Source organism: Vipera ursinii (genome assembly GCF_947247035.1).
Source record: "Vipera ursinii genome assembly, chromosome: 4".
NCBI classification, from domain to species: Eukaryota; Metazoa; Chordata; class Lepidosauria; order Squamata; family Viperidae; genus Vipera; species Vipera ursinii.
The window spans coordinates 70,646,293-70,718,381 of NC_139514.1; the positions used below are offsets into that span (position 1 = coordinate 70,646,293).

At 41.0% G+C, this 72,089-nt stretch overlaps 1 protein-coding gene across 1 annotated transcript; it reads right to left on the minus strand.

Moving 5' to 3' along the window:
- Positions 1–22,498: 22,498 nt before the first annotated feature.
- Positions 22,499–30,439, minus strand: AMELX (amelogenin X-linked; the record flags this gene model as incomplete). The annotated part of the gene is made up of 4 exons (XM_083362791.1): positions 30,374–30,439; positions 26,675–26,713; positions 24,180–24,224; positions 22,499–22,957 (listed from the first exon to the last, which is right to left on the minus strand). Exons 1-4 carry the CDS (start codon positions 30,434–30,436, stop codon positions 22,499–22,501), a joined length of 606 nt encoding a protein of 201 aa, XP_083218917.1. The 5' UTR covers positions 30,437–30,439.
- Between the last annotated feature and the right edge of the window lie 41,650 nt (positions 30,440–72,089).

The window sequence follows — 72,089 nt, forward strand, 5'->3', positions numbered from 1 at the left end:
AATCGAATGCTTTAGCATAGTCAATGAAGCAGATGTAGATGTTTTTCTGGAACTCCCTAGCTTTCTCCATGATCCAGCGTATGTTGGCAATTTGATCTCTAGTTCCTCTGCCTCTTTGAAATCCTGCCTGTACTTCTGGTAGTTCTTGATCCACATACTGCTGGAGTCTAGCATGTAGGATTTTAAGCATAACTTTACTAGCATGTGAAATGAGTGCAATGGTGCAATAGTTTGAACATTCTTTGGCACTGCCTTTCTTTGGAATTGGAATGTAAACTGATCTTTTCCAATCCTGTGGCCACTGTTGAGTTTTCCAAATTAGCTGGCAAATTGAGTGTAGCACTTTTATTGCATTGTCTTTTAAGATTTTGAATAGCTCAGCTGGAATACTGTCATATCCACTAGCTTTGTTGTTGCTCAGCTTTCCTAAGGCCCACTTCACTTCACATTCTTGGATGTCTGGCTCTAGGTCAGTGACCACCTCATCATGGTTATCAGGGACTTTAAGCTCATTCTTTTTCCACCTCTTCTTAATCTCTTCTGCCTCTGTTAGGTCCCTGCCATTTTGGTCCTTTATCATGCCCATTTTTGCATGAAATGTTCCCTTCATCTCTCCAGTTTTCTTGAAGAGATCTCTGGTCCTCCCTATTCTATTGTTTTCTTCTATTTCTTTGCACTGTTCATTTAAAAAGGCATTCTTGTCTCTTCTAGCTATTCTCTGGAATTCTGCATTCAATTGGGTGTATCTTTCTTTTTCTCCCTTGCCTTTTGCTTCCCTCCTTCCTTGCTGAATTAAAGTACCTTGATGAATTAAAGTACCTCAAATGGGCTAATTTAAAGAATGTGTCCAACTCCATTATTCATGTGAGATTGAAGTTTCAAAGCTCAGGATATTGTTGCTCAGACCAGTTGCATTGGCAAAGTTATGGCCACTGCAGCAACACTGAGCTGCCCTGCAGTGCCACTACAGTCACATGATCCATGATTTTTATACACTTTGCCAACTTTTCACAAAAACAACCAAGAGGTCAGCAAGAAGTTAGATACAAATTCTCTTGCTGCTTTTTTTGCTCACCCATGCTCATTTTGTTTATCTGTTTAGGTAAAGAAATATGTCTGAAACAATAACCCAATGACTCATGGATTGTCTGGTTATTGATTAAATTTGTGTGCATTGACTATTTGTGTGATATAATAGTCAGATGAAGAGTGCCTTTACCATAAACAGTATCTTGAGAGATAATTTTCAAAAAACTGTACTAGATGGGTTGTTGCCTGGGTCAGCCAGGAATCATGCTAGATGTTGGCGTTCCAGGACATTTGATGACAAATGGGCTATAGGACTCAGAACTGTTGCTGAGCAACCATGGCCAGCACTTGCAGGATTACTGGAAGAAAAGTTGCTTACTGGACAGATGTGCCAACCTTACCACAGGCAGGGGAAAAATAGTGAAAACTGAAGAAATCAAGATGCCATATAGAAATAAAATCAAGACTTTTGATGAAGAAGATGTCTACAAATATTAAAGTATCTTTCAAACTGACACGAAGCACATTGAAGTAAAGAAGAAGGTTAAAAGTGAATACATCATGAGAGTGAAGAAGATCTTAGTCAAAACTCAGTGGAGGAAATAGTGTCAAGGCAGTTAACACCTAGACAATTCTTGTCATGAGATTTACAGCTGGAATAGTGGACTTAAGCAGAACTTAAAGCCCTGGATAGGAAGGCCAGAAAAATAAAGACAATGAATCATGCTCTTTGTCCACACAACAGATGTGGAATGTTGCAAACATACTAACCAGTTGAAGGAAAGGAGACATTGGAAGAAAATCTGAAAGACAATGAAGAAGATGCACTGAAGCTAATATACCATGAAAGTTTGCTGAATACTGGGGAGACCAAACTGGCCTACCAGAAAGACCAAATCAAGAATTTTAAATATATATGGTATGTGTAAGGACTTGCCTCAATCAGTCGTCCCAAGAAAGCAGAACTCTTGAAATGGACATCTTTCAAAAGGAACTTTTATTGGAAGGTGTTGACAACAGTAATAGAAGGCAGGATCTGAGAGTTTTCTGCGTGAATCAATGTCAAGAGTCAATGAAAACCCCACCCCAACTGTCCATCCAGATGGCTTGCATGGGCCAATCAGCAGTTGTGAAAATGTGGGAATGGAGCGATAAGGCTATTAGGTCTTCGCACCTCTTTTTCCGTGCCCAGAGATAAGGCAGATGTCTGGAGGCACATTCCATTCTCACCTCAAGGAATATCAAAGAAGGTAGAGCAAGGAACAAAGCAAGGAAATGCACTGCAGCAACCTCAAGCTCCCCCCTCCCCCTAGAAGAATGGCAGAACCTGAAAAAGAACAATGCCCACAGAAAGAGAGAATTCTGACAGTATGGCAAAGTATTACATGGCTAATACATAAAAAATAGCAACCAGATAACATTGACCTGGCCATGGCTAAGAGCAGGAAAGTTTAAAAAAGTGAAAGTGGCTAATTCTGGCTGCACAAGACCAAGTTTTAAGAACAAATGCATACTGTTTAAGGCCAGAAGTGGGAAGATAACAACAGACAGCAAATACCATATCTGCTGAAGATACAGTGGACCACCAGTTTTCTGCTACAAGAAATCACACAAATTGACTACAAACAATGGCATGACAAAGTAACAACAATGATGCATTGGAACAGCTGCAAGAAATACCATTTGCCTGCATGCAAGAACTGCTGCGAGCACAAAATAAATAAAGTTATAAAAAATGAAGAAGTTAAAGTACTTTGGGAGTGTAGAATTCAAAGAGACAAGTATCTGCTGCATAACCCCCCAGACTTAACAATTGTCAATAAGGAAGACAAAAAAGTCTGGATATTAGGTGTGGCAGTACCTGGGACAGCAGAACAGAAGAGAAAAAATCAGAGAAAATCACAAAATGCAAAGTTCTGCAAATAGTAATAGTAAAATGTGGCAAAAGAAAGCAAAGATAGCTTCAATAGTAATAGGCACTTTGGGTGGAATACCAAAACATGTGGAACACGACTTCAAGATAATCTGCATTGACAAAAAAATCCCTATCAATCAATCTTAAAAGTCAGCTTTACTTGAAGTAAGTAGTGTACAACCTTTAACACCACCAAACAACACCTGCCTATCCTTGGTCTTTGTGAAGGATTTCATAGGTGGATAAAAATGCCAAATCCAGTATAAACATCTGGCTAACTGCAATAATAAATACGACATCTTTCTATATGTAAAGTTGCTCATGTATGAAACAAATTGGAAGTGAAATTATGGCATTTTATTTTCTCGAATATTCTCTTTCAAAGACATTTAATAGCCCTTATAATTAAAATGGAATTGATGTTACCTAACGTCATGTTTTAGCCACAACAGAATCAGGCATTATATAAACATTAGCTACTTGTGCAGAATTTTGTATTGAATAAAACTTCCATAGGCATAGTTATAGTACTTACTTATTCAGTTTTGTTTCCTGCAGATAGAAATACAAAAATCCTCTGATGGAGCATTTGACAAAATATACGTTTGGAGGCCCCAAAGAGTGTGTGTATATCTACAGTACATATAAAGTATTGTGTAGTTTCTGTGACTATATTTGCAAAGTTCATCATTACTGTAGTTAGGTCTCAACTTTCATGGCATATTATAAAACATCCTGTGGTCACTCATCATCATATCTAGAGTAACTTGATAGGGAAATGGGCAACATAAAATTAATGAAAATAAAACCTCCAGTATAACCTATTTTTTAAAAAAAATACTGAAAAAATGTTCTTGAATATAAACAGATTAATAGAAAAAATAGGCAGATATAGAAAGATTGACTAGCAGCCCACATATTTTGAGCAACTTTCTTTACCAAGTTTACTGCTGGAGTAAACAGGCCTTCTCCATTGTCTGATTAATAAATGCATTTTAATTCTTATTTGCTTCATATTTGAAATGCCATTTTAATATTCTAAGTTTGACCATCACTTGTAACGTTAATAGATTGAAAATATATGGAGAGATGTACTTCTTGCTGACTCAGAAATTTCCCATGTTTCCTATTTGTCAAGAGGCAACTCGATTTTCTTTGTTTTTCCTTGAAGATGTTTCACTTCTCATTCAAGAAGCTGCTGAAGAAGCTTCTTGGATGAGAAGTGAAATGTCTTCAACAAAAACAAGGAAAGTCCAGTTGCCTCTTGAAAAAGCACTTTTGGGACAACCATTACCTGGATGACAGAAATTCCATAGTGTTTTTTCCTATTTGCAAACCACTTTCAGCTGAATGGTGCCTTCTATGGCAACATACCAGTGTTGAAATGGAAAGAATAGGGCATTATCTTGGAGGAGCCTTCTGTATAAGTGGTACAATTTGCAGATCAATCTTCTAACTGTTGCAATTGCAGATGAGGGCTGTGAAATATATCAAAGCAATACATGTGGCATTTTTATTTCTCTTGTAGAAATGAGGGTGCCAAGTTGGCTTAAGAAGTAACTGTGAAGATTTACTTTTTCAAATCATCTTCAAGGATTCATCAAACTTTAAACTGAAACATCCATTATTTCAAATCATGCATTTTTTATATTCAGTGATATTTACTTTAACTGGTCTACTAAAACCCTTTTAATACCGTTTCATTTTTAAAAGATGAGACATGAAGTGATGCAAAGTTAAACGGAAACAACTAAATCCAGAGAAATATCTATTGACAAAACCATAACAAAGGAGCAGTTTGTATTTGCAACACCCCCAGCCTCCCACACCTGCAGATAATATTTAAGACATTTCCTGAAGAAAGAGGAAAATAGGTTCCCAGTGCACAAAAGAACTTTGTATATCCTGCTGCTTTCATTAAAATGTTGGAGAGTTTCACCTCTGTGGCCTAAAGCTCTTCAAAGATCAGCATTTGATAGTAATCCTAAAATCTTGGAGTGTACTTACAAGTACTCTGGACAGTCTCTTTTGCTTCTTTGAATGCATAGCAGAAGTAGAATAATATAAATTACAGACTGTGCTTTAATTCTAGCAGAGCAGTTTTTCCATCAAGGGCTGAAACTGTCCCCAGTGGAAACAAATGGTCTTAGTATTTCCATCAGAGGAAATTACCACTAGAGTTTCTTGTCTTGTAGGGAAAGATTCTCTCTTTCATTATATTTTTTCAACAGCATCTAACAGTCATGAGGAATTGGCCATGGATTATGTTTTATCATCCTTTATCTTTCTCCTTATCTTATAATCACTGTTTTCTTTTCTGTTGTGCTTTGATTACATTTCCTCACTATTGGCTGCTACTTCTCAAGTCTCTGTGAGGACCTATAAGTTCAAAGAGTGTCTTTTCAAATCTGTTTTAGTTTTTGAAAAATGATACCAGCCAAATTGACTTTAGGTCAGTCACCTGTCTTTAAACTGCATCCGCCTCACAGGCTTGTGTGTAAATATTTGTTAATTTTTCACTTGGGAAAACTTAGATCAATATTCACTTTAGCTGAGTATCAACATGGATGAAGTCTTCAAAATTTTACATTGTGGCCCCAAGGTTTTGCTGGTCTGTGGATATGGCATACCACAGCAAAATCCAAAGCAGACAAATAGTTAATGTCCCCCTAGAAGCAAGTAAACTAGGTTTCCCCCCCCCCATAATCTCCTTTCATATTGTTGAAAGAAAAATCTTCATTAGGGTCCAGTCCAAGCTGGAAATAATCAAAATGGAGACTGCTTTAGAAAGAAAAGGAGAGCCACAGAAAGATGGCTCTGGGAAAACTGACCACATGTAGCAGGGAGTGGTGGGTTTTTATACCTTCTGGACCTTTTGAGGTTGTTTCCTGTTCCTGTTTGAAGCTTTGTATTTCCTGTGTCATGTACTTTGAGTCTGAGTGTGTTCTTTTGGTATTGATGAGTTAATCCTCTTATGTTTCCTGTCCTTAGAATTTGGGGGGGAGGTATGTAGATTTTAAGGGCTTTGTCTTCCTAGTTTCTTCAGTTTCTATGTGGAAGGTTCCAGCCTTTCTGAAAGGATTATTGAATTTGCATTTCTAAAAGCTGGCCTGTGCCTAGGGCACAGGTCTGCAACCTGCGGCTCCGGAGCCGCATGTGGCTCTTTCAGCCGTCTCCTGCGGCTCCCAGTCCTCTGCCATGTGCAGTCCAAAAAACAAAGTGGGACTAAAAAAGTTCAACCAATCAATTCAAATATGCAGGGTAGGTGCATATCTCGCCTTGGCTTCACTCTTCAGTCAAACCCTGTTCTGTGCATGCGCGCATGTATGCGCATGTGCACACATTTTTTGCAGCTCCCAGTTTTTCCTTTTGTGAGGGAACCGGTTCCGAGTGGCTCTTTCACTGTTTCAGGTTGCTGACCCCTGGCCTAGGGGATGGGGCTGATTTGTGGGGGCTGGTTTCTGTCTTTTTTTTAAAAAGATCTTCTCCATTATTCCTTTGGGGAAATATATTCTGCCTTTTTAATATTTCCCCAAATATTTCTTTCTCTGAATTCTTCCCACAATATCTTAAACCAGAGGTCTCCAACTTTTCCGGGCTCGAAGACCAGAGGGAAGGAGAGTACGGGACTACACACACTATTGCAGCACTAGCAGCACCGTTCACGCATGTGGCATGCACTGGTACCATGCATATGTGTGAATGGCCACACACTCCCCACAGTGGCTAGCGGCCCATTCACGCATGCGCAAATGGGCCACACAAGCCACCCAGGCTGCCCCACGCTAGCATTCCCGTTTGTGCCCGCGCGCCTGCACAAACTGCTGTGGGCACTAGCGCGAGGGGGGGAAATGCGTGCGTGCACCAGGCAGCCATTTTCGCAGCCCGCTGGCCAAGAGCCCACGGCCCGATCCTGGGCCGCAGACCATAGGTTGGGGTCTTAAACAATATATTAGGTAAAATACTAAACCATGTTGTTTGAGGTCTTTCCTTTCTCACTTGATACTTTCTAGGAACAGATTCCAGATAAGATTAAAAAAAAAAGTTGACATGCTGACAGAAATACCCGACATTCTTAGCTTCTGAGATCATGTGTTTTTGGGGTAGGATGGCTGAAGTTTCATCTTAAACATTCTTTAAGTATTTCTTCATTTGAATTATGAAAAATATCTGTGATTTTAATCAGACTGATATGGCTATTTTTCATTAGCATTTCTTCCCATTAATGTTTGGTAGTGTTGATTAGGTTAACTTTTAGGAACGCTGTTTATTTTAAACTTCCTAGAAGGAGATCTGCTTTTTTCCATCACCAAAAGGAAGATTTCTGACTTGCAATCAATTGTTGCTTCATAATTAATCATGACTCCCTCTTTATCTATGGTTCTCAGATAAAATATGGCTCTTACCAAATGTTTTAAAAATCTGTTCATTTTTAAATTCATTAATTTAGGGTGTATTAATGAAACTAGTATTGCACGTGCAATAATTCTATTAGAATAATACTTAACGTGCGATTAACGGCTAACGTTTCTCATAATTGCAGGTTTTTAAAGTGGTTAGTAAAACTAATGCAATTTAACAGATAGGAAACTAAGATTGTGAAGGTGTGCTTTTTTTTAGAAAAGGAAAAAATAGATAAACTTTTAGCTGGAGGTTCTTGATTGCCTGCAATTAAGGAGAGAATAAGAATAAGGTACATCATTGCAAGCAACCTTTTAGGGGGAGAAAAATGAAATGTTGGCAAAATATATAAGAAGAGATGCAAAAAGGAAATGAGGATAGTTAGCAGCATGGCCCAAAGATTTATTTTGAATTTGGTACATAACAAGGATTTTTAAAAGTACAGCTAGTCCTTGACTTACAACAGTTTGCTCGTGATCATTCAAAGTTAGAATGGCACTGAAAAAAGTGACCTATGACTCTTACTCAGTTACAACTGAGAAACAATAATCAGGTGATCAATATTCAGATGCTTGCAACTGACTCGTATTTATGACCATGTATATAAATTTTTTTAATTTTTTTATAAATCATATAAACAGCACTATTTCCCCCTTTGACAAAAGAGACGATCTTGTGCTATGATGCTGTATTACTTTATTGGTTATACTTCAAAAATCATACCTCCACAATTACTCATTTGAACAGTTTTTGTTTTCTTGTTTTATCTGCTTCTAGCTATAATCTCTATCAATCTGGATTAATGGAAACTTTTATTATTGACTGCAGAAAAACTTTGTACTCTTGAGAACATGTAACAGTATCTAAATTATTGCTTTGCTTGCACTGTTCTGATGTCTTCACTTCTTTAATCCTGGTATCTTCACTTCTTTAATCCTGAAAAAAGTAAGACCAAGATGACAAAATTAAAACCTGATTCTTATTTATGAGAAACCTCACTGTGATAATTGGTATTGCTAGTTCTCTTTTTTTAAGTAAAAATCATAAGCCACTGTTCAAAGTGGCATGCGTTACAAGGTGTCTGTTCATATTGTTTATAAAGCAACAAAACCTTGGAAACAGATAACAGTTTTATACAACTTCAAAGATAGAATTGTGTCATGGAAGGGGAGTTATTTTCCTCTGAAGCATGAAGTGAAGCCTCTTTTTATTCATAAAAAGTATTTGAACTAAATGACAGTACTATTTTATAGCATTTCTTTTCATTGAATTTGGTATCATTCAAACAATAATAATAAACAATGTCTGAAAATCAATTGAGTTGATAAAAAGAAATGTTGAATGTTACATAAGTAATAGGTGTGGGTTTTTTTGCTGAACCAATAATAATAATAATAATAATAATAATAATAATAATAATAATAATAATAATAATAATAATAATAATAATAATAATAATTTTATTTATATACCGTCCTTCTCCCAAAGGACTCAGGGCGGTGAACAGGCAAGATATATAAAAAATACAAAAATACAAAAGTTAAAAGAAAATTAAACATATGCCCAACTAAAAACAGTAAATACATATATTAAAAATGACAATAAAAACCCAACCCATCCCCCATCAGGCCAGGCCGGCTTGTTCAAATAAGAGTGTCTTCAGATCGCGACGGAAGGAGCGAAGGTCGGGCGCCATCCGGAGCTCAACCGGCAACCGATTCCATAGCTCCGGGGCGCCCACAGAGAAGGACCTCCCCCTGGGGGCCACCAATCAACATTCTCTGATCGGTGGCACCCTGAGGAGGCCCTCTCTGTGGGAGCTCACAGGGCAGAAGGAAGCTCATGCCGGCAGCAGGTGCTCCCTAAGGTACTCCGGACCCATGCCATGTAGGGCCTTAAACACCATTACCAGTACCTTGAATCTCACCCAGAAGACAACTGGTAACCAATGCAGCTCACGGAGCAGAGGTGTAACATGGGAGTATCGGGAGACTCCCAACACAACTCTCGCGGCTGCATTCTGTACCAGTTGGAGCCTCTGAGTGGTCCTCAAGGGCAGCCCCATGTAGAGAGCGTTGCAGTAGTCCAGACGAGAGGTCACGAGCGCGTGAGTGACCGTACATAAGGCATCCCGGTCTAGATAGGGCCGCAACTGGCACACCAGGCGAACCTGGGCGAAGGCACCCCTAGTCACAGTTACTATATGGTCTTCCAGAGTGAGCCGTGAATCTAGGAGGACTCCCAAGTTGCGAGCCCTATCTACGGGGGGTAATAGTTCACCCCCCATGGAAAGAGATGGAATGTTCTGAATATCCCGGGATGCCGGTATGCACAGCCACTCAGTCTTTTCGGGGTTGTGTTGAAGTCTGTTCCTCCCCATCCAGACCCGAACTGCCTCCAGGCAACGGGACATCACGTTGAGGGCATCACTGGGGTGGTTTGGGGTCGAAATGAAAAGCTGGGTATCATCAGCATACTGATGATACCCAACTCCAAAACAATGAATGATCTCACCCAGCGGTTTCATGTAGATGTTGAACAGGAGAGGCGAGAGGACCGACCCCTGAGGGACTCCACAAGTGAGAGGCCTTGAGGTCGACCTCTGCCCCCCTGCCAACACCGACTGCGAGCGTCCCAGGAGATAGGAGGAGAACCACTGAAGGACCGTGCCTCCCACTCCCAATCCCCTGAGACGCCGCAGCAAGATACCATGGTTGATGGTATAGAAAGCCGCCGAGAGGTCTAATAGGACTAGGACAGAGGAATATCCCCTGTCCCGGGCCCTCCAGAGATCATTCACCAGAGCGACCAATGCCGTCTCCGTGCTGTACCCGGGTCTGAAACCCGATTGGTACGGGTCTAGATAATCCGCTTCATCCAGAACCCGAGGGAGCTGATGCGCCACCACTCTCTCAACAACCTGATGATACCACTCTAATGGCAGAAAGTGAAGAGGAACTAAAGAGCCTCTTGTTGTGAGTGAAGAAGGAGAGTGCAGATATGGAGTCCAGAAAAAGAGTGCTAACCACAGGTAGTCTTAACTTAATAGCTGGTCTCTGAGGGACCATTCAAAATTATAACAGATCTCCCAAGAGTGTCAAGGTTGAATTGCTAAGATGCCTGCTAACATCTATTGCTACTCAACTTGCCATAGAAACGGGGAAGGGGGTAAGAAGCATGGGAAGGAAGCAGGAGTCTAAGAAGCCATCCACAGAGCGTGAGAGCCTACAAGAATGCCAAGTCACTAACACAGGTGTCTGACAGAGAAGTGGACCATTCTTATGACAAGCCAAAGATATATGATTGAGCAATGTGAACACTTGGTAGGTGGGGGTTCTGAAAAGCTATTCTTAACTAGATGGATTTTCACGCAGGAAAATCAGAGCTGGGTTTATTTCTTCAGTTCTGAGATGTGTACTCAATAAAGTTTTATCTTTTATGGTATTCAAAAACCTTGAAGATTTCTTGATTTTGAGTTTGGTAGTCAGACAGCTGACAATAAACAAGCTCTCTCCATTGTGAATGCAGCCTACTCAGAGGCTTCCGAGAAGACTGTAGCATAGTGATGTCAGGCACTGAGAAGAAGATCAATGCCACCACAAAGTCTGGGTAAATCCCTTCCTGGGAGGCCCTGGCAGACTCTGGGTGCAGCCAGTGGTAACATGTGAGAATGGATAAAGTCAAGAAACCACTGGTGCGAAAAGAGGGAGCCGTGGCAGGATCCTTCTACACTGGCTCTAAAATCCAATGGATGGGCAGTGTGAGGAAAGCAGCCTCATCTCCTGGGGGTTGCGGTAACCCAAGAAAGCAAGTGGAAAGCTAAGAGAGCTGCAGATTGGGAAGACTCAGCAGAGTGGAGATTAAGGTCTCCAGGCCGGGGAACAATGCTTGGAACAGGTCAAGCTACGGTGGCTTCATCCCTGTCTCTGCCCCACCCAATGATGCAAGGTCAGGTGATGCAAGGAGGGCAAGAGACTGAGGCAACAGCTGAAACCCAGCTGGCGGTACCAGACAGACCCAACCAGCCCTACTGGTGACAGAAGCTCCAGCCTGTGCCACCCTGTAAGTGGGAGGATGCTATCTGGTTATTTGTTGGTCCATGATGTCCATGAACCACCATTGTTGAAAGCCATGTTTGATGGAGAGCTGGAGAAACTTGCCTATTTCCTGAACCAGATGTGGATTTACCTGGAACGGCACGGAGCAGTGTTGCTGGAAGAAGGGGCCTGTGTTAACTCAGTTGCTGCAAATCTGGAAGGAAAGCTGCTGAGTGGATGGTGATGCTCCATGATAAGGGGGCTCTGGAGTTGGGGAAGGTTAACATCTTCCTAGAAGGACTCCAGGGTCAGATTTGGGGATCCCACTCAATCTGATATCTGCTCCATAAGGCAGGGGAACTGTCTGTGGTTGAGTAAATTCAGGAATTTCACAGCCAGACCAGAAAGCTGAGAGGGTGACAGAATGCCTACTGGTCTACCAATTTTGAGATGGACCAAACACAGAGGTGTACCAGTACTACCTACCTCGGGGGACCACTGATCACCAAGCATGGTACCAACTGGCTACCACAGTGGAGCTGGATCTGATGGAGTATTGGCGACATGCTGCACTTGAGAGCCATCCTCGCCTAAGCCAAGAAAAGCACCCACTGACACGTAGAGGGGGAGGGGCCCCTTCCCTGGACACTAGAGAGGATCCGAAATGCCTTGCAGTAGCTTGCTTCTAATGTAGGAAGGAAGGCCACTGAGCAGTCCATTGCCTGGCCCCACAACCTGCATCAGGCCCAGGACCCTGAGCCAACCTAAGCCTAAGAAGACTCAAAAGAAGGTGAAGGAGAAAACACGAGCAGTGCAGCAAATCATAGACTTCCCCCATCGAGCGAGGGGGAGAGAACTCTGACCCCTGGCAAGCCTGGACTAGTCTTCTACAAAGTGATAGTGATGTGAAAGACGACCCGATGGTAAGTGGCACTATCACCCCTTTGACTGCTCAGGTGGAGGTGGTAGTGCCCCAGGCAGGAGCGAGGTTTTTTTTTCACTCGCTGCTTAATCAGGCTGAGAACAGTGGACTTATTGGGACTAAGACTTCAGAGACTGAAGCAACCCATGAAATTTGAGCAAGTAGATGGCTCACTTATGGGGTATGTGTGTGTGCCTGCTGCCTGCCTGCCTGAGCCAGTGAGCTTAAGGCAGGGGTCGGCAACCGGAAAAAGGAAAAGAGCCACTCAGAACCGGTTCCGTCACACACACAAAAAGGTGGGAGCCGCAAAATGTGCGTGCGCGTGCATGCACGCACACGGATGCGCAAAACAAGGCAAAACGTGCACCAGCCCTGCCCTCATCCACCTCCAGTATGGATGGCTATGCCAAAAGAAAAGCAGCCGAAGCAAGCCTCCCATTGAGAGAATGGGGCAGCGGAGGCTTGCAAAACGGCGGATCCAGCCTCTGCCGGCGGCTTGCAAAACGGCGGATCGAGCCTCTGCTGGCAGCGGAGGCTTGCAGAACGGCGGATTGAGCCTCTGCCGGCGGCGGAGTCTTGCAAAACGGCGTATCCAGCCTCTGCCGGCGGCTTGCAAAACGGCGGAGCGAGCCTCTGCCAGCAGCGGAGGCTTGCAAAACCGTGGATCGAGCCTCCGCCGGCGGCGGAGGCTTGCAAAACGACAGATCGAGCCTCTGCCGGCAGCAGAGGCTTGCAAAACGGCAGATCGAGCCTCTGCCGGCGGAGTTTGGAGTTGGGTAAGGAAGCGCAAAATTCAGGAAGGAAAGCAGGGCGGCGGGTGAACGGGAGAACTGCCGACGTTTGGGGAGGTGCGTGCCGGGGAAAAGGCTGGGAGAGGAGGGGGTCTGTGCTTGGGGGGAGGGATGGGATGGGGGAGAAGGAGGCTTCCCGAGCTGGGGGGGAAAGCAGAAGCGAGGGATCAGGACTCCTCCCGCTTGGCTGCTGCCGCCGCCGCTCCTACGGCCGCCGCCGCCTGCTCTCCAGCGGCGACACCCCCGGTCGGGCCCTGGTGGCGGAGGAGGCAGTGGCGGCGGCGGAGGCGGCCGCAGCACCGGCAGCCTTCCTAGCAGCGGCAGAGACAGGCGGCGGTGGAGGAGGAGGAGGCGGCGGCGGCTGCAGAGGCAGCTTCCTGGCGGTCTTCTTCTTCTCGGCTTCCTGCCTCTCCGCCCGCGGTGCGAGCTCGGATGTTACGGTGCTGGCCGGCCCGGACTGGGTCGGGCGAGTCGATCACCTCCTCCTCCTCCTTCTCCTGCTCCCTCTCCTCTCCAGGGTGACCCTCCTGAATGTCTTTCCCGACAGCCCGCTTCACCCCGCTTGGTTTTGCAACTTGAAAAAGGACGCCTTGCTTGGGGGAGGGAAGGAGGAAAAGGCTCCGGCCGGGCGGCGCAAAAACGCTTCCTGAGCCGTGCCGGAGACCGCCGAGAAGGCTTGAAAGCTTGCCGGAATCCCATCGCCCTCTCCCGGGGAATCACCCCGAATCCGAGGCGGGGAGAGGGAAAACGCAGGAGTGGGGAAGGCGAGGCGGAGGGGAGGAAGGCAGGAAGGAGGGCAGGCGGGGGGCAGGGCAGGGGAGAGAAGCAGAAAGCAACCAGCCGAGAGAGCAGGCGGCGGCGGCCGTAGGAGCGGCGGCGGCGGCAGCAGCCAAGCGGGAGGAGTCCTGATCCCTCGCTTCTGCTTTCCCCCACCCCATCCCTTCCCCCCCAGCCTGGACCCCCTCCTCTCCCGGCCTTTTCCCCGGCGCGCACCTCCCCAAACCTCACCAAACGTTGGCAGGTCTCCCGTTCGCCCGCCGCCCCGCTTTCCTTCCTGAATTTTGCACTTCCTTACCCAACTCCAAACTTTCTCTAGCGCCCCTGTGCTTTAGGAGGGGGGACCAAAGGCAGAGCCATTTCTCTCTCTCTCCCCCCCCCCGCTTTTGCCGCTCCCCCACCCAACCAGTATCCCGCTTCTCCTTCCTCGGCAGCTTTGCAGATGGGCCACACACACACACAAAAGCACAGAGAGTTCCCCTTCCCCCTTGTACAGGAATGAAAGGCCCCCCGAAGGAAGCCCAGCCTCTTCACCGCACTGATCCGCTGAGGAGGAAAAAAGCTTATCTCTATTGCCACGTGCAAACTAAATTAAAACAACTTGGGAAGCTCGCCCGTGGGCTGCATTTAGAAGGATTTGGGGGATTTTGTGATTTGCTTCGCCTACAAGTGCCTTAACCACGACTAGCCCATGGCTCCAATTCAACAAAAAACGCTCTCTCGGTGCCTTCCAGATGCACGAAGGTCACCCTGACTACAACCAGCCTGGGATTTGGAAAGGCTTCCCAGGTTATTGGGACAGACCGGCTCGAATACTTGGGGTAACATTTTTCAGGAGGAGGATCCTTATGTCCACCCCGATAGGGCATCTTCCCCTCACAAATCTTCCCTTCCCTTCCCTTCCAAGCGGGAGCCCCGCAGCAAATGACCAGCATTTGGACAGCGTGTGAATGGGCGAGCGTCGCCGTCCCCAAACAACGCAATTCCTTGCAGCAATGCGGACAAGAGGGAAAGGAAGCCCAGCGGCCGGACCGCGCTCCCGCCCTGCCTCCCCAAGGGTTCGCGCGCGTCCTAATGACTTGCGCCCAGCCTCTCGCGAGTTGCTGCCCCTCGTGAGCCCGCTGGCTGACGCTGGCTCCGTCTCTCTCTCTTTCTTCCTCCCTCCCTCGGTCTCCCCCTCCCCCTTTTCCGGCTCAGCCCCACTTCACCAGGAGACCAAAACGGGGACATCATGGCAGAGCGGAGGAGACACAGGAAGCGGATCCAGGTACTGGGCTGGCTCATCTCCTCCCTCTTTTCGCAACCGCTCTGCGGGATGAGTTTCCCTTTTCCTTCTGGCTCATCCCCCCCTCCCCCGCCCGGTCACCCTTCCCTCCCTCCTCCCCCTCCGCCTCCTCCGAGGCCGCCACCAGTCAGCATCTCTCCTACCGTTTCTGCAGCTTTTCCGTCGCCCCCGCCGCCGCTCCCCCTTCCCCGCGGAGCCGGCCGCATCCAGCGCCTTCTTCCTCTGGAGGGGAAATCGTGGCCCCTCCAGTTCCCGCTTCTCTGGGCCGAGCGCCGCCTTGAAGGTTTGGAGAGCTGCGCGCGCACCTCCACCTGTTCGGAGAGGTGCGCACGCACCAGGCGACTGGGAGTCGCAGGAGACGGCTCAAAGAGCCGCATGCGGCTCCGGAGCCGCGGGTTGCCAACCCGTGGCTTAAGGGCAAGGAGCCATGAAGAGACTATCCGTTTTATTGTAGCACCAAAGATGGTAAAGACAATAATACTGGGGTTGTGTGGCTAAAAAAGTGGAGCCTGTGAATTGACTGGGGGATCAACAAGTGGCAACTGGGGAGCAAAGCCGAGAAAAGTCAGGGATGGAAAAATTGCTGAAAACTAGGGGAGCGCGATTGGCTGTGAAAGTGAAAGCGGAAGCAATGTACCCACTAGCAGAGAGCAGCCCAGCAGAGCCAAGCATTCCAAAAGAGTATCGAGACTTAGCAGCAGTATTTAGCGAGGGGGAATCAGATGTGCTCCCTCTTCAGCACCCCACAGACTGTGCAATTGAGCAAAACTGGCAAGCCTGTTGGGGGCAATAAGCTGACTTTGTAATAATGCCACTTGGGGCCCTCCAAAAGCCCTAATAAGCAGGCATATGCATAGAATGAAGGCTATTTATTGCTAAGCACATTGGTTTGTGCTTAAAATTGTAAGCCGCCCTGAGTCTTCAGAGAAGGGCGGGATATAAATGGGATTAAAAAAAAACACCTCCCCAAGCCAAAAATGTACCCCATGACCCTGGGGGAGATGGAGGAGCTGTGAACCTTTGTGGATAGAACTTAGCTAGGGGTTTCATCCAGCCTGCTAAATCCAAACTGGCAGCACCTAAGCTCTTTAAGGAGAAAAAGGATGGATCATTGAGATTGTGTGTGGCTTTCATGGGGATTAACAGAGTTTGCATAGAAAATATGTACCCCCTCCCCCTCATGAAAGAATGCTGGGGCACCTGTCCACGGGGAAGGTGTTCACCAATCTGGACCTGAGAGAAGCATACTGTTATGTGAAGACCAAAGAGGAGGATGAGTAGAAGACAGCTTTTAATTGCCCCTTGGGATTCTATCAATTCCGAGTGATGTCTTTTGAACTACAAGGAGTAGCTGTGTTCATGAAGCTAATTAACAAGATGCTGCATGATCGCCTGTACAAAGGAATGCTGGTTTACCTGATTTAACTGGAAAGATCCCTTTTGAGGTATGGATGGACCACAGGAATCTAGAGGCCTTGAAGACCTCAAGAAAACTATCCCTGAAGCAGATCTGATGGGCTCAATATTTCAATCAATTTAACTTCAGCCTTCAGTACCTGCCGGGGAAAAAATCTTCCTGGCAGATGCGCTATCTTGCCTGTTTCAGTACAAGAGCTGCAGGGAAGAAATAGTTAACTTGATCATCCTCTCTGGGCAGCTGGCAGCACAAGGCTCCATGAGGCCAAGCTTACCGGCTCTCCCTCAGCCAGCTGATAGTGAGATCACCCCAAAGTTGTGGGAAACCCTGGAGAAGGATGAAGAGTTTAAGGAGCACAGCTTCCGGTTTGCACACACAGCGCCAGTGGACGTGCGGGAAGGACGCTCTCCCCGCTGTTCATTTTTTCTTCCTTGGAGGACCCTGAAAAGGGTTGAAAGTCACCCTGGAAGGGCGACGACTGTGAGGAGGCCCTCTGAGCAATCACGGAAGGGCGGCAGCCCTTCGTTTGATCCCGAGCAGTTCCTCTGGCCTGAAGAAGAAAAGATCGGCCATCAACATGGCTGATCACTAAGCCATTCCCTGCTGAAAGCCAAAATCACCACCAAGGACAATGAAGCAATCTGGAGGATTTGGGTGAGACCTTACCTTTCTTACTTCCCTAATTACTTTCCTGTGGGACTTTTCTGAAAATTTTCTCCCCCTCTCTTGGAAGGGCGGCGACTGCCTACTTGGGGATCCAAAATTTTAAAGCCTCAGAAGAAATGGAAATAATTAAGCTAAATAATTAAGCAACCTTGCTTGTACTTGTGGAATTTTGGGGCTACTAAAAAGTTCTTCTGTGGGGACCTACTACCCTATTTACTTCTTAAGCTGTGAAAGAAGGGAAAAAGAAAAGAAATGGATAAATTGGATAAAAGCCTCATATGAGTCTGGAAAAGGATTTTACATGCTATTGAGGACATCTCGTGGTGAAACCTGGTACAGCAAGTAAACTTTTAAATTATTGTGAGACCCGGCTGTAACTCAGAATTGTCCTTGACATTATCTTTAAAGTTAAGAATTGGGAACACCTGGCACTGAAAAACAATCTTTAGGAATAGTGGAGGTGGACAATTTACTGATTTTTACGAAAATAGCCACCACTAAAGACCTATCTGTAAACATCAAAGAAATGGAGGAATATTATCCACCGCTTGATTATAAAATTATACTGGAAACAATCCTGTCAATGACAGAACAAATGAAAGCCAGACTGAAAAACAAATCTGACAGCTTAAACTCTCCAAATGAGACTTTGACTCCAACTGATGAATTGACAATCCAAAAATCAACAGAAGAGGAAATTAACATCAAAATAGGGGACCTTAAAGAACAAGAAGTATAACCTACTGAGAGCTTTGATGCCCAAATTTTGATTTCAACTATAAAATCTACAATTCAACAAACAACAGAAGCTGAAGAAAGCAATACTAAAATGAAGGATGCCAAAGGCCTCCAAACACAGTACAACTACTATAACACCTCTTACCTCAGCCAGATGGGATTGTAAGAAGAAGACCAGACTAATTAATGACAACTATACTATGTCAAACATGGAGATTTGATCTACTAGAGCAACAATTCAATGACTATAAAAGGGTCGCTCTATTTGAAAAATTGACAAATGGATGGTCTCCCTGGATTCAAACAACGTGCGTAGGAAGAAAGGGAGACACACTTGAGAATCTAAAGGCACTGATATGGAAGCCTGCTTGGCACAAAAACAAAGCTAGAGTTAGATTTTAAAAAATCGGTTTTTTCTTAACATTGGGATTTGTAATGACAGAGTTAAAAAAAATTAATGGGCCAAGGGAAATCTTTAGAAGACATAAACTGCCTTCATATTTAGGATTTAGATTTCTAAGGCAAATGAAAATTAGCTACTACAACATAACTTTGAATTATATTACAGAACTTGGAATGACACAACAAAAGATGATAAATAGAATATGTCCTTGAAATAAAACAAGAATGCACTTAAATGAACAATGTATGTATTTCAGACATGATAATTACTATATAATGAAATAGGGGAAATGTGGATTACCCCCAAATTAAGCTTTTTAGATACTACAGGCTAATCTGGAACACTATTGAAATTAGGTAAAATTTAAAAACAGGACATGGATAAGTATATGTGAAAATATATTGAGAATTGCTTAATTGACTGTGTCACAACAAGAAATGTATTAATTTGATTTTAATATTGTAACTAAGGGAATTGGAGAGGGAATTTTTCTTGATGTACCCTGAACTATGTACCAAAAGATTTTGCTATTGGACTTTTGACTACCCAATCCCCACATTGCTTCATAAATATTTGGATGTAAAATTTAAAAAATAATAAAACTTGTTTTAAAAAAAAGATTTTAAGGAACACAGAGAGGAGATGACAATGAGAGTGGGTCTGGCCTGGAAGGGTTCCAAGCTGTATGTGCCGCTTAACTTAAGAGTTCAGATCTTGCAAAGGTATCATGACGTAAAGGCCACGGGCCATTTTGATTTTCTGAAAACCCTCCACCTAGCAAGGAGGCAATTTTGGTGGCCTAAGATGAACAAAGACATAGAGAGCTACGTTGCTGGGTGCCCAACCTGCGCTTCCATGGAAAGATTGCCAGGGAAGCCTCCTGGACTGTTGCAGCCAGTTGCTAACCCCAGCAGTCTCTGAGAGAAGATAGCCATGGACTTCATTGTGGAAGTACCTGAGAGTTACGGGAATACTGTAATTTGGACTGTGATTGACCTGTTTTTGAACCAAGCACATTTTGTGGCATGCAAGAAACTTCCATGAACCCGAACTTTGGCCAAGTTGTTTGTGCAGCATATATATAGACTGCATGGAGTTCCGAGGCATATCATTTCTGATCAGGGGATGCAGTTTACCTTACTGCAAAGTTTTGGTGAGAGTTGATCAAACTAATAGGTTCCTCACAGGGCCTTTCTGGGTTCCATCCGAGTACTAATGGATTGGCCAAGAGAACTAACTCAATGGTAGAGCAATACTTGCATTGTTATTGTGAACTACCAACAGACCAATTGGACAGAACGTCTGCCTTTTGCTGAAATAATTCTTTACATAGTAGCACTGGGTCCACCCCATTCAAAATAGCTACAGGAGTGGATTTTATGCTGATTCCAGAACTGCTAAGGGAATCTTCTTCCTCGTTTTTCTTAGCTGATTGGATGGATGACCTGAAAACTACACGGAGAGAGGTCCAGAAGGCATTGGATAAAGCTAGGGATTGTATAAGAGGCAAGTTGACTGGAAGAGGGCTCCTCAAGAGATTTATAGGATTGGGGATCAGGTGTATCTGTCTACTAAATATCTCAAGCTGAGGCAGCTGTGTAGAAAACTGAGTCCTAAGTACATAGGATTTTTCTCAGTTGTGAAAGTCATTACTCCTGTAACTGTTGAACTATGGTTGCCAAAAAAATTGAAGCAAGGCCACCCAGTGTTCCATTGCAGTTTGTTGAAACAGTTTAGAAGATCTAGCTTAAGACCAGGTGGAGAGGAACCTCTTTTTTCCTATATTAGTGGACAGTGAGAAGCATTATGAGATTAAGAAAATACTAGATTCAAGGATTTTTAGGGGGAAGTTACAGTACTTAATCCAGTGGAGAGGTTACCCCTGAGCTGATGTTGAATGGGTAAGAGTACATAATGTTAGGGCTTACAGATTAATAACCTTTCATGATAAATACTTTCAACATCCAATTGAATGATGTTTGAATGGTTAATTCAACAGCTTCCTCTGTTCCTAGAAGATACTGATTATCTAGACCCGTACCAATCGGGTTTCAGGCCCGGACACAGCACGGAGACGGCATTGGTTGCTCTGATGAATGATCTCTGGCGGGCTCGGGACAGGGGTCATTCCTCTGTCCTGGTCCTATTAGACCACTCTGCGGCTTTTGATACCATCGACCATGGTATCTTACTTCGGCGTCTCAGGAGATTGGGAGTGGGAGGCACTGTTCTTCAGTGGTTCTCCTACCTTCTGGAACGTTCACAGTGGGTGTTGGCGGGTGACCAGAGATCGACCCCGAGGCCTCTCATTTATGGAGTTCCTCAGGGGTCGGTCCTCTCACCTCTCCTGTTTAACATCTATATGAAGCCACTAGGTGAGATCATCCGTGGTTTTGGAGTGGGTTATCATCAGTATGCTGATGACACCCAGCTTTTCATCTCGACCCCAAACCACATCAGTGATGCCCTTGACGTGATGTCCCGTTGCCTGGAAGCGGTCCGGGAATGGATGGGGAGGAACAGGCTTCAACTCAACCCGGACAAGACTGAATGGCTGTACATACCGGCATGTCAGGATATTCAGAGTATTCCATCCCTTAATATTGGGGGCGAGTTACTGCCCCCCGTAGATAGGGCTCGCAACCTGGGTGTCCTCCTAGATTCACAGCTCTCCTTAGAAGATCACATAGGAGCTGTGACTAGGGGGGCTTTCACTCAGGTTCGTCTGGTGCGCCAGCTACAACCCTATCTGGACCTGGATGCCTTACGTACAGTCACCCATGCACTTGTGACCTCTCGTCTTGACTACTGCAACGCTCTTTACATGGGGCTGCCCTTGAGAATCACTCGGAAGCTTCAGCTGGTACAGAGTGCAGCTGCATGGACGCTTTTGGGGGCTCCCTGATACTCCCATATTACACCTCTGCTTTGTGAGCTGCACTGGCTTCCAGTTGCCTTCCGGGTGAAATTCAAGGTGCTAGTGATGACATACAAAGCCCTACATGGCATGGGTCCGGATTACCTACGGGAGCACCTACTTCCAGCGTCAACACCCCTCCGTCCTGTGCGCTTCCACAGAGAGGGCCTCCTCAGGGTGCCACCGGTCAGAGAATGCCGACTGGTGACCCCCAGGGGGAGAGCATTCTCGGTGGGTGCGCCAATCCTCTGGAACCGCTTACCAGCTGAAATCCGGATGGCCCCCGACCTTCGCACCTTTCGGCGAGATTTAAAAACCTATCTATTCCAGCAAGCCGGCCTGGCCTGATAGATTTGGGGTTTTATTTGTAGATCTGGGGTTTTATTTGTTTTATTGTTGGTTTATTGTATACTTACTTTGCTCTGTACACCGCCCTGAGTCCTCCAGGAGAAGGGCGGTATATAAAACGAATAAATAAATAAATAATAAATAAATTGGGCTTACTGTTTTCCTATGTCTACACTTATTTAAGGGGGTCAGCATGTCAAGGTTGAATTACTACTACTGCCTGCTAACATCTATCACTACTCAACTTGCCATAGAAACAGGGGGAGGGGTAGGAAGTGTGGGAAGGAAGGAAGAGTCTTAAGAAGCTAGCCACAGAACATAGTAAGTAGTAAGAAGCTAATTATGACCCAGTTCCAGAGCTCTGTTGACTGCAACACCAGCACTACCTTAAGCACTCATGTGATTGTGGTTTGGACACTTGGCAAACAACTCACATTCATAGCTTTTTGCAGAGTGCTGCAGTTGTGTGACCATAATTTTCAGTTTTTTTGCTGATTTAGTGGCATTTACTTAGTTTCCAGCCAAAAACACCCATTAAAGAAATTGACAACAGTGTTTGCCTACTGACCACCATTAAATAATTGTAAAATTGAATGTGGTCACAGTCCACTTAATGACTGCCACAATTTACAACTGTAATTTACAATTATGGTTGTAAATCAAGGACTACCTGTTCTCATAAAATCACTATATATATATTTTTGCATGTTGACTAAGAAATAAAAAAGATAATATGTCTGCGTGGACACATATAATTTAACATATAATTTATTTTCAGATATATAACAAAAACATCTTGCTGCTGCTACTATGATCCTTAAAAATGTTATTTTCTAATAGGGAGAAACAGACTCACATAGCTACTCTTCTGGAAATTGCATTATTATAGTAAAGATTACTTACCACTTCTTCTTGCTTGGTCTTATCAGCTGGCCATGATTCAAGAGGTGTATCTGGGATAAGGGGAGGTAGTGGATATATGGGCTGATTGGCATTCCCTGATTGCTGAGGGTTCATTGATTGATTTGGATTTACTGGTGGCTGGGGTTTCATTGGATGCTCGCCTGTTTGTGGTTGAAGTGGATACTGTATAGACTGATAGTGTGGCATTAATGTATTATGCCCATTTAATGGAACAAATGGGTTAAGACCTGGTTGCTGCAAATGTGGGTTCTGAGGGGGCTGTAGTGGTTGCATTTGATGAAGAGCTGGGTGTATTGCATGGATCCCATGAAAGTGAGTTGGGTGCATCATTGGTCCTGCATTATGGTGCATCCATCCTCCCATGGGCTCATAGCCATAACGTGGATACTGAAATGAGAGAAAAATTTAAGGTTACTCATGCACATAGAATATCCATTACTACAAATCAGACAGCTTGATATTTTTCACAAAATAATACTATTATACAAATATTTCTATAAATTGTACTCCTACAGCATCAAGAAAGTTAATTATTTAATCTACTATTTGAAGTATAGTGGCTGTAACAGGTATTATTATTCAATATGAGTTGATTGCATGTAACTTAACTATACCTACTAATTTTTCCTGCAGCGCAGCTGCTGTATATTGCTTGCCTACAGGTAGTCCTTGACTTACAACAGTTCTTTTAGTTCAAAGTTACAACAGCACGGAAAAAAGTGTCTTATGACCATTTTTCACATTTATGACTGTTGTAGCATCCTCATGGTCATGTGATTTGCATTCAGATGCTTGACAACTGACTCACATTTATGACGGTAGGCAATATCCCAGGGTCATGTGATTCCCTTTTGTGACCATCTGACAAGCAAAGTCAATGGGGAAGCCAGATTCATATAACAACTGTTAACTTATTTAACAAATGCAAGTGATTCAATTAACAAATGTGGAAAGAAAAGTCTTAGAATGGAGCAAAACTCACTTAACAACATAAATTTTGGGCTCAATTGTGGTTGTACGTTGAGGACTACCTGTATTTTCTGTTTCTGGACTATGAGCATTAGGTTGATTGAATCAGGAATACATATATGTAGACAAGGAACATGTGAAAATTAACTCCACAGATTGAAATACTGTACCATTTTGACTGGAGCTCTGATTATGCACAATCTGAGTAGAATCATTCATTTTTTACTGTGTTGAAGACCATTTCTTATTTTTATCAGGGGAAAAGGGTGAAGTTGGCCTTAGAACAACAACATATCAATTTTGTCAGTACTTACCTAATCTGCAGGGAAACAGTTGGCACTATTTTACAGTTATATTTCTGGCATATCAAAAGAATTTTGTTTGAACATTTTAAAGAAATTGTTTTAAACCTTTATAATAGAGATTATAAGAAATCATTTTTACATGCAATGAATCAAAAATATATAAATATTTGGAATTCATGGTCTCCAGAATCACCTGAGTTTTAGGACATATTAAACAGAACAGTGTGGAATTATGCATATCTGAGATAAATTGTATATCCCATTTCTGTCTCCATTGTTGTCACTGTTATGAATTTATCAACAATTTCTCATAAGAGGCAAGATATCTGACATACCTGATGTCCAATTATGCCCTGATACCATTTCAAAGGTGTCATCACCTTAGAAGATACAAAAGCGAGCATAGTTTATGACAAGCAGTATAGATAGTTTACTTTGGGTCTGGTTTTCATACATCACACTCAACCAGTGTCATTTAGTAGCTAACGTTTTGGATAAAGATGGAGAATCTAGGTTTAAGGCATTCTTTTGCTATGGAAACTCACTGGCTGACCACTACTACTTCTCATTCTGTGTTAACTCACAGAGTTGTTACTATAGGAAAATATTAGAAAAAGGAATGCTATGTGCACCATCTGGAAGTAAGGCTAGATATAAATATAATTTATAATTTATAAATAATTTACAGTGGTATTTTATAACTTTGGCTTAATGTGGTCTGTGAACCTAGACTGTATAAAATGTGCAATTGTTTTTAGGGTAACAAGTTTTTATTAAGATGCATTCTTAATGCATTACAAGTATTCTTTACAAAATTTCATGCTACCTTTCTATGTCTTTAATAATTAATATTACATGCTGCAGAATTAGAGCATACAGCATGTTGCTAGTATTTTATATCTACTAGTAAATTATGTTTCATTATTTTTCCTTTTCAAATAGCTAGTGGACTGCTTTTAATTAAAAGCCTATATTGTACATGCCTAAGCATTGGTTAATTATTTTCCTCTTGTATGAAAAACGACTAAAAAGCCACCGTTGCATTGCTTGAACAAAGTCTTTCTTCATCGCATTGTATTTCCAGTTACAATGTCCTACGGATAAAGTGAGACATTGTGGAAATGCTGGTAATGGAAGGAATGTTAGGTATAAACAACTAAGAGATACGAGGGGAATGCATTGGTAACTTATTCATAAACAGCATTTATTCCAGGTGGCTAAAATCTTAGGGGGTTGGAAGACTATTCAAAATGTTATTAATGAAGTCACTGAAAAATGAAGATTGGAAATCTTCTTAGTTTCCAAGTTTCTTTACCCCTACTACTAACATAACAGTCACAGTATTGATATCTGTAAATCTTCCTTTAATCTTGCTCAGCTGATAGGTGTATGTAAATTAAATTCAGAATAAAACAAGACAGTTGGAATGTTTTTCAGAATGTTTGGAGTGGGATGCTGAGTGACTCAAACTCAAAATGACTTCAATTCAGTGGTGGGATTCAGCCAGTTCGCACTGGTTCAGTAGAACCGGTAGATAATTTTTTGTTAACTTTGGTGAACTGGCTGATACCCTAGCCCCTAGGTCTGCAACCTGCGGCTCTGGAGCCGCATGCGGCTCTTTCAGCTGTCTCCTGCGGCTCCCGGTCCTCTGCCATGTGCAGTCCAAAAAAAATAAGTGGGACTAAAAAAGTTCAACCAATCAATTCAAATATGCAGGGTAGGTGCATATCTCGCCTTGGCTCCACTCTTCAGTCAAACCCTGTTCTGCGCATGCGTGCATGTACGCGTATGCGCACATATTTTTTGTGGCTCCCAGTTTTTCCTTTTGTGAGGGAACCGGTTCCGAGTGGCTCTTTCACTGTTTCAGGTTGCTGACCCCTGCCCTAGCCCTTTTTCACAAGGCCCAGAACGGACCACCGGAAGTGTGTGGATGCCACTTCTGGAAGTCAGTTCTGAGCTAGCGAGGCCTCCCAGGCCTAGAACAGCCCACTGGAAGTGCATGGACGCCACTTCCAGTGGGCCGTTCCGGGCCTGGGAGGCCTCCCCGGCTCAGAACCGACTTCTGGAAGAGGCGGCCACACAGAGAACCGGTTGTTCAGGTATTTGAATCCCATCACTGCTTCACTTCCACATTCCAGTGGAACTAATTGGGAATATTTGGGGGTATTCTGCCATGGGAACAATGGGAAATTCAAACAAATCTTTTTTTTATACTAACTTTCCCCCCTCCTCCAAAAAAAGAAGGAAAATAATTACATGCTACCTGTGTTGCCTGGCCTATAAACTTGGCCTGTTCTTTATCTCTGAAAATCTACTTTCCTAATCTCTTCAGCTAAATTCAGTGAGTGGAAACAGCATCTCCAAATGTGCTACCTACAAATCCCTATGGCTTCAAACACTTTTTTAAAAAGCAGATTAATACAGTATGTCAGTCATAAGACATGCGTAAATTAACATTTTGAATTTCAGTGCTCCAATGTTTTATTTGAAATGAGACAAAACTATGAAATGTACTGTCTTTTGTTTCAAGAGCATGGAATGCTCTAAAAGACTATTTTAATTTTTAGGATACTTTAAACATAGAGTTTTTAGCACACCCTTCATGAAACTGTCCTTGCTTCAGCATAAATAGTAAAAAAATCAGTATATCGTGTACTTGATCATTTCACATGAAGGTAAGATTGTATAAATTCACTGCATTCTTCCTTGATAAAAGTTATCTAGTCAGTTGAAGAGAAACATTAGACTTAGTTTTGAGTAATCCTGTGCACTCTAATCCTTTACTGTACATGTATGAATACAAACAAAACATAAAATTTAATTTTTTTACCTCATAACTGAAATTGATATAACCAGGATGTTGTGGTAGCTGAAAAAAATGACATATTTACACTGTAAACAAGAAACTCTTTAAATTTTTAATATATCCAATAGTAAGCATATCTGGAAAGTTAGTGGGATGAGTAAATTGAGATAGCTGCATTATTATGAAATAATTAGCCAAATCCTGTACTGCTTTAAATGTATATATTGTAGGATACTTTAAACTAGACACCTAAGAAAGGTGAAGATACTATCTGACATTATAAATTGTAAAAGAAAAATAATGTTCAATTATAGTATTTCAAACTTGAATAAAATACATTTAAACTGAATTTAGGAGATGAAAACTCATAAGAAAAATGAATTCAAGGTAGGAGAATCTGTTACAACAAGAAGCTATGAGTTGTGGGATTCTAACCTGAACAGCATAAGATGGCAGAAAGAAGTGGAATAAAATGTTCCTTTAAGAATATATGAAAAGAAAAAGATATATAGTATATTAGAAGAGAAGGAGGTTACCATACATATAACTGGAACTTTAGTAGTACCATCGGAAAAACTGACACCCAAATGTTGATAAAGGATGCCAAAAACATATTTAGAAAGATTTGTTTTCTCAAATCTGTTCAAACTAATGCCTGCTTTTGAGTTAAGAAGCAAAATGCTGAAAGCTAATGGAGAAAGGCAGAGATATTCAACTCATATTTTGACTTACTTTTTTTGTAACAAGACTGTAATAGCTGGTTCCAAGATTCAAGATACTGTTTTGTAAATAGCTGGGTTAAATCTTCTTTATAAAGAAAAAATCCTGTCTCCTAGCCAGATAACAGGGAAAGCTATTAGAAGATCAGAAAGGTTCCACTCTTATGTACACAGGGATGTATTGGTCCCAAATGGGAAAATTTCAACTCACTAAATCCTGATAAAGATAGCTCTTTGAGAAACTTGTTTGTAAAAGAATCAGTTTTGGTTTTAGGCACTTACAAGGATGGAGGGTATATTTTCCACCAGGCAACTGTGAAGAACAAAATGAAGCAGCAAAATTAAAGCCTGAAATTGATAGAAACATGGTCAAAGAATGTCTGTTTACTTTGGACAAGTTTACATCTCTAGGTCAGAGGTGTCAAATTGCCGGCCCACAAGCTGGATGCGTCATGGCAAAACCGCGCCCACCCCATTGCCAGCAATGGAAAAAAAGTTGTGATATGTTGCAACACGTCACATGACGTTGTGAGTTTGATGCCCCTGCTCTAATACAAGATGAATTACCTTCCAGGGTAATGAAAAAACTTGCTGTTGATATAGCTGAGCCTTTAGGCATTTATCTTTACAAATCCTACAGAATAGATGCAGTGTGAGGTGATTGCAGGGGATGAATATTCATAGAATTAAAAAGTGGAAAAAGGAGTTTCCATTTTGGTTCAGTATAGATATCAAAAAGAATGGTTGAGAACAAGTTTCTAGAATGCAAGGATTTATTGAGAGAAGATTTTTCAGACCAACCTTACCTTGCTTTTTGATTATTTTTAGTAGATTGAGGGAATACTAACCAAGTATTTTAGTAAATTGAGGAAATACTGTTCATCTGTATTTCATAAAGTATTTGAAAAAGTATCATGTACACATAGGTAATTCTCAACTTAGAACAGTTTGTTTTGTGACTGTTTGAAATTACAATAGCATTGGAAAAAGTGTCTTATGACAAGTGTTTCAAACATGACCATTGCAACATTCCCATGGTCACATGTTCAAAATTCAGACACTTGTCAACTGATTCATATTTCTGACAGTTGCAATGTTCCAGGGTCATGTGACTTTCTGACAAGCAAAGTCAATAGGGAAGCCAGATTCACTTAGCAACTATGTTACTAACTTAACAACTGGAGTTATTCACTTAACAATTGTGGAAAGAAAAATCATAAAATGTTATTCACTTAACAAGTCTTCCTTAGCAACAGAAATTTTGGACTTAATTGTGGTTGTAAGTTGAGACCTACCTGTATTAGCAAGACCAGTATGGAAAGAAAAATTAAGTAGGCATATAGCTTATTTGAAAATAGTAGGGTGCCTATCAGTGGTTCCTCATTGGATGGAGAAAAATATCAACTTGTGTGCCACAATGGATAGATTTTAAGGATGATACAATGAATGATTTGTATGAAAGAATATTACATGAAAGTGGGCAAACTATCATTATCTTAGGAGACAAAACTAAATTTCAAAATGATCTTAATAAATTAAACAAATAGAAAACGAATAAATTTAACATAGACTAATTCAGGAAAAAGAAATTAAAATATACAGAATAGGATGGGATCACTTGTCTTGGTAACTGTATTCATGAAAATTATGTTGCAATAATAGTTGATTACAAATTAAATAGTGTGATGAGCAAGAAAAATAGCAATGTGATTTTTACCCACATTTAGTTTCGGTCAGATCTTACCTCCCATATTGGGTCTAGTTCTAGGTGTTGCACATTAAAAAGATTCAGACCAAAAACAAGGCTTAAAGAAAAGCAGCAAGGGGATTAAAAACCAAACTAGAATTTCATGAAAAGAGAAAACTGGTAGGGCTTATAAAGCTTTTCAAATATTTGAAAGGATGGCATGCTGAAAAACAATTAAGACCTGTTCTTTGCCATTCCAATATGCAAGACATAGAATAATAGGGCTAAGTTACCGGAAGACAAATTGTAATTGAATGTAAGAAAAAAATCCTAGTAGTAGAAGAGTTTTACAATGGAATCAATTCCTCAGAGGTCATGGGCTCACATTCACTGGTGATGTTCAGGTGGAGACTGAAAAGCTGCTGCTAAGGTGTGTTTTCATTGGCTTCTGCACTGAAGAGCAGGTTAGCCTCTTCCAACTCAGTGATTGTAAAGAAATAATTTCCTATTTCTGAAAGTTAAAATGGAAACTTGTCTGAAACCACAGTCAGTATAAAAGCTAGGTGTGAATCCCAAAATATATGGATATAAAGCAAGAAATATACAATTTCAAAATATAAGTATATAGAAGAAGAAATATACAGATATTACTTTAGGTTGATATCAGTGCTAATATTCCTCCTCACCACAGTCTTCTCAGCACAACTTCACCATTGATTAATTTTATCCTTTACATGCAAGCATATACTCCCTTTTTCTTCCTGAGCTTTCCAAAGACCACCCTTTCTTTCTGCAGTATAGATGTAGTCTTTCTTCCACCTGCACCCCAATTCTTTTGGTTTGTCCCAGCTTCCATCTCCCCAACTTCTGTTCACCTTAGATATTCCAGACCTTCCTGGTTTACTCTTCTGCCATTTTCAACCTTATCCCCTTTATCAGTTAATAGTATTGTAACCAGTCGGTTTTTTGGGTGGGAGGGTGAGGATCAGTGAATAGTGAAGCACTGATTTCCAGATGCTATTTTTATTAGCCTAGGATGGGCTAAAATAGGGACTAACTAAGAGCTACTCTTTCAAACACTCTTGAAGCTCCTGTTTGAAGCAGTTCTGGCCAACTTAAAAAAGAACTTATAAAAAATAAGTGACTAATATTTATAAATTAGGGATGTGCGGGAAATGTGTGGGTCACCATGTTTTCTATTCCCAAATTTGGTAAAAGGTGTTAAACCTGAGTATTCTTTGCAGTTATTTCATTCATTTCACTTGTCATGAACTGTTAATTCAATACTTTGAGATTACAGTACTTAATAAGACTTACTGGGATTGCAAATGCAGAACTTAAGAGGCACATAACCAAAGTCCAGCTCTCCATCTTTCTCATAAAAAATCCTATAACATAAAAAGAAATAATTTTGTCTCATGATACCACGAAGCCTTAAATACATATTTTTTATATTTCCTCAATGTATTGTTAAAACTAATTATTAATTATTAAGAGTAAAGGAAAATATTGTATCTCTGTAGAATGTCAATGGCTGAAGTTATAACACAGGAAAAATATCCCCTTTCCACTGAAACTAATGAACCTTCAAGTGGTTAGTTTATTAGGTTCATGGAAAAAGGTAATTATAGTGGATGTTTCCTGCAGTTGTATCTTGGCATGATAACACAGTATGTTTCCTTAGTTTAAGACAAAACCAACACATTCTCAGATCATCGTATATACTGGAGACTATTTCTAATATATTTCATGTCCTGCAAATTCAATAGATTTTTCCTGAATTCAATTCTGTTGCCATTTCTGACAAAATTTGCTTAGCACATACAAACCAATCCAATATTTTTTTGCTACCATCTTTAAAGTCCTTGTGTTAAATAAACAGAATGAAGATTTCCATGACATCTAATAAGAGAATATATTAGGATGCCTTTGAACTTGCCTGTGGAATATCTTTATATAGGTTCTATAAGTTAAAGCATAACATGTAAAAACTTATCTTGTTTTAGAAGCTGAAAGGTTTTATTATTCTTTATTTTAAACTTAAAATAAACAATATTGAGAAATATATTTAAATATAAAAGTACTAGTTGATTCATTTTTTACATTTGAGAAGAAAAACATATATGTATATATATCTTGATTTGACTACTGTTTTATTCTGTAAATAATGAAAATGAACAATAAATTGAGAAAATGAATAAGCATACCTTTGATAAGTCTGTTGGATGGTTGCTTCAGAAGCCTTGGTAGTTCAAGCATTTTTTTCTTTATTTGGCTCATATTTAAACAGTTTTTTGATAGGGAACAACCAATCAGCCTTCACATTTAAATATCTGTTGTAGCATATATTTTGAGACATCAAAACACACATGGAAGTGAGTATTATGGTTAAAATATGCAGTCTTTCATTATGCATGCACAGATTACGACATATTATTTTGTTTCTTCAAATTGCCTGAGCTGGCCAAGATGATGATAGATTTAATCCTTGCTTTCATTAATAGTTTTTCCAAATTGTCTTATTTTTAATATAAAATTTTAAATTAAGTATATTATTACTTTATTTTTACTACTTTTAAAATAATTTTTCCTTCAAGTAGAACTTGATTTCTTGGAGACTGCATGGACATATCCGTGTCATTTTCATGGCAATATCACAGAAGTATTTCTTTGCTTTTTCCAAAATATGTGATCTCTCCTGTCTGGAACCAACCTGACCGTAGCTAGCTTCTGAGTCAAGGGTAATTCTGTCTCTATCAAAAATTATTTTGTAACTCTGCAAAATTATCTAAAAGAAATTAAACAATATTCCTTGAAATTAACTCTTGTTCTACATTAATGTTTTTACATAGCACAATTATTATTATAGACATTTATTGTTTATACACAAATACATATATACACATATATACATGTTTCAGATCAGCACAATGGAATCATTATGACCTTTATTTTTATAAATTAACTCGAGAAGTCCATCTTACATATAACAAAATGAGTCCTTCGGGAGAAGGGCGGTATACAAATATAATAAAATAAATAAAATAAAAAATATGGAATATTAATTTAATATTCTTGGGTCCGGGTTATCTGAGGGAACACCTGCTGCCGGCATCAAGCTCCCTTCGTCCCGTGCGCTCCCACAGGGAGGGCCTTCTCAGGATATCGCCAATTAGGGAATGCCGGCGGGTTATTCCCAGGAGAAGAGCGTTCTCTGTGGGCGCGCCGGCCCTATGGAACCAGCTCCCCATGGAACTTAGGACTGCCCCCGACCTTCGCTCATTCCGCAGGGACCTGAAAACCTGGCTCTTTGAGCTGTCTGGCCCAGGCTGAGGGGTTTTAATTTTTATTAGGTTTTAGTTTTAAATTTCAGGGACTTTATTTAATTAATTGTTTTAATCTGATTTTAATTTTTATATGTTTGTTTTAATCTTCCCTGTACACCGCCCTGAGTCCTCCGGGAATAGAGTGGTATATAAATTTAATAAAATAAATAAATAAAATAAATAAGTAATAAAATGGAAAAAATCTGCCTCAGGAAAGTAAAACACTTGAATCGATTGAGTTGAATCAAAAGAACTTTTACTGAGAAAAATGATGCAGTAAAGTCACAAGGAATCTGAAGGTCCTGTGCAAAGCAAAAAGCAATTCTTTCAGTTTCTCAATCCCAAACCCTCTGACCAGTCCACCGATAGCCAAAGCGATGCCAAGAAGATGTTTTGAGAACGCTGAGATGCTAGGCAGATAATAGTTCACAATCAGGGTGCAATGGCCTTGAAACTTGGTGAAAACTGGCTGGGAAGGAGCCCATCCTGTATCCGAAGACAATCCCCCTCGCTAATTCCCAGGAGAACAGCAGAAGTGAAAAATCCCAAACATGCTATCTCCCCACCTCCCTCAGCACGATGGCAGGACACTAGAGTACGAATGGTGGACCTGACACTATCATTTACTTTCTCCATTTTAAAAAATGTCTAACACCTATTAGCCCCATGTCTCTGATCTATTTGTTGTTGTTAGCTGTGAAGTCGTGTCCGACCCATCGCAACCCTATGGACAACGTTCCTCCAGGCCTTCCTGTCAATCTACAATTGACTGACAAACAATACATGAATATTTTGGATATTGTAGCTGGGCCTGAAGAAAGCCTGAAGAAAGAATTCATGCTGGAACACTTTTAACTGTAGTTAATTGTTGTGCAGGAATAGGCACCATAATATTATCACCAATTATAGAAATATTTGGGGCATCAATCCACTAAATAGGGTGTAACCAATTGACACCATCTAAATCTAAAGAGGGCAGTTGTGTTTTTTTTACCATGCCACATGCTTATGAAATAAACAAGCACAAAGTATTGGGTTTTTTCCTTCACTCTGACTTCCTATATCAATCATTGACCCACAGGAAACTCTTTGGAGATACATATAAATATGGCCTCAGAAAATCTGAAAGGGTGTTCATCACAGAATGGGTGTCTTATTTGAGGTTGATAATATGCACACTACTAAGTGTGCATACATTATACACACACACACGTAGAGTACATATAGTTGCCTTAAAGGTTTCTCTATAAAGTAGACCACAACCTACTCTTTGATAAGCTAGAAAAAAGTGGAATAGACAACATCACCACCAGATGGATCTGTAGCTGGCTGACAAACCGTACTCAACAAGTAGTCCTCAATGGAACTACATCCACATGGAGAGAAGTAAGCAGTTAGGTACCACAAAGTTCCATCTTAGGCCCAGTACTCTTCAATATCTTCATAAATGACTTAGATGAGGGAATTGAAGAGGAACTCATCAAATTTGTAGATGACACCAAACTGACAGGAGTAGCCAACACCCCAGAAGACAAACTCAGATCCAAAAAGATCTTGACAAACTTGAACAATGGGCCCTATCCAACAAAATGAATTTTACTGTGGAGAAAAGCAAAGTTTTACATTTAGGCAGGAAAAATCAAGTGTACAAGTACAGATTGGGCGAGACCTGGCTTAAAAACAGTAACTGTGAGAGGGACCTTGGAGTCCTTGTGGATGATCATTTGACTATGAGCCAGCAGTGTGCAGCAGCAACCAAAAAAGCTAATACAATCCTGGATTGTATAAACAGAGGCATAGAATTAAGATCACATGAAGTATTAGTACACCTTTATAAAACCCTAGTAAGACCACACCTGAAATACTGCAGCCAATTTTGGTCACCATATCACAAAAAACATGTTGAGAGTTTGGAAAAAATTCAGAGAAGAACAACTAAGATGATCAAAGGCCTGGAGATTAAAACATACAAAGAACGGCTGTGGGACTTGGGTTTGGCTAATCTAAAGAAAAGAAGAAATAGGGGAGACATCATAGCAGTTTTCCAGTATCCGAGGGAGTCACGTTGTTCACCAGAGCACCAGAGGGAAGGACGAGAAACAATGGTTGGAAACTGATCAAAGAGAGCAGCAACCTGGAATTAAGGAGAAACTTTCTGACAGTGAGGACAATCAACCACTGGGAACAGCTTGCCTCCAGAAATTGTGGGCGCTCCATCACTGGAGATTTTTAAGAAGAGACTAGACAATCACCTGTCTGAGATGGTATAGGTTCTCCTGCTTGAGCAAGGGGCTGGACTAGAAGACCTCCAAGGTCCTTCCAGCTCTATTCTATTCTAAATTCTAAATCATATAGATGTGTTTGCCTAATTACAATAAAATAAATAATGCACATTTGATTCTTTGGTGCAAGCATAATTATGAAGTTATGTGTCAGTGCTTAGTTCTATGTTTGCTTTATTTTCAATTTTTAAACAACCTTAGTCATGTTATCTGTTTAACTTATAATTTTAGGCAGATGAAAGAATTTTGTAATTCGCTGACAGGAAAGCTTCCTTGCCTAAGCAAGTATGATGTAAATGAATAGCATTTAGGGTGAGTGATGACTATTTACAGTAAAACAAAAAATATAAAAACACTTGTCTAAATTAAATGACTGCATATAATGAGATTTTAAAAAGTAATCCTAAATGCTAAGTAAACCTGTACTAGGTAAATATTTTGGGGCATATACTCTGGTTCTTCAAGATAATAAAATAATTAGTGACATTGGATAGAGAGATCAGATGATTTTCCTGGGATCTGTTGGAGGCACTTTCCCAACTTAGGAGTCACAGACTCAGGTGCTCCTACCACCACCGGGACAATTTTGGCCCTTCTACATCAGACATGTCAAAATTGCGACATCATGTGACGTTGCGCAACATATTGGAGCTTTTTCGCCATTCTTGGCAATGGAGTGGGCATGGCTTCAGTATGATGAAACTGGCCTGCATACTGGCAATTTGACATCCCTGTTCTACATCCTAGTTTCTCCTTCAGACCCTGGTACTTCTCCCCTTCTCATGCTCCTTCCTGATGTTGCTATTGCTTGGCACCACTACATCTGTCAGGACCCACCCCAATCCACATCTTAGGAAAGAAAGAACTCTTGAACCAGGAATTGTCCAAAAGGAGCTTTTACTAAAACATGATTGGTAATGGGAATACTAGACAGGATCTGAAACTGTGTTACAGATTGATACTTTTAAAAAGTCCCTGAGTCAAAACCCTTCCCCTCAAACCATCTGGTCAGTCCCGGATCAATTAAAATTCAGCTGTCAAACTCTTCCATGGGAAAAAGGGATCTTCCCATGCCTTTATGACAATTACCTCCTTCCTTTCAGATTCTAATCTGAGATGCAAACCAGATCTCTCCCCCCCTTCCTTTGTTGTTCTCAGTTCAAAGGTTCTTCCCCTGGTCTTTGAAGACAGCCTCCCAGCAGGCTGAATAAACAATCCTTGCACCTATTAACATCTTCTCTTCTCCTCCTTGGAAAAATGGCAGAATCCAGGGAGAGGTATAAGATTTTAGAACATATATATAGGATATAAATGGATTCTGACAATGTGCTCCCCTTAGAAAAAAGATAGGTCCATCTGTAGAGGAAATAAAATATAAATGTTAGCCCAGTTTGTTCGGATATTCTGTATGAAACTTCTTAAGCAACTTTGGTGCTTTAACATGGTGTTTATTGTCCCACTCATTTTCTGAGGAGGGGAGGTGATTCCAAGCTACTAGGTATTGAATTGCTCCGTGGTGTTTCCTGGAGTCTAAGATTTCCTTCACCTCAAAGTGTTGTTCTCCTTCCACCATGATGGGAGGAGGGGGGTTTGTTCGCAGGGGTGACTGTTGTTCTCTCTTTAGTAAACTACAGTGAAAAATTGGGTGTATTTGTCCAAGATTTTCAGGTAGTCCTAATTCAACTGTTACTGGGTTTATGATTCTTTTAATTGGAAAAGGTCCAATATGTTTTGGTCTGAGTTTTTTACAGGGTTGTAGTGATTTAAGGTATTTTGTGGATAAATATACCATCTCTCCCACCCTGAATGGTATGGGATCTACTCTTTTTTTGTCCGCCTGTGTCTTGTATGCTTGTCTAGCTTCATCTAAAGCTTTCCTAATGATTGGCCAGATGTTTTGTAATTGAGCAATCCACTCCTTCAGTTCGGGAATTACCAGTTCGGTTGGGGTTAGTTCTGGCATGGGGTTGAAACTTTGACCAGTAGCTACTTGGAAAGGAGTGTACCCTGTGCTGGAGTGGACTGCATTATTATATGCCACTTCTGCGAAAGGTAGTAGGTCCGTCCAGTTTGTTTGCTGGAAATTAATAAAGCATCTTAAATATTGCTCAAGCACTGAGTTAGCCTTTTCACATTGACCATTCGATTGAGGGTGATGATTAGATGTCAGTCCTTGGGTGGTTCCTAAAAGGGATAAAATTTCTTTCCAAAATGCCGATGTAAATTGCACCCCTCTATCACATATGATGCATTGTGGTGCCCCATACAATCTGTAAATATGCTGTATGAAGAGTTTTGCTAAAACTTTTGCGGTAGGGATCTTTTGGCAAGGTATGAAATGCACTTGTTTAGGGAACAGATCTGTGACAGTCCAGACTACCGTGTTACCATTGCTTTCTGGTAGCTCCACTATAAAATCCATGGCTATTTCTTTCCATGGGGCTGAGGGGTTCACCACCGGTTGTAACAGTCCTGGCGATTTCCCTTGCAGCCTCTTGGCCATCGCACAAATTTGACAGCTGCCCACATAGCTTTCTATGTCTTTTTTCATAGATGGCCACCAAAATTGCCTTTTATTTAAGTGTAAGGTTTTTACAAACCCAGAATGCCCTGCTGATTTTGTATCATGGCACAGTTGCATGAAATTGATCCTCTGGGTGGCAGGTATGTATAACTTCTTACCCACCCAGGGTAGTCCATCTTTAATTGAGCACACATGTCTATTTTTCTGGAACCATTCATCACTTTCCAAAGACTTTCGGAATTCTATTCCAGTTTGGCTATCCACCTTCGGCTTAATTTTTATTTGAGCCCTGGTGGTGACTGGAGCTGCCAGTTGTTGTTCAGGCACAAGTGGTTTAGAGTCAGTGGTCCGTGTGCTGTTATATTGGGGCATGCAAGATAATGCATCCGCCAGGAAATTCTTCCCCGCTGGTGTTTGAGAGTGAAATTGAATCAGTGAAAATGTTGGGACCAGCGGGCTTGCTTAGGAGTGAGTTTCCTGCGTGGTCTGTCCAGACCTGGAAGGGGATTTTATTTCCTTCTAAGAACTGGCGCTATGTAAGTAACACCCATCTCACTGAATATGCCTCTTTTTCCCATGTGGGCCAATGTTGTTCTGTCTCCATGAGTTTCCTGGATGTATATGCACATGATTGTAACACCCCCTCATCATTTTCCTGTAATAATATGACTCCCACTGGTACATCGCTAGCATCTACCTGTATTACAAAAGGTTTATCGGGATCTGGGTGTCTCAGGACCGGTTCAGCAGAAAAAAGTCTCTTTAGCCTCTCAAATGCTCCTTGACATTCCATTGTCCACTTCAGAGGCTGGCTGGGCTTCACTGGGGACCCCTCCTTCGTTTTCAACGTTAGTGAGAGGCATGGCTATTTAGGCAAATGAAGGGATGAATTGGTGGTAGAAATTTGCAAATCACAGGAAACTTTGTAATTGCTTCCGTGTGCGGGGGTGGTGGTGGTGCCCATTCTAATACTGCCCTGTGGGGATATGCGATATCCCAGATAGTCTATTCTTTCCTGGTGGAATTCACACTTCGATAATTTAGCATATAAGTGGGCAGCCCGCAATTTTTTCAGGACTTCTCTGACTAGGTTGATATTGGTTTGGTTTCAGTGAAGATAAGGATATCATCTAGGTAAACCGGGACCCCCTTATTTATTTATTTATTTATTTATTTATTTATTTATTTATTTATTTATTTATTTATTTATTTATTTATTTATTTATTTATTTATTTATTTGATTTGTATACCGGCCTTCTCCCTAAGGACTCAGGGCGGTTAACAGTGACATAAATAACAGAATGCACAAATACAGATATTGAAAACAAATTAAACCCTAATTTTGCCTAAATGCAGAAAATAGTTACCTTAAAACAATAATTACAACAGAACCCGTCAGACCAGACCGGATTGCTCACAGAGATATGTTTTTAGGTTGCGTCGGAAGGAGCGAAGGTCGGGAGCCATCCGGAGCTCAACCGGTTCCATAGGTCAGGCGCGCCCACAGAGAACGCCCTCCCTCTGGGAGCCATCAGACGGCATTCTCCAAATGGCGGAACCCTTAGGAGGCCCTCTCTGTGGGAGCACACTGGACGGAGGGACGTTGATGCTGGCAGCAGGTGATTCCTAAGGTACTCCAGACCATGTCATGTAGGACTTTCAAAACCATTACCAGCACCTTGAATCTTACCCGGAGGACAACTGGAAGCCAATGCAGCTCACGGAGTAGAGGTGCAACATGGGAGTATCGGGAGACTCCCAACACAACTCTCGCGGCTGCATTCTGTACCAGTTGGAGCCTCCGAGTGGTCCTCAAGGGCAGCCCCATGTAAAGAGCATTGCAGTAGTCTAAACGAGAGGTCACGAGTGCATGAGTGACCGTACATAGGGCATCTCGGTCTAGATAGGGCCGTAATTGGCGCACCAGGCGAACCTGGGCAAAGGTTCCCCTAGTCACAGCTGTTATGTGCTCTTCCAAGGAAAGCTGTGACTCTAGGAGGACTCCCAAGTTGCAAGCCCTATCTGTGGGGGGTAATAACTCACTCCCTATCGAAAGAGATGGAATGTTCTGAATAACCCGAGATGCCGGTATGTACAGCCACTCGGTCTTGTCAGGGTTGAGTTGAAGCCTGTTCTTCTCCATCCAGACCCGAACTGCTTCCAGGCAACGGGACATCACATCAAGGGCATCACTGAGGTGGTTTGGGGTCAAAATAAAAAGCTGGGTATCATCAGCATACCCGACTCCAAAACCACGAATGATCTCACCTAGCGGTTTCATGTAGATGTTGAATAGGAGAGGCGAGAGTGACTCTACAAGTGAGACGCCTCGAGCTCGATTTCTGCCCTCCTGTTAATACCGACTGCGAACGTCTCATGAGATAGGAGGAGAACCACTGGAGAACCGTGCCTCCCACTCCCAATCCCCTGAGACGCTGCAGCAAGATACCATGGTCGATGGTATCAAAAGCCGCTGAGAGATCTAGAAGAACTAGGACAGAGGAACAGCCTCTGTCCCGAGCTCTCCAGAGATCATTTATTAGTGCGACCAATGCCGTCTCTGTGCTGTATCCGGGCCTGAAACCCGATTGGTACGGGTCCAGATAGTTTCCTCCAGAACCGAAGGGAGCTGATGTGCCACCACACTCTCAACAACCTTAGCACGAAAGCGTAGGTTGGAGACCGGATGAAAGTTGTTTAATATAGTTGGGTCCAAGGTTGGTTTCTTGAGGAGGGGTCTCACCACCGCTTCTTTCAAGACGGAGGGGAAACAACCCTCACTCAGGGAGGCGGATATCACCGCCTGGAGCCAGATTCATGTATATAGGTGCTCTCTTTGTATGTCATTAATTAATTGCATAAAGACTGCAGGGACCCCTTGCAGCGCAAATGGCAGTACTTTGAACTGGTAGCAACCCATTGGGCAGTTGAATGCAGTCTTCCATTCATCTCCTTCCTTGATCCTAATGCGGTAATATGCTTCCCTCAGGTGTAGTTTAGTAAAAATCCTTCCGATAAGTGGGATAGCATATCCTTCATTAGGGGTAGGGGGTACAGATTACATTCACTAATTGTGTTCAAATTTCTATAATCTACGCATAAGCGATAAGAACCGTCCTTATTCTCCCTGAACAAGACGGGGGTGGCCACTTTGGGTTTGGCAGGCTCAATAAATTCTCTTTATAAGTTTTTCTTTATGAATCTTTCCATCTCTGCCATTTCCTTTGGGCTCATGGCGTACATCCTCGGCTTTGGGAGTTTTGTCCTGGGTTTGAATTCTATAGCACAGTCTGTGGGGTGGTGGGGGGGAAGCTCATCTGCCCGTTCCTCACTGAAAACTTCAGCAAGGTCCCTGTATTCCTCCAGTATTTCTGGTAATCCCTTCTCTTCCCCCACCGATGCTGACTCCTCTCTTTGGGTTGAGGGGGTGCTTTTGGGTTTTAAACTCCTAAGCTCCCCCTCTGGGAAGTTGAGTTCTGCTGTCCTCCAATTTATCCCGGGTTTCCATTTCTTCAGCCATTCCAGTCCTAAAATCATTGGGCATTCCATGCCTGGGGCCACTACAAACGTTATGTCTTCCTCATGAGACCCCAGGGATAGGTAAATTGGTAAAGTGGCTAGGGTAGCTGATCCGTCCTGCTATTGACCCATCTAATTGGCTAAAGGAGATTGGTTGTTTTAGTCTCCTCACTGGGATGCTGAGTCTCCCCACCAGCGTCGGGCTAATAAGGCAGCGGGTGCAACCAGAGTCTATTAGGACTTTTATTTTGACGGCTTCAGGCATAGAGGAAGCTAATATAGTCACTGTCTTAAGGATGGGTGGGATGGATCCACTTACCAAAGGCTCTCCCTCTGAGCTGTCTTCCGAGGTATACACCACCCCTGCGGGGTAGGCCGGAATCTAGTACCAGTTCTTGGCAGGGGTTGTGGACTTTACGGCCTCTGTCCCCTTCACGGAAGATTCGTTTGGGTTGCCTTGGGGCTTCCCTAATTTCTTGGAGGGTGATGCCTCTGATGTACATTGGGGGGCTTTTGAGTGGCATTCTGCGGCGCGATGACCCTCTCTCCCGCATTTGAAACAGTCTGTTGATTTTTCAGCTGTGGACAGTGGTTATTCCCCCTCGCGTGTTTGCTCGGTTGGTGGGCAGGCCCATGGTTTCCCCTGACGGTGCCTCTTCAGTAGGTCTATCTCTGCCTCCTCTGCCAGGACATACCAGTCGTCGAGATGGTGTGGGTCTCCTCAAGGCAGGCAAGCATCATACAGGTCATAGTTTAGCGCATCTTTGAAATGGCTAAGGAGAATATCTTCTGGCCAGTTCAGCTTGCTGGCAATGGCTCGGAATTCTTGGGTATATTCAGCCACCGGCCGTCTGCCCTGCCTGACTGTTTTGATTCTCTCCCGGGCCTTATGATCAGCCAAAGGATCCTCGAACCGCCCCCTCAAGGATGACATGAATCGGTTGAAGCCGTTGAGTTCTGGGGCATTGGAGTCATGCAGGTTCACCACCCAGTCTGCAGCCGGTCCACCAAGGGGGGATTGTACGATACGGATGCGGGCTTTGTCACTGGGGATGTCCCGTCCGTATTCTTCCATATAGCTGAGGACTTGGGTTAGGAAAAACCCCAAGCGTCGTGGCTCCCCACTGAATTTTGATTCCAGGGGTGGAAGTCTTTGAATGGATCGTTGTCTGTGCTGCGGGCGGTATTGCCCCTCATCCTGATCTCCATCTGTGGTTCTGGGGTGGGTATTTCTGAGGCAGCAACTCCTGTTCCAGCGATGGCCCCGGTGTTGCAGGTACCGCATTCCCCCCCCCACTGTCTCTCCAGTTGTGGGCCCAGGCACTGCTGCGGCTGCGGTACTCAGGTTTCTCCTGTCTTAGTGAGCTAAGGGTTTTCTTCATCAGGTCAATAGCTCTCTCGAGGACCCACTCCTGTTCACTGACGTGCAGGGAGCTCTCCATCTCTTGCCTCAATTCAGGTTGGTGGCCGCCCCGCCTCACGGTCACTTTCCTAGATGCCTTTTCCCACTCACTTTTCGTTTCAATGCCCATCGACCACCATGTGCATCGGATGTGCATCTCCGCCACCTCTTCCCTGGAGAAATCTGATGCTTCAGCTTCCAACCGTTGGTGGGGTTTCGGTTGAGGGGAAAACTCCCTTTCCATGGCCGCCTGCCTTGCTTCGTCATTAGACATTGTATTTTTTGGAAAGTCTCCCGGTAAGGGTTTTCCTTCCAGGTTGACTCTTACTGCAGATCCTGTTTAATGTCAGGACCCACCCCAATCCACATCTTAGGAAAGAAAGAACTCTTGAACCAGGAATTGTCCAAAAGGAGCTTTTACTAAAACATGAATGGTAATGGGAATACTAGACAGGATCTGAAACTGTTACAGATTGGTACTTTTAAAAAGTCCCTGAGTCAAAACCCTTCCCCTCAAACCATCTGGTCAGTCCCAGATCAATTAAAATTCAAGTGTCAAAACTCTTCCATGGGAAAAAGGGATCTTCCCATGCCTTTACGACAATTACCTCCTTCCTTTCAGATTCTAATCAGAGATACAAACCAGATCTCTCCCCCCCTTCCTTTGTTGTTCTCAGTTCAAAGGTTTTTCCCCTGGTCTTTGAAGACAGCCTCCCAGCAAGCTGAATAAGCAATCCTTGCACCTATTAACATCTTCTCTTCTCCTTGGAAAAATGGCAGAATCCAGGGAGAGGTATAAGATTTTAGAACATATATATAGGATATAAATGGATTCTGACAACGTCTATTGCCACCACTCTCTCTAATTGAACCCAAAATTTCTGTTGCTAAGCAAGACAGTTGTTAAGTGAATTTTGACATAATAAAGAAGAAACATAATAAAAATGGTACAAAAATTACCATCGCCCCAGTGACATTTCTAAAAATTAAATTCTGTCTTGCAAGACTTTTATTGATTAGCCCTTGGGCCATATCAAAGTACAAAGTTCCAGCAACAAACCGTCACCAAAACTAGATTAAAGCAATCCGAAGTGGAATTTGATAAAATACAATTTAAAATGGAATTAAAATACAATTTAAGTTAAAATAGTAATAAAATGCAAATTTAAGATATAGATAAAATATGGAAACATTATATTTCGGAGTCACCCTTACAATCTACCCCAATCAGTCCCACATATGCAGATCTTAACTGGATCATTTTGTTCAAATACTGTGCTACGTTGGATGTTATTTTCAAGTTCTGGCCGGACATAAGGTAAGTTATTTTGATATGGGGATCCCAATGGGTCATTCGTTTGGTATATAGACCAAGATACCTGTCTCTCACCCTCTTATACAAACAACAGTCAAATAGGATGTGAGCCAGGTCCTCTACCTCTGCCGCTCCGCAAATGCAGAGACGCTCATTGTACGGTATAGCATGAAATCTCCCATATCTGACCATTGTGTCAAGCTGTTCAAATCTTGCTCTCGTAAATATCTCCCTAAGATGTTTTGGGAGTTGTGACTTCAAATAACTGTCCACTTGAAAAGTACATTTGTATTTACTCAGCCATTTCAAGTTACCCACCTTACTAAGGATAGCTATATCAGTTTGTGCTTCTATATCCTTAATTCTTTGGGCAACTCTTTTTTTGGATTGTTCTCCTGTTACGCAAGAGACAGGAAGGCCACAGCTTCTTACAAAATTTGTTAGTTTGGTGATCCAGGAGATTTGTGATTGTAGTTTTATTTGCTCTAGTAGGCATAATTTGGGGAGTCTATCAGTCTCCATTTCATTAACTTTGCACCAGTAGTTATAAGCTCTAATTTTAGATAATGCCTGAATTGTATGGATTCCCAATTCAGCTCTAACTGCTGCAGCAGATGTTCTTGGATCTACACCCAAAATGCATCTCAGATGCTGGGACTGTGTTCGTTCTAAAGCTGTGGTTGAATAAAGACCCCAAATTTCTGCTCCATACAAGAGCATTGTCGTAACCTTAGCCTTATAAACTTTGAGTAGTGGAGCTAGGGACCCTGGGTAACTATGATTCTTTAGTTTGAGCAATAAATTCAAACGGGCTTTTGCTCTAAATGTACTTCGTTGATGATGGCAGGCCCAAGATCCAGTCTTGGAAAAAGTTACTCCCAAATATACAAAGGTATTAACCTGTTCAATTGGTTCACCGTCTAATTGCCACTTATGTCTCTGATGGTTTCTTCCAAACACCATTATTTTCTATTTGGATTTGCTAATAATTAGGGAGTTATCCTGGCAATAAGAGCTGAATCTTCTTAATAGCCTATGTAATCCTACTTGTGAGTATGATAATAAAATCATATCATCAGCATAAAGCAAGCTGTTACAGTAAGTATTTAGGATCATCGGCATATGTACCATGGTATCCTTCATTAACCCTGGCAAATCATTGATGTATAAATTAAATAATAATGGGGCCAGGATACACCCTTGCCTTATCCCTTTATTTGTGTGAATCCTATTAGTCAGGGCCCCATTAACCCCATACCGCACCTTCAAACAGGTACTTGTGTAAAGGGCTTTAATCAAAGCCAGAAGTCTGGGTTCTATTTTAAGAGATGTCAATTTACTCCATAGTACGTCTCTATTTACCATATCAAATGCTGCTGTAAGGTCTATAAAAGCAGCAAGCAGGGGTCTCCTCTTATAGGCATATTTGGCAATTAGATGGTTCAAAACAAAGCAGTTATCAATAGTAGATCTGTTCTGTCTAAAACCTGCTTGTTCTTCTGTGAGGATGTTTTCCTCTACCCAGATTTCAATTCTGTTCAAAAGGTACCTAGCATATATTTTTGCTACAATGTCAATCAGGCTGATGGGCCTATAATTACTAGGATCCTTTTTATTCCCTTTTTTATATATAGGGACAACTATTGCCATCTTCCACCCCTCTGGTATATGGCAGGTGTTATTTATGTGTGTAAAAAGACCTGCTAATACAGGGCCCCACCAGTTGGGAAATTTCTTAAATAATTCTGCTGGTAAAAAATCCTCGCCTGGGGCTTTTTTGCTCTTTAAGCTTTTAATGATGGACTGTATCTCCTTTTCTGAAACTGGTGGCCAAGGGGGGAGGGTTCTAGGATTTACCAAATCACTGTTTAAAAATACTTTCTTTACCGGTTCGGTGGGGGCAAACAAGCACTGATAATAATTCTCCCAGTCCGCAGCAGGGATTGGTATGTCAAATGCAAATCTCCGTTCCTTCAGAATACCGGCTACTGAGTGCCAAAATAATACTGAATTATGACTTCTGGCAGCCAACTCAAGTTCTGACCAGATTGAAATGGCAAAACGTTTTTTCTTTAATGTTATAGTTTTTTTTATATTCCCTTCTTGTGTGCAGCATCTTAGCTTGTATATGGGCAGTAGGATTCCTCTGGGCAAGCCTCATGGCTGCCTTCAATTTCTTTTTCTGTCGCTGGCAATCAGGATCAAACCAGCGAGGTCTACCCACTTGGGCTCTTTTTGTAGTAGGTTTAGCTGTTAGGTGTTTCTTCAGTATGTTACACAGATTGGAGAATGCATTGAAGGCTGACATCCAGTCAGTAGTAGATGACTGTATTGTTCTAGCCCACTTAGTAGCATTCTCTGTTTTAAGGCATTCTAATATTGCCTTAGTATCAACTTTGGCCCAAATTAACCTTTTATTTTGGGTCACCTCTACCTTTTTGGTGAGCCATCTGTCAGCCATGTTATATGGTCTTAAATCTTAGCGGCCTCGCAATGTCACACTTACAGGCTGATGGTCGCTATTGTCGCTAAGGTGTACTGTGACCTCTGAGAAGAGGTCAGCCTTATCTCTAGACACACAAAAGAGATCCAGTACACTACTTGAATTGGCTGAGTGGTATGTATAAGGGTATGTATAATTCTTGTCCTTACCTCCCAAAATTTGGAGATTACCCTTAAAAATTAAGGAGACTAGGAGCAGGCCAGCGGCATTACTTTTACAGTCTCTTGAGAGCCACTGAGGATGGTTATCAAAGAACTCCCCTGGGATTCCCTTCTTCTGGGCAAGCTCATACAGAGAGGGACCCAGTCTAGCGTTCAGATCTCCTAATAATACCACTATGGACTGAGGGTGCAATATAGATAAATCTTCTAAGATAACTTCCAAGCCCATCCAATATTCAAAATTATAGTGCTGGGATGTGCTTGGAGGAATGTACACATTTACCAATATTAACTCAAACTGGTCATATTCAAATTTGACAGCTAGAAAGTACGGATAATTATCTTCGTTATATAATTTCTCTCCCTGCCATTGCAACTCTTCCTTTATAAGAATGCATAGCCCACCAGAGGGTCTCCCTTTGTTCTTTGTTTTTAGGGCTGGGGAGGCCCATCCCTGAAAGCCTGGCAATTGTACTGGTTCATCCACTTCGGTTAGCCAGGTTTCTTGAAAGGCTATTATGTCAAATCTGGAAAGAAAGCTCATTAGTCCACTATCAACCATCCTTTTTCAGCCAGCTATGTTCCAGGTCATCAACTGTATGGGGTTCTCAGAAGCAACGTGGTCTGACTTGGTTGATTGGCTAGATGGTGGAAATGCCAGATGTCAACTTGACAATGGAGCTGGGTCAATATCATCTAAGCTTCCCATATAAACACAGTTGTTGTGAGGTTCGATATTTCTCCTCGTGGGTTGCAGAACTTGTTGTTGCTCCTCTATATCTCGGCTGCCAGTGTGCCTCTGCTCTTGCTCCAAGAATGATTTTTTTTCCAAAGAGCAGGTACTCTGGCTTAAGTCTATAAATGTAGATTTATGTCCATTTTTGGAGGGGCATGGCTGAGGGTTCATCTTGTGGAGAGATGTTGTGGGAACTTCTAAATCAAATGAGGATGGAAGCTGGATTATGTCCTTAGTGTTTGTCAGCTTAGGGGGCACTGTGTGATGAAGCCCTTTGTCTTTCAGTTGTTTCTCAGAGGCTGGGTCAGTCAGTGCAGTTACTCCACTCTCAGCCTGTGTGACAACACCTTTTTTTACTGTTGAGGTAAAGGCAGATTGTTGATTAAATATCTTGTCACAAGGTTGCGTGTTTAGTGGATCCAAATTAAATAGAGGCTTTGCTGTAGATTGGGTTGTTGTCAGTGCCTCTTTTAGGTCGTCCAATCTTTGAATGATGTTAACTTGCTCAGGTTCTGGCAATGCACTGAATAGGTCAATCAACATTTCCTCTGGCACATCCTCAGCAGTTCCTGCAGCTGTGGGTAACACAGTTCGTATATTGCTTCTTTGCTTACTCAGGGTCAGTTCAGTTGCAGCAGCCTCAGGCTTAGTAGTGTGAGGGCTGTTGCAGCCTAGATTTAAAGCGACAGTTCCCTCTTGGTGACGCTGTTTCAGGAGTGGGCACACTTATTCTGAGCAAAAGACCCTTATTGGAAATATAGAGAAAAAGCTCAGAAAGGGCTTCATTCTGAAGAGCATGGAGGGAATTGTGGGCTGCTTGAATGATAGGAGAATTCTCATACATTGTGTTCTTGCTGGCAGCCACTCTACATGTAGTAGATCTATCAGAGTGGATTCACAGCGGAGCAGCTGGCTCAGGGACAGCCTAATAGCTTTTCTATTGCTCCAACGCCCTCTATTTACTCTCTTGTCATAAATTTGCAAAGTAACCTGGTTAGTTTGCAGACTGTAGTTATATTGGTCATCTCTTAGACCTTTGCCTGATTGAGTGTTTTCTTGTAGGTGTTCAAATTTTTGGGAGGAGAACAAGGTCCTTCTCTACTTTCACCTTCTGAGTTAGCCATCCCATGTCTGTCCATGGTTATCCTCCCAAGTCCTTCCACAGTATTTGGGTGGCTCCTAACAAAATCTGCAAAAGATTCTTTCAGACAATCAACCTTATCCATGACAATTGACAAGAGATTATATATTGAGTTTACAGTTTGGGCTGTAAGCAAACATTGTCTAGAGAGGAAGTCTGTCACATTTTCCCCCTTCAAATTTGCTACATCTCCCTCCTGTGTAAAAGAGGCTGTTGCCAGATTCCAAGGAGGGGAGCCATTCTCCAAGAGGGAGGAGGACAACTCCACACGCTGTCTGCTCTCCAGTTCAGTTTGTAAGTCCCATTCCGATGAGTCACATAAATTAAATTTATCTGATGAGGTGCCTGTGAATGAGTTACTTACTGGAGCAGACTGTCTGTTTGCAATATAATCCTCCATTTCTGCTGCTTCAAAGGCTTGGATATACTTTCTGCTGCAGAGTGCTGTCTCTTCCTTCTTTTCCCCATTCAGGTTTGTTAAAACAGGTTTAAAAATAAGTTTAAAACTATGGTTTAAAAAGTTGAAATGGGTTAAAAATGGGTTTAAAAAGTTTAAAAGAGGTAGGTTAAAATACAATATTAAAAGAGGTTAAAAAGTTAAAATAAAAATAAAGTAAAATAAAATAAAACCTTTACTTTTGGAGGAGCTCTTTACAGCCTTTGCTGCCTCTCCACCATCTTGGCTCCGCCCCCCTGAAATAAAGAAGAAACATAATAAAAATGGTACAAAAATTACCATCGCCCCAGTGACATTTCTAAAAATTAAATTCTGGTAAAAATGTATATGAACAGCAAAATAATCCAGTGTAATTGAAGTTAATAATTACTTAGTAACAAAAACCATACATTTCTGTTGAAGCTTAGAGTATTATTAAAAATCCACTATTTAAATTACTTTTAAGAAATTAAAGATAGCTTCATTGTAATGAATTACATTTTCTCCCCCCTAGTAACAGATTATCAAATGTTACTGTATAACAAAACAAAACTGTAAAATAATAGAAATTTTAAAAAGTGCAATTGCCTAGAATACTGTCATAATATTTTAGAATGTTGTCATAATTTCTTGGTGGAAAAAATTCAAATTTAGTATTAAGACTATATAAATTTCTTCATCTGTTCATCTCTATGTCAGCTTGTAGATAAAAGCTGAGAAATTACATTCCCCATTTTCCTTTTGTTATTCCTTTCTCATCATAAGAAAAAAGAAGGAAAATGAGACTAAATACACATCCTGTATTTGAAATCTTATACAATGCCTTTGAATAGAACAAAGATAATTATGTAATGGTTAAAAATAACACAAGATGTGATCATACAGATGCAGCACAATCATATTGATACATCTTTTTATTTAGTAGATAGGTTTTTAAAATATACCATATATATAATTGAAAGGCAACAAAAATGGACCAATGGAAATAACAGGAAGCAAAAGCTGAGGATTGGGAATGAATCCACAAATTCATGAATGGAAAGGAAGGAAATAATAAAAAATTGGAAACACTTTTGGGAGCAGTAATAGTTTTGAGAAGAGACAGATAGTGGCAATTGTGATATGTCTTGAAACTAAATGCAAATAATAAATAAGTCCTTGATATACAATCATTCATTTAATGACCATTTGGAATTACAGTGGTACTGAAAAAAGTTACTTATGACCATTTTTCAATTCATAGGTCGTGTTGCAGCATTCCCACTGTCAGATGTTAAAAATTTAGATGCTTGGAAACTGTCATCTGTTTATGACAATTGCAGTGTCTCAGGGTCATGTGATCACCATTTGTAACCTAGCTGACTTCTGACAAGCAAAGTCAATGGGGAAAGCCAGATTTGTTTAAAGCCCACATAATTTACTGCAGTGACTCATTTAACAACTGTGGCAAAAAGTCGTAAAATGGGGCAACACTCAATAAGTTAGTAAGTATCACAGTTGTTAAGTAAATCTGGCTTCCTCTGGTTGGTCACAAGTTGATCATATGACCCTGGAGAACACTTCAACCATCGTAAATGCATGCCAGTTGCCAAGCATCTGAATTTTGATCATGTGACTATGGGGTTATAAGCTGAGAACTATCTGTATAAACGAAATTAAGTGTGCTGATCTACCTTTTGAAATCTGAAACATAAAAGATATAAAAATTTAATTTATTTCTACCTGTAAATAATTCTTATATCATGTGTTAATCAAAACATATATGGCCTTTCTATAAGTGTTTTGTTTAATCATCATAAATAGCTTTTGAAGTTAGCTTTCCCATGAACATATTTCTTGATTTTTCCTTTTATATTTTTGTTGGTGGGTATATCTGTCTCCTGTTTGATTTTTGAAGCTTCATAAGGTATTTTTTTATAATATTTTATTGATTTTCTCATTTTACAATTGAATATTTAAAAAGCAACGTGATGACTGGGTTAATTAATAGTTCAGTAGTGTACATAAATCTTTAGTATAAATCTCATGTTACAACATCAAATATTTCCTCTTCTTTTCCATTAATGTCTGTTATCTCATATTGGGCTAGTACAATTCTTACTGTTATCAACTAAATAAAAACATCTTTGTTACCGTTATCAATATTTTTTGGCTTATACATATCTTAATTGCATTTGCACTTAATCCTTGTATACAATCAATGTCCTATTATTGCTTTCCCCCCCAGCTTTAATTTTCTGTCAATATTCAAAGTAACACTGTTATTTATGATTTTCAAGTACTTTATTTTTAGGTGACCAAAAATTCCCTTTATCTCAACTTCTCCCTTTGTTTCTTTTCATACCAAAGCCTAATATTCTGGTTATATCTTAACTATTTGATTATAATATTGCTCTGTTTTCTAAGTTATCTATTTTTCACCATATTGAGCCATCTAATTAATAATACAGTATACAGTATCCCCTCTAATAAATCAAAGCCATTATATGTGTTGTCTGGATTAATCAATAATTCAGTAATATACATAGGTTTTTAGTTTAAGTCTAATATTAGAACATCAAATATTTCTCTTTCCAATAATATCTGTTATCTCATATTGGGCAAACATAATTCTAATTTTAACAACTAAATAGAAACATCTTTGTTACATTTATCAATAATTTTAGCCTATACATATCTTTTTGTTTATTGAAAAAAATTATTAAATGTATATTTAAAAACCCCTTCATGGATTACTGCCTTCTCATGGCGAAGGGGCTTGCGTAATTCAATGAAGCTATGAGCTATGCCGTGCAGGGCAACCCAAGATGGAAAGGTCATAGCAGAGACATCTTGCATTATCTTAAGTTTTACTCTCGGTCTTTTCCCTGCCCAAACAAATTTATTAATACCTTTCTGCCATTCTTCCAAATTTGAGTCTTTTTAAAGTATAGGTATCATTTGAAACAAGAATAAAAATTTGGTAAGACATTCATTTTCACTGCTGCAATTCTTCCCAATAAAGACAATTGTAATTTTCTCCAACTATCTAACTCTTTTTGTACTTTTAACCATAACAATTCATAATTATTTTTATATAATTTCACATTTAAAACTGAAATATATACCCCTAAATATTTAATCTTTTTAACAATTTCAAATCCTGTTAATTTTCCTAGGACTTCCTTTTGTTCTATAGTCATATTTTTAGACATTATTTTAGTTTTTTGCCTATTTATCTTAAATCCAGAAACTTTTCCATATTGAAAAATTATCTCCATCAAATCTACAACCGACAAAGTCGGTTGACTTAATGTAATAACCAAGTTATCCACAAACACCCTTAATCTATAATCTTGATCTTTTATTTTAATTCCCTTTATCTTATTTGAATCATGTATCTTGATCAATAATATTTCCAATGTTAAAACAAACAACAAAGGTGACAACGGACATCCCTGTCTTGTACCCTTTTCAATTTTACAAGCTTCTGTTAAACTACCATTAATTATTATTTGGGCTGTTTGTTTCTGATATATTGCCCTAATAGGTTGTAAAAACCTATCCCCAAACTCCATCTTCTCCAATACTTTAAATAAAAAAATTCCAGTCTCCCATCAAAATACACGATTTATAATCCCATTGAATTATTTTATTATGTAAAAATTTATAAAATTCTCCTTGCTGTTGATTAGGTGCATATAGTCCAATTAAAAGTATTTTCTGCCCTTCTATTAAAAGTTCAATTATAATATATCTTCCTTGTTTATCTGCTTCAATTAGGTTAGCTGATAAATCCTTCTTCACATAGATAACTACTCCATTCTTCTTTTCTGAAGCAGATGCAATAAACTGAGTACCCAATCTAGAATTTATCAAATATTTTTGATCAGATACACGGATATGCATCTCTTGCAAATATGTAACATCATTTTTAAATTGTTTCAGATACTGAAATATTTTCTTTCTCTTTTGCGGTGAGTTTAGACCATTAACATTCCAGGTTAGAAACTTTGTCGCCATCTTTTGCGACATGAAGCTTTTGGAGCGCGTCTTGCAGATCCACAAGCACCTGCCTCTTTGGTCGCACACCTCCCACTGCTTCACTATAAGTAAATTCTTGAGTTGTAGTTATAGATTTCTGTTCTTGTTCTTGTTGCTTTCGTCTAGCTGCCACTCGTATCACTCTTTGAGTCTTAGATTTCCAAAGTTTGCTGAGCTTCTTTTGCAATCAATGAAATGATTTCTGCATCTCCCTGTATATTTTCCATTTGTGCCTGTCTCGTTCCTTCTTCCTTCCTTCTTTTAAATTCTGGGGATGGCGGAAAACCTGCTTTCAGTACATTGCAATAAAAATCTCGTGCCTTCAAAACTGTATTAAGATGATATCTTGTACCTACATAGTTCTCCACCAATCCAGTTGGTATCTCCCATCTAAACTGGAGCTGCCTTTTCTTTAATTCATCTGCCAAAAAAGCAAACTCTTTCCTTTTCCTTAAAATTCTTGGAGGAATTTCTTTCAAAATCAAAACCTCTTGATCAGCCACTTTAAATCTGTTATTGTAAAAAGCTTGAACAATAATATTTCTATTTGATCTCTTTGTGAAATAAACTACCACATCTCTTGGTAATTTTCTTTGCCTGGCAATCCAGGAGTTGACACGAAATATTTTATCTATATCCACCATAATATTTTCAGCTTGACACCCCAAAATCGTTTCCAAAGCTTCTGCTAAAATCTCCTTCAAATTTCCTTTGAATCCTCTTTCAAACCTCTTATCCTCAGGGCAAAGTCCATGTCCCTGTATTGTATCATTACCACGTCATCGTCAATCTTATCCATTTTATTCTCAGTTTCAGACATTTTAGCCTCCAATCTCAAATTATTTTGATTTACTTCTTCCACACGTTCATCCAAACGCTCAATACAAACTGCCAGCCCCTGAAATGCCAATAAAATGTCCTCTCGTATTTCCTTATTTTTCTCATCAATAAGCTCTGCCATTTGCTTAGATATTTGCTCAGATTGACTTTTTAAAGCATCTTGTAAAGCATCTATTTAATTATAATGTTACTCTATTTTCTAAAAGTTATCTATTTTCTACCATATTCAGCCATCTAATTGGTAATATAATATCTCCACTAATAAGTCAAAGCCATTATTTTCTTCAGCCTTATTCTGGCTTTCTTCTTTTGACAGTTAACCTTCCATGTCAGTGCCTTTGAATCATCGAATAGTTCTCCCTCTATTTTTATATATATTATTTGGAGTAAGAAAGACCATTTAATTGAAGTTTTTTTGGAAGAATAAGCCCATTGGTATTCATTAAACTGCCTCCCAGTTACTCCAATTTCCCACAATTGTCCTAATAGCTTTATCTTTCGTTCAATCTGTTCTTCTTGCTTTTCGTCAAATATATTCTGATTTCAAAAGTGTTTTTCATTTTCAATGTTGTCACTCCATTTTCTGATTTTTCAGTTAACTGGATCTGTTGGTCAGTTGGGTCCCCTATCTTAGCATTTAGTTGTTCCAACTTTCCTTTTGTTTTCCGTGTTGTTAATTGTTTGCTTGTAATCAACATCTGGCTTTGTACCTTTAAGCTGGAAAATTGTTCCTTTGTATTGCTTCTTATTTTGTCACAAGCTGAAAGTTTTATGTATTGATTTCAACATGGAAAGGATTTTTTCCTGATCTTTATCCATATTTTCTTGATAATATGGTAAGTTGAAGACTTTAGAGTCAAAATGTTAAAAATAATTTTTTGTCTTTTGTAGCTGGGGATGGGACATCTAGAAGAGACGCGGTGGCTCAGTGGGTTAGGATGCTGAGCTTGTCGATCAGAAGGTCGGCAGTTTGGCGGGTCAAATCCCAAGTACTGCGTAACAGAGTGAGCACCTTTTACTCGTTCCAGCTTCTGCCAACCTAGCAGTTCGAAAGCACGTAAAAATGCAAGTAGAATGTGCAAATTCCATGTTGGTTATCAACCTTGGAAGCCTTGACCCATCCGACCCTACTCAAGAAGGGAAGAAGACCAACTTACAAAGAACTTCTAGATAGCGGGGGAGAACTCAAAACGCGACAAGATCTGCCTCAACAAGGGTTTCAACTGGAGTGGTGGGCCTACCTGCAGATCCAGTCAACGTATAAGAAGGATAAGGAAGGAAGGGGTATTTATCTGAATCTGCAGGAATTAGATAAGATTCTGCTGGGTCCGGAGAAAGGGATGATATCTAAGTGCTATAAATTGTTGTTAACTAGGGTAGTAGGGGAGGAGGTGGTAAAAGACGCGATGATTGCCTGGGGGAAGAATTTTGGTTATGCACTTCCACTTGAAAAATGGGAAGAGATTTGGTGGATTAATATGAGGCTGGTGGTCTCCGCGTCATATAAGGAAAACATATACAAAATGCTTTATAGATGGCATCTCCCTCCGGCTAGACTTTCCAAAATGTTCCCCGGATTGTTGGCTGATTGTTGGAAGTGTGGTAAAGAGATTGGCACATATTATCATTTATGGTGGACATGTCCGGAAGTGGTTAGATATTGGACAAGGATCCAAAAATGGATAGAGGAAATCACAGGGGGTTTAGTTGATCTTAAACCAGAGACATATCTGCTTGGCTCCAGGCCTGGAAATATTAAGAAGGAAATATGGTATTTGGTTTTACATATCTTAACGGCAGCAAGGATGGGGTATGCCCAATTTTGGAAGACAAATCATACCCCGCCGGATGAAGCTATAATTAGGAGAATACTTGATTGTGCAGAAGCAGACACATTGACCAAGATGTTGAAGGGTAAATAAGAGACACCAGCATTTCTATCATGGAATAAATGGTATATTTGGATGGATAAAAGATTAAAGAAATGAGGGTGGCTTGGAGGTTGGTCAAAAATGAAGTGATATAGTTTTTGTTAATGAATACGTTTTGGAGTTGGATAGTTATAAGAGACTTAATGAGTGGAATATAATTGTTAGTTTAGAAGTAGATATAATTTGGAATTTTTGAAATGGTTTTCAATTTTTTGATTTCTTCGTTTTCTGTATATTGTAAATTTTTTTTTGGTCTTTGTTGGTGTATGGTGTGTTTTTAACACGAAATGTAAATAAAGATTAAAAAAATGCAAGTAGAAAAATAGGGACTACTACGGTGGGAAGGTAACAGCGTTCTGTGCGCCTTTGGCATCTAGTCATGCCGGCCACATGACCACGGAGACGTCCTCGGACAAGCGCTGGCTCTTCGGCTTTGAAACGGAGATGAGCACTGGCCCCTAGAGTCGGAAATGACTAGCACACATGTGCGGGGGAACCTTTACCTTTACCTTTTATGGGACATCTATTTCACTTTTTATAGGTAGTCTTTATAATAAAAATTGTTTATCAAGTAAGAGTTTATAATCCAAGGTGTTCCATCATCTCATGTAATAATATATACTTCTCATGCAGGGAAATAGGAAAGTAGTTCCACAAGCATAGCTCTGAGAGTCAGTAAAAGTTTACATTCATAGTTCAGGTAAGCCAGTTTCCAAAACTGTTCATCATCCCTGCCACACAGATAAACCGTCCAGAGATTCCTTCTTTGCAGCTGGGTTTTTCAAAGGTAGTAGCTGTCAAGGCCATACAAATCTTACCTGAAGTCTGGGCTTCAAGCCAGGTTTCTTTTAGGCAATAACAAATTATAACACCAAAATTTGCCACAGGATATCACCAACACCATTTTATAGCTTTTTAAGTTCAAAACTTATATGGTGGCTTTTCCAGTCTTCTTTTTTTTAAAAAAAGAGAAAAGTCTCCAATAAGAAAAAAGAACACTTTTAGTCCCCAAGTTTCAAAAGAATATATATCCAATTAGTTTAAAATTAATCTTATGGTTTGCTTTGTTTCCCCTAAGTAGTTAGTTGCCGAATTTCTAAGAGGTTGAGGTAAAAGTTCCTTCCCTCTCTCCTCACAGGGGGAAAAGTGCTTTGGGCAGCTTTTTTAGGAAAGAAAACCTAAGATCTTAAAAAGAGGATCAGGTCTCAACTTGTTTCATCTGTGTTGCTTGGTGGTGCTTTTGGATTCGGCTGTCAGCAGCTTTGTAACTGCCCATATTAATATGGCCTGCCATTTCCCCGCCAGTTTGGAGGTTTTCCATGGAAGTGTGGCCACCCTCCTGCGATCAAATGGGGGTCTCCTCCTTGCTCGTTGCCTCTACGTTGCGGCTTTTGACACTTGACCGTTCAAATTTGAACATGAAAGACGGAGCCCCGTCTTCCTGCGTCCACGATGCCGTGACATCAAGCTGGAAGTCCGAAGTTGCACAAGGTATTTAACCAGTGCTGTAAGCTGTGGTGGCATAGTGTTAGAATGCAGTATTGCAGGAGTTCAATCATGACTGCGTCAAGGTTGACTCAACCTTTCCTCTTTCTGGGGTCGGTAAAATGAGGACCCAGTTTCTTGGGGGCAATATGCTGACATTTGTAAACTGTTCAGAGAGAACTGAAAAGCACTGTGGAGCAGTATATAAGTTTAAGTGCTATTGAATAGAACAGAGCTGGAAGGGACGTTGGAGGTCTTCTAGTCCGGCCACTGCTCAAGCAGGAGGACCTATACCATCTCAGACAAGTGACTGTCTAGCCTCTTTTTAAATATCTCCAGTGATGGAGCAGCCACGATTTCTGGAGGCAAGCTGTTCCACTGGTTAATTGTCCTCACTGTCAGGAAGTTTCTCCTTAATTCCAGGTTACTTCTCTCTTTGATCAGTTTCCAACCATTGTTTCTTATCCTGCCCTCTGGTTCTTTGGTGAATAACATGACTACCTCTTTTTGGTGGCATGCTGGAATGCTGCTATCATGTCTCCCCTATTTCTTCTTTTCTTTAGACTAACCAAACCCATTACTACTGTGATATGCTTCCTATATACGTTTGTTAACTAATTGGCAAAGAGTTCATCTATTTCTTCTGATTGGTTGGGTGGCCTGTAATATACCTATGGCAATGTCACTTTTTTTCTCTTTTATATTGACCCATGTACATTCTGAAGATCATGTGCTTTTCTGTAGATATGTAGTGTTCTCTTACATATAGTGCAACTCCCCCTCCTCTTTTTGTACTTCTGTTTCTTTTGAACAATTTGTATCCATCCATCAGTCCATTCCATTCATGGGTTTCATGCCACCAGGTTTCTGTAACAGCTATGTCTTACCCACTCTTGTGTACTAGTTCGCTCTGTTTGTTCCCCAAGCTTCGAGCATTTGTATATAAGTATTTAAGTCTTTTATGCCTATTTGTGGGTGTGTTTCCTGCATCTCCTGATTGTTGTTTGAGTTTTTCTTTTTTTCTCATCACTGCCTACCTCATTGTTTGATTTGTTTTCTTGGGATTTATGCTTGGTTTGGGGTTCTAGAGATTCTAAAGATTGGTTACCCTTGCCCCTCAATTTCAGTTTAAAGCCCTCCTGATGATTTGGGACAGTCTTTGTCCAAGCACGTTTTTCCCTTTGCATAGGAAATGCAGTCCATGATACAGGAAACCAAAGTTTTCTTGGCAACACCAACCCTTTAGTCAATGGTTTATGTCAGAACCCATTTCCTGTTGGGGGTTTGTTTCTTTCCTTTTCTGTCTTCTTTCTGTGGGTTCTGTCTTTCTCCTGAGGGGGAGGCCCTTTGTGATGCCTTATTTCTCCTTTCGCTTAGCTACAATGTATCCTCTCTGCCTTCTCTATCTGCTTGCTCTTTGAACTGTTTTCCCTTGATGTCAACCTGGGGTGAGAAAAGAATGTGCCTCCAGCCATCTAACTTATCTCTCACTGCAGAAGAGAAAGGTGCGAAGACCCGACAACGTCTTCACAGGCATGGAAACGAACTCTGTTATCAGCCCCTTTCCCACAGTGGACTTAACACCTGGGGATTGGCTCGTTTGGACTGACCGGATGAACTATTGGGGTGGGGTTTGCTTGAGGCTCCTTTAACCTATTGATACGAGCGGGAAACCCTCAGATCCTGCTTTCCATGCCTACTATCAGCTTCTAATAAAAGTTCCTTTTGGGATGAATCTGTTCCATGAGTCCTGCTTTCTTGGGATGAGGTTTTGAAGCGAGCCCTTACAGTATATTTCTAAAATTCTTTTTCCCTTAGTGCGTGATGGCCTTTCGTTGGGAGTACTGATGAGAATACTTCTTGTGCTCCTAGCTTCATAACTTTATTTCGTAGTTGTTTATAATCTCTTACTATTGTATTCAGCCACCCTGGCCTGGCTGCACCAGCTGACGGTGATGGACACTGACCCAGGAGACAGAGAGGACATCGAACCATCAAGAGGTTCCCTCCGCTGGGGGTGAGGTATAGCAGAGAGCCACGTTGGTTGGGGTTTTTCTTAACCCAAGTCTTAAACTACATGGAAGAATATGGCCAAGAAATACCCAGTGACCGTGACCAAATAAGGATTGTACAGACGGCCCTAGATGACAACACTAGTGAATGGGTGGTGGATCTCCATGATGCCGATGCACCAGAGCTGCAAAATTTCAACCAATTCATGGCAGCTCTTCGGAGATGGTTCAAAGACCCTTTGGCTGACTGGAAAGCCCGGGAGTGCATAAAGAATGTCAGATAAGGGCAACGGCCCATAGCTGAATACATGCAGGAATTCTGAGCCCTAGCCAGCAAGCTGAACTGCCCCAAGGATATCCTAGTAGATCATTTCAAAGATGGCCTAAATGATGACCTGTATTATGCTTGCATACCTCGGGGAGATCGTGAATGGCTCCAAGATTGGTACAGCTTAGCTGATGAAGCAGAAATTGATCGTGCCAGCAGACAGCGATGTGGGGGGAGATTCTGGGGAAAGTCACCAGCGGAGTGACATCGAGAACTGATGAAACAGACCCCTACCACCCCAAGGGCAATGGGCTGTTTAAAATGCGGGAAGGACAACCCCCATCCAGAAACCTGACTGAGCCACTGGGGGGGAAGCCTGGGAAAACTCGATCAAAACCGATGGAGACAGCAATGAAAAGTGTGGAGGTTGTCAAGTTTCCAGCCCTGTCGGGCCAGACGGGAGAAAGTTCAATCCAGCCAGGAGGATCCGATTCCTCAGAGGACAACTTGGAAGACAAACCCCTGGTAAGTGGACCCATAGCGCCCCTCACTAGGACCATAGAACTGTTTAGTCCAGGGATGCCGGAGAAAGTTGCAAAACCAATTTCATTTGGTCAATTAGATGGGTCCGTTGCAGGGGGGACACTGGCCACTCTTGCCACCAGGCTCAAGGTTGACTCAGCCTTCCATCCTTCCGAGGTAGGTAAAATGAGGACCCAGATTGTTGGGGGCAATAAGCTGACTTTGTAATAATGCCACTTGGGGTGTGTGTGAAAGCCCTAATAAGCAGGCATATACATAGAATGAAGGCTACTGCTAAACTTGTAATCCGCCCTGAGTCTTCGGAGAAGGGCGGGATATAAATGGAAATAAAAAAAAATAAAAAAATAAAAATACTTACCCAACTCATTATAGGGGATGACGTAGAGACTCTAACATTTCTGGTGACCCCTACCTAGGATGAAATGCCCACTCATATTGGATATGGCATGGCTAACCAAATGGAACCCAAGGGTTTGCCTGGAGGACAGGAGAATTGAGATTCCCAAAGGGGACAGTAGAGGCAGAAGCCCGAAATCAGAACAAAAAGAAAGGAGGGCCTCCCAACAGTGCAGCAGCAGTCGGGGAGAATGTGTTGCAAGGCATACCAGAGGAATATCGGGATCTAGCTGAAGTATTCAGTGAAGAGAGATCTGACAAATTGTCCCCCACCCCCACTGGTCCATAGACTGAGCTATTGAAATACTCCTTGGGACAAAATTACCTAAGCCAAACATGTACTCCATGACCCCATGTGTCAGAATCCAGTTAGATTTCATTTCTACCTATCTTAGGTAGCCCAATCGGGTGCTACCTATTCAAAGTTTTGCCTTTTGTATTACAAGCCTCCCCCGCAGTATTTATGCAATTAATCAACGAGGTACTAAGGGAACACCTATTTAAGGGGGTCCTGGTTTATTTAGACAACATTTTTATTTTCACCAAAACAAAAGAGGAACATGTGAACCTAGTCAGAGCGGTTTTAAAGAAACTGCGAGCTGCTCACCTATATGCCAAATTATCAAAATGCGAATTCCACCAGGAAAGGATAGACTACCTGGGTTACCGCATATCCCCACAGGGCATTGAAATGGACCCAGAGAAGGTGAGAGCAGTATTAGAATGGGCACCACCTTGCACAAGAAAGCAACTGCAAAGTTTTCTGAGCTTCGCAAATTTTTATCGCCAATTCATTCCCTCATTTGCCCAGATCGCCCTGCCCCTCACAAACTTACTAAAAACGAAGGGGGTATCCTCAGTAAAACCTAGCCAGCCACTAAAATGGACAATGGAATGCCAAGCGGCATTTGAGAGATTAAAGAGACTCTTTTCTGCAGAACCTATTCTGAAACACCCAGACATGGATAAGGCCTTTATAATACAGGCAGATGCAAGCAATGTGGCAGTGGGGGCTGTACTGTTACAAGAAAACGATGAAGGGATATTGCAACCCTGCACATATACATCCAAGAAACTCATCAAGACGGAACAGTGCTGGCCCGTGTGGGAGAAAGAGGCATAAGGGATACGGTGGTCATTGCTACATGGCGTCAGTTTCTTGAAGGGAATAAAATTCCTTTTCAGGTGTGGACAGACCACAAAAATCTGGAAGCCTTGAAAACACCCAGGAAACTCAACCCCAAGCAAGCCCGCTGGTCCCAACATTTTCAACAATTCTGTTTTACGCTCAAGCATTTGCCGGGGGAAAAAAAAAGAATTTCCTGGCAGATGCACTATCTCGCATGCCCCAATATGATCCACCAATTCTAAACCACTTATGGCTGAATCACAACTGGCAGCGCCAGTAACTACCAGAGCTCAAGCTAAATTAAAACCATAGCTGGGTAGCCAAACTGGAATTGAATTCCAAAAAACTTTGGAAATGGATGAATGGTTCCAGAAAAATAGACACGTGTGCACAATGAATGATAGACTACCTTGGGTGGGGGAAAAGTTATACATATCAACCACCCAGAGGGTCACATTCATGCAGCTTTGCCATGACACCAAATCAGCGGGGCATTTTTGATTTGTAAAACATTACACTTAATTAAAAGGCAATTTTAGTGGCCATCCATGAAAAAGGACATAGAAAGTTACGTGGCCAGCTGCCTGACTTGCGCGACTGCAAAGAGATTGCAAGGGAAATCACCTGGACTGTTACAAACAGTGGCAAATCCTTCAGCCCCCTGGAGGGAAATAGCTATAGATTTTATAGTGGAATTACCAGAAAGCAGTGGGAATACTGTAATCTGGATGGTCACGGACTTGTTTTCCAAACAGGTGCACTTCACCCCTTGCCAAAAGATTTCCACCGCAAAAGCCTTAGCGAAACTGTTTGTGCAGCATATTTACAGATTGCATGGGGCACCACAACACATTATATCAGATAGAGGAGTGCAATTTACGTCGGCATTTTGGGAAGAATTTTTATCCCTTTTAGGGACAAATCAGGGACTAACAACTAGTCATCTTCCTCAAGCGAATGGTCAATCTAACTCAGTACTTGAGCAATATTTAAGATGCTTTATTAATTTCCAGCAAACAAATTGGACATACCTACTACCTTTTGCAGAAGTTGCCTATAATAATGCAGTCCACTCCAGCACAGGTTACACTCCTTTTCAAATAGCTACTGGTCAAAGTTTCAACCCCATGCCAGAACTAACCCCAAATGAACCAATAATCTCATCACTGAAAGAATGTATAGAACAATTACAAAACACTTGGCCAATAGTTAGAAAAACCCTAGATGAAGCTAGACAAGCATACAAAGCACATGCAGATAAAAAAAGAATTAAACCCACACCATTCATTATAGGTGAAATGGCATACTTGTCTACAAAATACCTAAAATCCTTACAACCCTGTAAAAAACTTGGACCAAAATACATTGGACCTTTTCCAATTAAAAGAATCATAAACCCAGTAATAGTACAATTAGAATTACCCAAAAATCTTAGACAAATACACCCAATCTTTCACTGCAGTTTGCTGAAAATAGAACAACTGTCACCATTATGGCCAAAATCCCCCCTCTCCAATCATGGTGGAAGGAGAACAACACTTCGAAATAAAGGAAATCCTAGACTCTAGAAGATATCATGGGACAATTCAATACCTAGTAGCATGGAAACACCTCCTCTCCTCACAAAATGAGTGGGTTCACAAACGTCATGTAAAAGCCCCGAAGCTTTTAAAGAAGTTTCATTCAGAGTATCCTAACAAGCCAGACTAACTTTTATACCTGTTTTGTTTTCTTTACAGGTGGATCTCTCTTATTTTTAAGGGGAGCCGGATGTCAGAATCCAGTTAGATTTCATTTCTACCTATCCTGATTAAAAATCCAGCCCTTGCATTCTCCTGGATTCTGTGATATGAAAAAAGGGGCGGGGAAATGCATGGGGACTTTTGTTGCTTTCGCTTCCTGTCTTCACTACAAAGTAACCTTTTGTTGATTCACTCCGGGTATACTAAATATAACAATATAGCCATCTGCCTTTCATCCTATGACTCTCTGAAGATCTTCCCTGTGCCGACAGCGAGGAAAAAGGGGAGGGGAAAAGATACAACACTTGGAGTCTGGGCAATAAAAGGATTGAATGATTATGCCAACTGAGCCGGACTGAAATTATCTTCCCTGAAATAAACACCTAGAATCTGCCGGCTTGGATCGCCCAAAAGAACTGCAGGCTGGGGGTGCTGCTTGGGAACACTTTAAAACATTGAATTATGGGGAGGGCTCCCAAGATCCAGTCTAGCATGCCTTCAGTTAATTTCTCTTAATAAAGATTCCTGTTGGAAGAAAATATTTCCAAGAGCTCTATCTTCTTAAGATGTAAATTTAAGTGGGTCCTTACACCATGGGAGCTAGAAGAATTACAAAAATTCATAGACAAAAATCTGGAGAGGGGATTTATCCAATCGGCGAAGCCTAAAACTGCAGCCCCTGTATTATTTCATGAAAAGAAAGATTGGTCTCTGCATAGATTACAAATCTCTCAGTGCAGTGAGTGAGAGTAACCTCTACCCCCTTCCTTTGATGAAAGACATGCTAGCACACTTATCCAAAGGAAAAATCTTTTTGATTTTAAGGGAGGTATATTATAGAATCAGGATTAAAGAAGGGGATGAATGGAAAACTGTGTTCAACTGCCCCTTAGGGTGTTACCAATTCAAGGTTTTACCTTTTGGCCTTCAAGGAGCCCCTGCAGTGTTCATGCAGTTAATAAACGACATGCTCTGGGAGCATCTATATAAAGGGTTGTTTGTTTACCTGGGCGATATCCTGATATTCACTGAAACGAAAGAGGAGCATGTAAAGTTAGTAAGAGCAGAACTGAAAAAACTGTAGGCAGCCTACTTCTATGACAAATTATCCAAGTGTGAATTTCATAAAGCAAAAATAGACTACCTGGGGTATCACATATCACCAAGTGGCATAGAGATGGATCCCGAGAAGGTTCGGGATGTTCTAGAGTGGGCTCCACCCCGCACAAGGAAAGAATTGCAAAGTTTTCTTGGATTTGCTAATTTTTACTACCAGTTCATTCCCTTCTTTGCACAAATTGCATTGCCCTTTACTAACTTACTAAAGACAAAAGGGAAGGGAAAACCAAAGCCCAGTCAACCTTTAAAATGGACGGTAGAGTGTCAAACTGCATTTGAAAGACTGAAAAGACTGTTTTGCATGGAACCAGTCTTAAGACACCCCGATACTAATAAACCATCCATGATCCAAGCTGATGCCGGTAATGTGGCTGTGGGGGCAGTGCTAATGCAGGAGAACGATGATGGGAAACTGCAGCCCTGTGCGTATATGTCGAGAAAACTCACAGAGACAGAGCAAAGGTGGGCAGCTTGGGAGAAAGAGGCTTATGTTGTCTGATGGGCTCTCCTAACCTGGTGGCATTTTCTGGAAGGGAACAAAATCCCCTTCCAGGTATGGACCGACCACAAAAACCTCGAATCCCTAAAAATAACCTGAAAACTGACACCTAAACAAACAAGGTGGTCTCAGCATTTCCACCAGTTTAACTTCACCCTAAAGCATTTGCTGGGAGGAAAGAACTTCCTTGCAGATGCATTGTGTAGACTGCCACAATATAACAGCAATAAGGCAGAAATAATAAACCCGCTCATGCCAGCAAAACAGCACAAGTCACCACCCAAGCATAAGCCAAGCTCAAGAAGCCTCTAGCTAGCCAAGGAGGGATTGAATTCAAAAAAGCGCTAGAGACCAACGAATGGTTCCTAAGCCACAAGAACCTGTGCACAATAACTGATGGACTACCATGGGTGGAGGGAAATTATACATCCCCAAAAGCCAGAGACTGACTTTCATGCAGCTCTGCCATGACTCAAAATCAGCTGGGCATTTCAGGTTTGTGAAAACTCTACAGCTAGTGAAACAGCAGTTTTGGTGGCCATTGATAAAAGGACATTGAAAGCTATGTGGCCAGTTGCCCAATATGTGTGGCAGCTAAGAGTGGACAGGGGAGGACCCCAGGCTTGTTGCAAATAGTAGCTACCCCTTCAGCGCCTTGAAAAGAAATTTCTATGGACTTTATTGCGGAGTTATCAGAAAGTGGGGAAAACACAGTCATTCAGGTCGTGACAGATCTATTTTCTAAGCAAGTGCACTTTATCCCATGCCCAAAAATCCCCAGTGCAAAGACACTGGCTAGGGCCAAAATTTGTGGGACCATTCTCCATTAAAAGAATAATAAATCCCGTCACAGTAGAATTGGAGCTCCCTAAGACAGGTTCACACAATTTTTCACTGCAATCTTCTAAAATGTGAGCTGCAATCACCCTTAAGGCCAGCTGCAGCTCCTCCCCTTCCTCCAATCATGGTAGAAGGCAAACAACATTTTGAAATCAAGGAAATTCTAGATTCTAGGAAACATCATGGTTCCACCCAATACCTGGTAGCGTGGAAACACTTGCCTCCTTCCAAGAATGAATGGGTTCAGCAATGTCACGTTAGAGGCCCTAGATTGCTAGTAAGTTTCATGCTACATATCCAGATAAACCAGACTAATATTTGGTCTATCTCTTATTTTATCTTTCTATAGGTGGTTCTTTCTTTTTTTTAAGGGGGGGACAGCATGTCAGAACCCATTTCTTGGCGGGGTTGGTTCTGTCCTTTTCTGGCTTCTTTCTGTGGGTTCTGTCATTCTCCTGAGGGGGAGGCCCTTTGGGATGCCTTATTTCTCCTTTCGCTTAGCTACAATGTATCCTCTCTGCCTTCTCTATCTGCTTGCTCTTTGAACTGTTTTCCCTTGATGTCAACCTGGGGTGAGAAAAGAATGTGCCTCCAGCCATCTAACTTATCTCTCACTGCAGAAGAGAAAGGTGCGAAGACCCGACAACGACTTCACAGGCATGGAAACGAACTCTGTTATCAGCCCCTTTCCCACAGTGGACTTAACACCTGGGGATTGGCTCGTTTGGACTGACCGGATGAACTATTGGGGTGGGGTTTGCTTGAGGCTCCTTTAACCTATTGATACGAGCGGGAAACCCTCAGATCCTGCTTTCCATGCCTACTATCAGCTTCTCCTAATAAAAGTTCCTTTTGGGATGAATCTGTTCCAAGAGTCCTGCTTTCTTGGGATGAGGTTTTGAAGCGAGCTCTTTAGTATATTTCTAAAATTCTTTTTTCCCTTAGTGCGTGATGGCCTTTCGTTGGGAGTACTGATGAGAATACTTCTTGTGCTCCTAGCTTCATAACTTTATTTCGTAGTTGTTTATAATCTCTTACTATTGTATTCAGGTTCTTTGTTATGTCATTCATCCCAATGTGGAGGAGGAGGAAAGGTAGTAATCTGTAGGCCTAATTATTTTGGTTAGGTTCTCAGCAGCATCTTTGATTTTTGCTCCAGGGAGACAACATACCTCTCTGGATTGTATGTCCAGTCTGCAGATGGATGATTCTGTTCCTTTGAGGATAGAATCTTCTATTACCAACATTCGCCTTCCTTTTTGGGGGGCTGCAGTGTGGGGTGTTTTTCTGTTTATCTTAGGTATCTTTGTTAATGTGACTTTTTTAAAGGGATATTTGAAGTTTCTTTGCTAGGTGTCTGCATATTTTCTTTGAGGGGGAGGTTGTGGGTCTGCATGTTTCCATCTAAGGGGAGATATCACTTGCTCAGTTTTAATGGGGCTGCTTCTGGTTGGGTTGGATTTGGGCAGAAGGGGTTTGTTATTGGTATGCTGCTTCTTTCTTTGAGTATTGTGTTTCCTTCTATGTGTGACATACTTCCATTTGTCTTCCTCCAAGGCTTTATCGGTAGGGTCAAATCCTCTAGGAGTTATTTGTTCATTATTTGGTTCAGTTTGGGTAGAGCTTTCTTTTGTACATTGGGGTTTGGCTAGGGTTGCCTCTTAAGTTCCTTACTTTTTCCTGTAGTAGTTTGCATAGTTTACATCTAATGCATGTATAGTTTGGGTGTTCTTTGGACATAAGCACATACATGGAACATGTATTGCATACCACAATAGTATCAGTTGCCTGTTCCATGGGTTTTCTGTTTGAAAATCCCTTTTTGGTTGGTGGATGTGCTTTGCAGTTAGCCTTGTTTCTAGTTTCTCTGTTCTAGGTAATTGTCCCCGTTATGTTTTTCCTGTCCTTTTATCTGCCTGTTTGTGTTCACTTTTCCACCTTGTTATTTATTTAATCTTATTATTATTATATTAGTTTTAGTTACCCTTTTCTTTCCGCTATTTTTTTAAGTTTTTGAGCTCCAATTCCTTTTATTCTTTACTGGGAGTCTTCCCTCCCTTGCTATTGGGACCTCAAACTTAATTGTTGCCTTCACTTCTGTTGCTTGCTGCTCTGGCCTCTCATTGTTTTCTCTGCCGGCTCGCTTCTGTCCCTGCTTGTCTCTGCTCTGGTCAGGCCTGCTGTTCAGCTTTCTGGTTGGCTCAACTGCTCTGTCTGGTCTCCTTCTCTCAGCCGGCCTCTAAGTTTCAGAGATCAGAGAGCTTTCTGGCTAGAAGTCTCTCTGTTGTTGTTGCTGCTGCTGCGTTCCCTCCCCTTCCCCCCTCAGTTTTGTTGCCTCCAATTTATCATAGCTGAAGGATTGCTGTAGGCCAGGGGTCGGCAACCTAAAAAAGGAAAAGAGCCACTGGGAACTGGTTCCATCACAAATTAAAAAAAGTGGGAGCCGCGTGCGTGTGTCCATGCACACGCATGCGCAAAAAAAGTTTTGTGCATGCACAAAATGGTTTTTTGCGCATGCGCGGACTCACGCGGTTGCCATTTTTTAAAAAAGTGAGATGGAACCGGTTCCCGGTTGCCCGACGGCGACGGCCCGTCTGCAAAGCTGCCGCTTCCAGCAGCTTTGCAGATGGGCCGCGGCAGCTTCATCAAAGAGCAGCGCCCCTGCCCATTCTGAGTGGTGCGCGCGCACCTCTCCGAACGACCGGAGGTGCGCGTGCACCTCCCCAAACCTTTGGAGAGGTCCGCGCGTACCTCCGCACGAACGGGCAGAGGTGCCGCTCTTTGAGGAAGCTGTAGCGGCCCGTCTCCGAAGCTGGGTTGGCCTGGCTGACCAGTCTTCTGGATTTGTATATATTTTTATTCTTGAGAATACTATTATAATATCCCCCCACCCCCAAAAGCACCTAAGTCATAGGTATATACAATACTATGGCAAATGTTCCACAGCATTATTTTACTTTACTAATTTATGTTTGGAGACTGAATAGAAATAGAAATACAAGTGCTGTGCTGTGCATAGTACAAACACCTCACTTTTCTTAGATTGCTATAGGTATTTTGTTACATGGTGATCAGACCCAGTACCTTGACCACAGTGGTAACCAAGCAGATCTTCACTACATCCCTTGAGATTTTGGGTGAGGTATCTGCTGGTAAGAAGTAAATAATATCTGTAGCAGTCCAACCATGCAGTATGAAAAAGTGAGGATATAAATGATACATACCAAATATAGTAAATGTGTCAGTGGAATAAAACTTCTGGGGACCAAACATTTGTTTGAGAACAAAATACTTAACTAGGTGCCAGAAAGCAGCAGAATGACTGTCTGAGGCTACCCACAACAATATTTCCTGGTTTCCTCTGCCATTTCATTTTTTTTTCTTTGAGAAGCCTTCCACATTCAGGCCATGAAAGAAATTTTAGAAGAGGTGGTCATGTTTATGTTTAGCCATTCTGAATGCATCTATTAAGTTAGCCTTAGCTGAGTGATATTCTTTACCAAAACAAGTTTTTAAAAGTTTCTTGGTTAGAATCCCATGTACCAAGTTAAAAAAATTTAGAATAATCTTGCACACTGTTTAGTATATAGGGCTTCATGGTATTCTTCTCAAGTTCAAAGGACTACTTGAACAGTAGCCACTGGAGCATCTGAAGTATAGACTGAACTTAAAATGATGAGGCAATCATAATGCACAATATTTTCTCCAAAATCTAATGTTGATTGGTAAATCTCTTATTTACCTCATTTATAAAATAGAAATATATATTAAAACTTATTTTTGTTTTGATCATCTGATTTCTATTATTTCGTGAAGCCATTTTTCCCAATCCACTTTATTGTTTATGTAGAAGACCTAACTGTCAAGAAAGAAATTAAATTCCTGATAGATAAACTATAACAGTTTGATATAGTGTAAAAAAATAACCATATATAAATCAGCCTTTCCCTATTCATTCCCTAGTAGGCTCTTGGTAGACTGTACAGAAATATAAGGAGAAAAGCATAGATTGCAACAAGTATGAGTGGTTGCATCCAATTTGACTTTGATTTGGACAACATTTTACCTTAGCTTTCTCCACACTAATAACTAGCATGAAGTCTCCATAGATTTCTACCAAAAAATTTCTTACCTTAGTTTAATAAAACTAATTACTGAACCTAATATATTGAGACTTTTAATATTATGATATAGAAGCAGGAAATGATAGCCGGTAGTTTTGTTCTTAAATGTACTGTAGTATACTGTGCAGTAATATCTTGTTTGATAGGGTCAGAAAAATTGTAGAAAACCTAAAAAATAAAGAACTGGCTGTCTTAGACAAGACCAGGAACATCAGATGTCTTTAGCATTCTTGAAGAGATTTTACCAGATGTGTGCAGCATTCTTTGGATTGTTCCTAATAAGGAAAACTTGTACAGTTACAGAGCAGTTCTGCATTCGTTTAAACATGTGGAAAATGATTTTATTTGAAAGGAGGGGAGAGATAACCACTCCTTGTATTACTTCAAAACAATCTTTTTGGAATAAGGAACATTTACAGACTAACTCCTTTTTTCGTATTTGGAAATATTAAACTAGAAATCCAGTTAAAAAACCCATTTCCGTCTCTTTTTAACTTTTCCAATTGACGGAGCAACTAAGGCAATTATAGGAGTTACAATTATATCATTTCTAGGTTACCTGATGTACAAGGCTGCAGGAATATTTTTGTGAGTCATAGCGGATTATTCTTCAATGTTAACTTTGTCAAATTATTTAAGAACTTCGGTGGAAAATTCAGATTTTGGTTAATGGGTAAGAAAATATTTTTTCCAAAGCTTTGATTGTGTTGTTTTTTTATTATACTTGAGATTGATTTTTATTTTGCTTTTAATTTTATAGAAGTACTATATCCAGATAATACTGTTCTATCTGCAATATTTTTCTTGCTTGGTAAGAGAAACAGTTCTACCTACCACTTAGGCAAAGAAATCAACAAACAGCACATTTTCAAAGATCTTTATTTTTGTCTGTTTTATGATCTTACACTGCTAACACTCCAGTGAGAGGAAAAATATCCTTCAGTCAGCAAGAGTATTGTGTAATTAAAGTCAATTATTTGACTAGACTAAACTGGTTTAGTTTAAAGTACTGAAATGTCTGATAATTTTTTATCATCTTTATAACTGAACATGTAGATTCCATTATTCTAGTTACTGGAATCTGCCAGATGGGGCATGCTAGATGTTTAATTATGTTTAACTGCAGGCAGTGTGTAGCTCAGTGTATGTAGAGTCTTCCTCCACATTTTATAAAGTATTCTACCAACCAAACAAAAAAATCAGCACTACGTATCAACTCTGACCTCTGCATTTCTAGTAACCTTATAAACTTTTCATGAAAGCATACTCACCAGTTTCCTCTTTGTTTATGTAAGAGAAAAGGGAATGGTTTCATGTTGCCAGAAAATAGAACACTTCCATAGTGTAACATAAAATATCTTCAGCATTTATATGTAAAGGTCCAAAGTGTACTTGAGAATGTGTGCTCCCTAAAGCTGTACAGCTTTTGGTGCTAGATAGGATATCTTCCAACTTTGCCCAGATATATATGACTAGCCTGAACTAAATCTCCATATTTATAACTTTTTTCAAAGTAGAGGCTTAGAGTAATGCTTATTTTCTGACTAAAATCTTGGGAGTATTTTGTAATGGTAGGAATTGTTTCATTTTTGTAACACTTAGAAATTTTACGGGCTTTTTTCCTTCTCTTTGTTCAAGATAAATGTACTGTTTAGAACAGCTGAAATTATAGGAAAACACTTAAATTATTTGATCTTTGGAAATATGCTCTATGGTATTTGATTTCTAGAGGATTTCAGTTCTGTCTTGGGAAAGAAACAAAAGATGATACCCGAGATTAATATGTTCAATTTACTTTATCATTTAATAAACTGCACTGAATTATTACCTTGATTACATTTAGCCAAGATTAAAGTAGCCAAATCTTACACATCCTAAATTCAATTCAGCAGAAATATATTACATATAGTATTTTCTCTAACTCTTGACAGATGATAAAGCTTTTGTTCACTTTTTGTCATTTATATTAAACTGTATATATTAACCTGGAATGTAAAAGATAATGACATAATACAGATCCAGCATTTTTTATGATATAACGTTTCTTAGCTGACTATGCTAAATGAAATAGTTGTATGATACTTCAGTTAATTAGCATTACATTGTAATTTCCACCTATTATGTTATTAAATTTCATTAACAATTGTCTGCTTATTACTGTAGAATTTGTAAATATGGACATCAAAATAAAATCTTTGCAAAAATAGAAGTAGTTTTAAAATAAATGCCTAAAGAATATCTACCCAGTATAAATTAAATGAATGTTTGATTTTGTCATTGATTTCATCCATGATATTATACATACATTTTTCTGCAGATTGATCTCTGTTTTGATTTTTGAGGATTTGGTGATTGAATTTAGATTGTATAGTACTCAGAAAGGTCTGGATACTAAGGAAAGAAAAAAACGTCATAATTAGACAAAACCTTGGGATCCAGGTTTGATCATCTGTTTGTTTTCATAGCTTCATGTATCTTTCTGTTTCATTCAGTTTTCTCAATCTGCAATTACATAAGCAATGTTCATATAAAACTATACTGAACTTAATAAACCAGTTTGATTGCAACTTACTGTGTTTGATAGAAATTATGATTACAAAATACAAATATTAAAAAATTAAGGGAAAACTTCTACATCTCAGAAATAATTACATAATCAGCAGAATATTTTCTAAATGTGGAAAAATGGAGAAATCATAGAATATGTAAACTTAGAAAGGTAGTATGTGGTTTGTT